Here is a 72,089-nt window from a genome sequence, read left to right on the forward strand (position 1 = left end):
CAATTTTGATTGGATGCAAATCTTGTCGGGTTTACTGGATTGTGAACATTCCTATTTTTATTTAAGGGGAAATTAAATCGACACCCCTGAAATTAGGCATAATTACAAAAAGTCATCATGTCTTTTATAAAATTAAAGGTACACCCCTTAAAGGGGTGTAAGTGCAATGTATCTTACAGAGTGTTCGTATAAGATTTTGTCACTTGTAATTACAATTACAACCTCAAAAGCGTATTTATAATTTTAGGAAAGGTATACGGCATTTGTGTAATTAAATCTAATTGTAAGGAATATCAATGCAATTTATCCATTATTTAATTGTAGTATTTATGATAAGATAATTAGACTTTAATTTGAAAAAAGAATATTATATCTATATTATTGGTAAATATAATTATTGACCAATATTCGCGTGGTATTTTGGTCTGGTATTTTTTTTTCCATCCACTAATTTTCTCGTTTTTTTTTTCACTATTTACAAGCGGTAAAAACTATTCTTTTTACACATTTATTTCTTTTTAATTAATATTTTTTTCCTTTCTCCTGTTTCAGATATTATGTCTCAAAATTATTTATTGTTTTATCACAATTTTTTTTTCATATTGTCATTTCTCCTACCAAATTTTGTTCAAATTAAAATGTATTTTTAAAAAAAATAAATTAATTTTTAAAATTCTTAATTAATCATCCACACATATTTAAATGTGCTACATTAACTAAATTTAGGGATGATTACACTCCCCTTCCCCTGAGATTTGGTGTAATTACACGTAAACCCTAGTACTTCTGAAGTTTGTTTCAGTCTAACAAATAAGTCGATCTGTTAGTTAAAATTCACTAAATTTGCTGATATTAACAACAAAATCAGGAAAAAAAAATCTATATTTACCCCAAATTGACTTATAACCGTCTTATTATAGTTTAAATTATCCTCATACTTCTTCGCACATTAATACATGTGAGGAAGTATATCCTCACCGTTATAAGGATAGTTTAATTAAAAAAAATTATTTGACATGTAATAAATCAGTAAAAAGTCAATGTAGTGTACAATATAAATTTTTATTCATTTTATTATTAACATCACAAATTTGATTAACGGATGAATTTATTTGTTAGACGAAAGCAAACCTTAAAAATACTAAATATAATTTCTCAAATTACAGAAAATTTACATATAATTGGACAAATATATAATAAATTTAAGTCCTCATGTCAAATAAATCTATTTGGGCATGGACCACATTCATGAGTCATTTTTCATTGAAAGTGCTTGCAACTGGCTTCTTTTGTCCTATTTATTTCTATTGCATTTCTGTCTGAAAAAGACATTTTAAGAATTTTACTTTAAGTAATATTGAAAAAAATTCAAAATTCTTTATTAAGTTGATTTTTAAATATTTTTTTCAATTATTAAAAAAATAATTATTGCCTACAATTTTAATAATTATGAACTAAAAATTATGATAAATCAATATTATATATTCAGTATATTTAAATTTAAAAATAAATTAAATGAATCAGTAAATCCTAGCTCAAATAAAATATTAAGTATATTTTCTTTTATTGTGATGTCCCAACCTTATCATTTTGAGCAGAACTCGACGGCAATAAATACCTATTTGGGTGAAGTTACAGTTTTTAGTTCTATAAGATAGGAAGTCCAACACTTTTACTCATCTGCTTTACGAAATATTCAAAATGGTCTCAAAATTGAAAAAATTAGACATATTCAATCACATGCTTTACGAAAATTTCAAAATAGTCCCAAAATGAAGAAAACTCAATACATTTAGTCGCATAAATTCCTTAAAATAGAGGACTAAACGTGTCGAATTTTCTCAATTTTGGGACGATTTTAAAATTTTCATAAAACAGATGACTAACATTATGTTCGGTTTCGATTTTGGGCCATCTCAGACCGATTAATGTTTGGCCTTCAATGTTTTGGCCATTTTTGTCTCATTTTTAGCTGTTTTGTAACAGTAAGTGGAAGGCATGTTAAATATATAATATTTTTCGATAAGGTTTGTATTTAATTTCTAAATACAAATATATTTCATTTTAACCGCTTAATGTTTTGTACGTAATATTTTTCTACATCATTGGAATAATTAGAAAATTCAAAAAATACAAAATAATATATCAATTCTACGTGGTTAATTAAAATATTGCATTATTTAAATAACGTATTTAAAATTTATCACCTCGAATAGAACGTCTAACAAAAATATTATTAATCCATTACTAGAGTGTATTTAATTATTTATAAAATTGTATTTATATAAATTATATTTGTCCTTTTCCGTATATATACAATTACAAAATACTATTTATTTTAATCCACTCACACTAAATAAATTATATATATATATCCATATATATATATAAATATATATAAAAGAGACATGATTCGACAATGAACAGTACTTTTTGTCTCCCACCAACCAACATCAAACATACCATACTTATTTTATATTATCTCCAAAAATAAATCCAGACATACACACTATCTCTATCACATACTTATTTATCTTTATTTTTCTCTCTCTTCTCCACAAAACACACAAAAACAAGTTAAAAATAAAATCAAACATAGCGTAAATATGTCAAATTTTCTTAATTTAAGACTATTTTAAAAATCTTATAAAATAAAAGACTAAAATATCGAACCGATATCCCGTGTGACTAAAAATATAATTTCGCCCGTGTATTTGTCGTATTTACACTATATACACAGAACGTGATAAAAATCTGGGCCCGACAAATCTATCAGGGCTTTGGGGAAGCATGGGCCCGAGAAGCTGTTATTTCATTTTCCAAAGTGGGCCAACCTTTCATCAGGACAGAGACGCAGGCCCGGCCCAAACCAAACCACTAATGTAGAAGCAAGGAAAAGACAGCTGTTTGAAAACAACGTACAACATTCATGTGCACAATCATAAATTGAAAATTATTTTTTATTACAATTAATTACTATGATAAAAAAAAATATAGTAAATAATGGTAATTATTACTTCGTAATGACTATTGACAGTTGTTTCAACAACAGAAAATAAAAATATTAGCCGTAAAAATTAGCTTTGACAATAGTTAAAAATTCGTGGGAACGTACTTTGATTTATTTGACTATAGTTGATAATATTGTTTTTTTATTATTTTTAAATTATATTTATTTTAACATTGGAATTAGGTCATTTTTATTTTTATTTTTTTTTGGTAGTGTGCCATGGTCAAAACTTATTCTATTTAACATGTACATGTTCTATTTTCAATTAATTAGCTAGCTTTGATTTTGCTATATCATGCAATTATAAATTAAATTAGATAAAATTTGAGATTTTGGGTCGAGTTTTATTGGATTAATAAAGAAAAATATAAAGTACGTATAAACGTAATAAAGTTCGAGTTCAGCTCGTGTCGAACCAACTATAACTTATTCGAGTTAATTTCCATCTTCGGATTTGAAAATATGGATAGGATCGAAATTTTTTTTTTACCATTTGTTAGTTTATTAAAGTACGACTGAAATCTGGTCCAAAATTTAGACAACGTATGATTTTCTTTTATTTTTGTATTTTTTTGTTAAACTTAGGTTCGTTAATATTTATTTGAAGTGCCCTATTAGGGCTAGCATGTTAATTCCATAAAATGAACGATCGGTACATACTCGTCATTAATTTTTAGAAAAAGAACAAAACATCTAACGATAAAATATATTAAACATCGAACTATAATATTTACAGGATCGACATCAGCCAAAAACAAATTAACTGCCGTAGATTCCTATTGCATAACAATTGTCGAGAATAATGCATATTTATGTAGAATCTGTAATAACTTTGCAACTGCATAATAGAAAAAATCATGCCAAATGGGATTAAATTTCATTTTTCAAAAATTCATACCCCTTTTAAGAAATGTACTTGGGACAATATTTTTCGTCTCAAATCTTTGGAAAATTTAAAAAATAGGCACTCATGAACTAGAAAACAAATACCATACTCTTTGTTTTGCTTTTAACTATTATGTTTTTATTAATTACATAATTTGATATATCCATAAATCGAAACTAACTAAATAAATCAAGAATTGCATATATTACGGTAGAAAAATTCGAATCCAAAAACCTCATGAAATTAAGAAAAAGAAGTTCTTGAAAATTTAGGTATAACGAAAAACACACACATATAGAAACACTTGCGCCCACGAGACATAAGAATCTTATCATTATTTTCGTGAATAATTAAGTGCGCAAGTACTTTGATCATCATTTAGTTATTTATTTTATTTCGACGAACACAAACACATTATTTTTAGGTCGTAATATTCTCCAAAATGAACGGCTGAATTTTCTTGATTTCATACTTTTCAAAATTAGTTGTAAATTAAAAGTTGGAAATTCAAAGTAATAAGAATGAATTCTTTTCCTTGACCATATTCAAGAATAGGCATATTCACATTCTACATCCAACTCTCTTTGCTATTTTAAATTTCATTTGACTTGCAATCATGATTACAAAAAATCCATTGCAAAAACAGATTAATTAATGCTTTTTTACGATATCGAATAAGTTTTTATTTAAAATTAAAGAGAATATGTACTCATACGCATATATATATATATATATGTGCCGAGTTGATTCTTATTTTTAAAGACGTGTAGTATGAAGAGCATATTGATTATAAGCTATTGCTGCCATATTTTGATGGCTCCACTTGTTGTGATCGTTTCCATCTTTATTGACTAAATATTGCAAAGTACGAAAGAACATAATGTGCATGCCAACGTAATTCTTGATTTGTTAGAATGGCTCGATCGACGTGTCACATCTCATTTTTTTATTTAAAACCTAAAATATACCAAAATTATTGACAAGAATTCTTGTAGTATCAACAATTAAACTTAAAAAATTGCATACTAAAATTATTGAGCAGCAATATTTTTAAGTGGTCCATGAATTAAATATCAATTCTTCTAAAATAAATTAAATAAATTCTATTCTTGTTTGTATGTATCAAAACTTTAATTAAGCAGGTCTAGTTTAGTATCTTATCAATGTATCACTATTAAATCGTGCAGGTAAAGAAATTCATTCTAAATTGGTTTTAAGGGGTGTTCGACTAAATTTATTTGAAATATTTTATAAATTCCAATATTTTATAAGATATTTTAAAATTTAAAGATATTGAACCTTATTTTAAATATGAGCTGGTTAAAATATTTGAATAAATAAGATGTCAGAGTTTATAATTCGATATTAGAGTGTCCGGTTATATTATAATAAATGACCGAAAAATTCATAAACTATATTAGAAGTTAAAATCATATAAATCGATATTTTTTATTGGGAGGGGGCGGGGAGTTAATTATATGAAGCGTGAAAGTGAGATACTAATAAAATTATGAGAGTGTTTCTATCTATCGGAGTTTAAAAGATCTTATAGAAAAAAAAAGTTTATATATGATTATTAGCCGTTGTGGCACGGCGTTCATACGTGCATATAATAAATCATTTTTCACGCTTTAAAATGTATTATAAATAAGAGTAAAATATATAAACCAGTACATTATATTCATAAAAAGACAAAAAAGAAAAACAATAATAGTTAATCAATTAATGTAAATTTCGAAAAGTTGAATAAATTAGTTATTTTATCATGAAATACATTATTTACTTCACAAATAATTAGTGCAATTGTGTCATTAACAGGCGTTTGTGAGTGCGGATGGACTTTTCTTTTTATATTAGTATAAATAAATATCTTATTTTGAAATCTTGCAAATTTTTTTTAAAAAAATTTACCAAATAATTTTTAGAACTTATAAGCTCTCGAACATCTTATAAGATGTTTTAAAAAGTTTTTAGCCGAATACCGTTTAAATCAAACATAAATATATTCAATCCTTCGTTGTTTTGAAATATAAATACAATTATATACTTATTATTTCGTCGTTCTAATTTTTTAAAAGTAGGACATATAATTCTTTCTCGAAAATCAAACCAATCATAGTACGTGTAGGTCAAGAAGTAATCTAGTATAGGCTAGAATGCAAAAGTGAAATAAGCCTTTCCAACTCATTGATTAAATCAAACACACACTAAAAGGTGTAAACTTTTATGTCATGAGTTGCTGTCTCTTTCCTTCCACAAATCTTTCTTTATCCAACATAATATCTTCTCATTGTTCACATGTCTCATCTTTTGCCTCTTCAACTCCACTTTTGTGTTTCCTATTATTTACTCATCCACTTCAATAACTTTCTTACATTCACATAAATTGTAGGAATTTCAAGGAAAATTTTAATTTCATTTGGGTCTGATCGGATATGAATTAATCATATGGCCACTATAATACATTTATTGTATGATTGATGTACGATTCAGAAAAACTGACCAATCACACGACAAGTTCTCAACAAATGTTATTAAAGTGCAAAATTCTCAACAATCTAAGACGTGTAAAATTTAATACACAAGATTAGTATTTGGTTGGTTGAAGTGAAAACAGGAAGAACTGCAATTTTAGTCCTATAATTATTGGGGGTGGCAAGTTAGTCATATTGGAATTCAATTTGGCAATGAGGTCTTACTATTTACAAGAATTGGCATATTAAGGACAAAATGATTGGAATTTGGCAAATGTGCTCCTCATGTAAGCCCCAAACTGCAGTTTCTGGCGAATTTTGTCTTTAATGTGTTAATATTTTTCAGTTGTAGAGCTAAATTACCAACCTCAGTCCCAATAGGACTAAACTTGCTACGACCTTATAGTTACGGGACTTATCTTTAGCTAATTGGGACTTGATGTGGGTTGAACTCGAATTAGCTGGCACAGGGGTGAATCTTTTCAGTGGAATTAAATATATCTAAAATTAATTAACTGAAATGAAAATTAACATGTGAAAATCTAAAAGGTTTTATTTACTTTTTACATGTACGTGTACTAACATGTGAAAGAAAATTTTTATAAAATGATAGAACTTTCTGACAGATGGTTGAAGAAGTTCGTATAATTTAAAGATATGTATCTACCCCAGGTTCTGAAAAGCAACACAGTAATAAATTCAAGTTCCACGTTTTTTTAATTTTACAAATATAAGTAAAAAAAAATAATAGTAAACAATGACTAGACATTACCTATCTATTTCACCTTTAATAGACTTCGACGTATCCAGGCTAGGTGAAAGTTATGTAGCAATTACACATCTTGTGTACTTAGACTCGGACTCGGACTCGGACTCCGACTTACCCCGTGCAACCTAAAAATTCAAATTTGAATAACTTATTGGGTCATTTTATAATATTTAAAAATATTTTACCAAATAAATGTCAATAATAAAAATACCACATTACTTATTTGTATCCCTATGTATACATTGTCCAAAGTTTTCAATAAATATAATAATTTTGAACACTTTCTTTGTCTCTTCACTTTTTATGGACAATGGAAGCACATAGCATATATTAACTTTTACTCTTACTTGAATTTAATTTATACAATTTATTTAATATGTAGATGTAAAAAATAATATTTTGTCATATGATACATATAAACATACTCATTATATAATTTTCTCATGTAACATATAATGGTGCCCAACTATTCAAACAAGATTGTGAATGCGACTTTACTAGAAAAAATATAATTTTTTTTTACTACGATTAATTATGATCGCAAAAGAAAAAAAATCATGACAAACACGAATCAACACGGTTTTGCAACGGCCAATAGCCGTTGTTTCTGCAAGTGTGGCCAAAATCATGGCAAACGTAAACCATGACGAATATTGATTAATCATGGTAAAAATATTTTTATTTTGATTTTACTTAATCGTGGTTAATATTATTAATTTACCACGATGGTTAAGCCAATGTCATTTATAGTATAGCGAAAATTTAATTTAAGTATTTATAATGTTTGATATATGTTATTGGATGTCGCACATCATCATAATTTTGGTTGGTACAATCGTACATGGTACGTTATCAAATAATCAATAACATGTGAATAAACAAATACAGTGGTCATATGAAACCATAAAATTTAAGAACAAAAGAAAATACGGACAACATGCAGCAAATGAAGTATATACGAACCACACAGACGTAAAAAATAGAAAAAAAAAAAAAAAAAACTAAAAACCTGAGTTCAAATCCCGATTATCCCTCAACCCTCACTCCCATTGTACTAAAACAAAAGGAAAAAAAAAAAAAAAAAAAAAAAAAAAACTCTACCAAGCGATTTATGATCCCTAAAATCTATCGTATTGCATTATTATAATACCATTTTCAAATTTTCCTATACTAAAAGACAAAATACATAAGAATATTCAGAAGATTGTGATAAAAAAACAATTACAATGACGAGACAAAGCCTTCCCAACTTTAATAGACTTTGACAAGTCAAGAATACATGAAAGTTATGTAACACTATATACATCTTTATTACTCGGGCTCGGACTTGCCCCTTTCATTCTAAAATTAATTATTAAAAAAAAAATCATATTAGTAATAAAATATCGAATGCTAATAATTTTTTTCATCTTGTTATAATATAATTATTAGTGCCGCGTTCATAATGACGACTATATTTATTGTCATTACATCGTTTATATATATGCATCACTGATTGTTTATAGCGACAACTTTATATATATTTGGTGTCATTGTACGTAGCAACAATATTTATTTAAATATTGCCACTTGTAAAATTATAAAAATCATCCGTGATAAAGTAAAAATTATTATCACTTAATAATATAATTATGGATAATTTTAATTTTGTTGCTTAAATTTTTTTATTGCTCATATTCTATTTTTTTGTAGTGATATGAATTTGTTTGATTTGTTTTATAATATGGAAAATATTAAAAATATTTTTAGTTATATACTCCTATATATGTGCATATGCAAAGTAATTTTGAGAAAGAAATTATAAGAGGAAATATTATTGTTGCTTTTTTTTGAAAGTTTTTTCTTACTTTAATTATAAATTATTATGTTTATTTATATGTAGATGAGACGGGTATTATTTCTTCGTATAACATCACATATTTTTTCGAACAAAGCATCATAACACTCAATTATATATTAGAATATGATCTTCATTTTATTAGGTAGATATGTACGTGATCACATAGTATAATACATTATAGTAATGTATATATACGACAATATCATAATTTCACACTAGTTGATGCTATCGACCATAAAATTTCTTGAGTCTCGGCACATACATGCATATATGAATTCAACTAAAAAAATATACATACAAATCAAATATAAATAATAAAAACAGATCAAATGCAAATAAATGCGAATGAATATTCGTGATATGATAACTACTTAAAGAAAAATAAGTTATTGCAAGCAATGTATGATTTTAGGGTCTGTATGCGATGATTATTCAACGCGAAAATCGTTCTAATATTTTCATATCAAAGAGAAAATAAAAAGACACAACATCTTCCCATCTCTTAAATTTGACTTAGATGTATTTTTTGTTCTTAAGTTATTTGGCGTTTTCATTATTTAATTTTTTACGACAGTATTTTAGTCTTGCTTTTTATTTTGTTATTTTTACGATTTTAATCGTTTTGTTGACATAGTTCACCCTTTTTGATGAAAAATATACGTGCATGGCCTTTTAAAATTGGTACTACTGTTCCTATTGACTCGTTTTGACAACATTTTGTCTTTTAACTTTTTAGGGTGGTACTTTGTTCTACATTTTTTCAATTTTCACGACTTCAGTCTGAATTTCCACCTGAATTCACCCTACTTGCTAGTGGATGTCAAGTCCGATCGAAAAACAAATTAAAATCTTAAAAAGTTAAAGAAACACTTAACCCCAATACTATCTTTCAAAATTATTGGACGAAAATGTAAAATAACCTAAATTACTGAACAAAAATACATTTGATCCCTTACATTTGTACTGAAGTCCAATTTTCATTACCAAACACTAAAAATAAATGACATTAAATTTGTTCTACAATAATGTTTTCTTGGAGGGCCAAATTTTGATTTTTTTGATCTCCTCAACCCCTCCTAATTAATATATATTTTTTTTATATGATTTTCAAGAAATGGTTCAAAAACAGCAGCAGAAATTACTTTATTCCCTCATCTTTATCTTCTTCAACAATGTAGCCATCTTTTACCTCACAATCACTGCAACTTTCTTGCAACTGATCGGAACCCTCTACCGGACTGTCCAAAGCCCTCTTCTCCTGTTCCTCGTCTTCAACCTCGTCGCCGTTCCCCACCCTCGACTTCATTCTGTTCCTCTCCTCCGCCCTCAGTTTGAGCACCGCCAGCAACTCGACGGCGGCCTTCTTCTTGTTCCGCCGGTTCTTGATCAGAAGCTCGCTGATATCCGCCGGCGTCATCTCCGCTGCGTCGACGACTTCCTCGAGTTCCTCCAGCAGTTCTTTGTCCAGATCACGTTCCTCGTACCCCAAGTAATTCTTCAGGAGAATCTTCAGTGCCGGAAAAGAACAGTAACTCATGTGTATGTGCATGTCCATCCTCCCGCTCCTCAACAATGCCGGATCAAGCTTCTGAATGTGGTTCGTCGTGAAGACGAAGATCCTCTCGCTCCCGCAACAGGACCATAACCCGTCTGTGAAATTCAACAACCCAGAAAGCGTTATCGTGTTTCCGCCGCCATCTTCGCCTCCGTTAGCCACCGGGGTTGACGGCGCAACATCATAGATATTATTCTTCCTCGAACAGGAATTTCGGCCGCCGCCGCCGCCGCAGCCGGTCATGTTCCTATTGGTTAAATTAATGGAACAATCAATGTCTTCAATAACAATAATGGATTTCGAAGTAGTCTTCATCAACAACTTCCTTAACTCGGAATTTGTATTCACCTCGGTCAACTCAAGATCATAAATATCGTACCCAAGATAATTAGCCATGGCGGCGATCATACTCGATTTACCAGTCCCCGGCGGGCCGTACAACAAGTACCCTCTTTTCCACGCCCTCCCAGTTTTCTGATAAAAAGATTCCCCACTGGCAAAATCCTTTAGATCAGCTACGATTTCAGCTTTTTTCAAAGGATCCATAGCCAATGTATCAAAGGTACTGGGATGCTTAAAGGGCACAGACTCCCATGGCTGACCCCTCGAATCGAAGGATCCCCCCTTCGAATTGGTGTACAGCAGCCTATCCTGACTCCTCCTTCGTAGATCATTGGCTTTTTCCATAACATAATCAAGATACGAATTGAGCACCAAGTGTTTGTTCTTTTTCCTGACCCGGAGAGTGAACCCTCTTTTCTCCTCCGGCAACGGGCGCCAAGCGACGGTCTGACCCTGCCTCTGAGTGACAATGTGTTCCCACTCAACGGTTACCCCTTTGTAGCAGTCGACGAGGCGGTCGTTGTTGGAGAGCCCAAAGGTGATGGCGGAGGAGTTAATGCCGCGGGTCAGGCTGAGACGAGTGCCGGAGATGGAGGCAGATGAGCTGAGATACAGCTGCACGGCGTTGTATAGTTCGTTGGTGTTGACGCCATCGATCTCCGTGATGTCGTAGTAGCAGAAGGAGGAGAAGTAGCTGAAGAAGCGGTGGAAGAACTTGAGCGACGCGAACCGGAGCTCCGGCGGGAAGACAGTGTGGAGGAGGCTTTGACAGAAAGCCCAGACTCCCATCATCGACGCCATGGTCGTCCAAATCTCCTTCATCTCCGATGATTCAAATTAAGGGGCGGTGCTGGTTGAGTGGTAGGAGAGAATGTTGAGAAAGAAATATGGTAGATTTAGATCAACAATGGTGGGGCTGGAGGGCTGGTTTCTTGGAGTGATGATGAAAGAAATGTGTTGGGGGGGAGTGGGATTTATAGAGGATGGATGGATCATGAAGAAGATGGAGAAATGAGAATAAGAGGAAGACAAGATTTATGGTTAAGGGCTGTCTTAAACAACAATAGTGTTAGTTCGAGGTAGTGGTACGTATGTTTGAACTCCATTGGATTTCACCAAATTATTGTGTATTGTGATACTCTCAAGTTTAATTTGGAGTCTCAATCATCACTCCAATGATACTACATTTCTTGATCAAGGTGCAAATGGATTGGAAAATTCTTATTTATATCAGTTATAGTCGAATCAAATTAATCACAGAATAAATATGATATACTTGTTATGTGATTGATCATTATTTCTTGAATTGTACACCACTAATCACACGATAATTGTATTATATTTGTTATAACAAGTTGGATCCGGACTAGAGTTTCCTGTATCTGTATTTCATTTTATGTATATATGCGTGTAACTTGCATTTTTTTTTATTTTGTTTTGGATAATTATATTTTCTTCTTCGGAAGTTTGGTGCAGTTATATGAATATCCTTTTTAGTTTAAAAAATTATATCTAGTTAGCTAGAATTTTTATGCTTTGCTTTCATCTAACAAATAGGTCATTCCATTAGTCAAAATTAACTGAATTTGTTAATATTAATAAAAAAATACAAACTGAATGAAAATTAATATCTACACTCGATTGACTTATTAACTGACTTATGCCAGGTCCTTATAATAATAAAAATATACCTTTTCACATGCATTAACGTGTGAAAATGTATAAGAGTAATTCAGTCATAAAAAATTTATTTCATCTCGAATAAATCAGTAATAAGTTAATTATTAATAAATATAGATCTTTATCCATTTTTCTATTAATATAAACAAATTCAATGAATTTTAACTAACGGAGAGACTTTTTTGTCAGACAAAAGTAAACTTCAGAATTACTAAATGTAATTTTTCAAACCACAAGAAATTTACGTGTAATTACACCAAATTTTACCAGAGGGGTGTAATTATCTTTCTTTTTTTTCTTAATAAAATATATAAGTATAAGAAGTAAATCCATCCACAATAAATGATTTGTTTTAAGGAAATATTATGACAAGATAAAAAAAGGGCTCTCAGAAGCAAATCCTTCTTACATAATTTAATTAATTCATAATGGGATATTTTAGTTTTGATATATGTGTAATGAAACTCAACCTAACTCACATGATCTGCATTGTACTTGTAATTATTGTGCGTGCAGTGTGAGAAAAATGATCCAAACGTTTCACTATACGACAAAATTTAGAATAATTTGACACAAGTATGTCGTAAGTAACCCTCCAACAAAAAATAAAAATAAAAAAAATGACTAAACATGACAAGAATCCAAACGTTGCATTCGATCCAGATCTAGCCCACTACAACTAAACCATCGAACACGAGACCTGAGTATTAACCTTGTTTTGATTATATACGTGTTTGAACGATTTCTAATTCATGAACTTTTTTATGTATTTATTATCCAAACCGACTTAATCATAGAAGAATTTTGGTCGTGGTCATACGTCCGCACCACCTTCCAAAATTGTTCTCTAGTATCATTAAGCAAATCGGCCGGGCAACAACGGCATATGATACCGACTATGATTAATTGAGTGTGACCAGACGCTTTCCTTATCTGCTATATATATATATATATATATATGTAACTTGTATAGAAGGGAAAGCATGACACAGATGGGGCCTGAAGTCGTGTTGTGAGTGTCGCAAATTGGTGTGGTAGAGTCGCTTTCTTGCTGAGCGCTTATTCTAGTAGCACCCGCACCGGAGGATTTTGAATTTGAGGAGAGGGAGAGTAGTAAAAATCTCTGCAGCAACACGTGATAAAATACACTGCAGGTACGTACATACCATATGTGTATATATACATACGTACGTGTATACACATGTGTAGATATGTATGAAAGCAAGTACTGAAAGAGGTCCCCATGCACTGATCATCATCATGTGATCCAAATTCAATTAATCCATGTGATGTACGATCATGTATGCACAGTTTTAGTGAATCTCATAGTTTTAGTGACTATTACTTTGTAAAAGTTAGGATTAATTACATTTAGACCCATTAAAAGATATGAAATTACATTTTACCCCAATAAAGTTTTAAAATTATTTACACCCCCTTAAAAAATTTACTGTTTTATTCCTGACCCCCTTTATTAGAGTTCGGACGAAAAGTACTGAGGGTAGCAGAAAAATTAAATAAAATTTTAATTTTACCCCTTATTTAACATTCTCATGTAATAATTTGTACGTATAAAAAAAATATAATGATGTTAACCTGATTGCTAAAGCAGCTGTGAGGAGATGAGATGTTGTACAATGTACAAAACATGAAGCTTGAAATAGATTGCAGGGTGAGATTTGGTACAAGTTGTTTGTTGACTGCTGGTTGGTAGTATATATGGTAAACTATCACCGGTGCTGCTTCATTGCTACAACACTTAGCCAGAAAACAGCTTTGACTGCTACACTGCTTTCCCTTGCTTGTGCTTATAGATTCACTATTTCAATGCAAATCATGGTACCTCATTTATTTCATTTAATATATATATATATATATATATATTCGTAATTACGTGTATAAAATCTTTCTTTATGTAGAAAAGATGACTACATTTATACTTCTTGATTTATTAATTTATTTATACAAACTATTCATATTTTTTTGCGTAATTATATAAACCACCACTATCAGTTATAAAGCAAGGGTAGTTAATTTGTGTAGTGATGTTGACGTTTTTGGTGGGTGTGAGTGTAGTTTTTGAAAAAATAGGGATGCTTTTGTGTAAATGATGTTGACATTTCTAGTGGGTGTATATGTAGTTTTTGAAAAAACAGGGGTGATTTTATGTAAATATATTGACGTTTTTACTTCCCAACCCGCAATATCTTTTGATAGTTATTTTCTTTTTTTTTTAAAAAAAAGAAAATTCCTTTCACTTTTTTTATCACTATTTTTTTTTACAAATTTAATATTAACAAATAATAAATTTTTATAAATATTTTATTTAAATAATATTTATAAAAGTTGCACACACATAGAGTCTCCTACAAATTACTAGTACGATATGAAAGATACAACATAATTTGGAATGTAAATCAAACTGAATATCCATTCCAAATCAGTTTATAATGGAGTGCGTTACGGTTCTCTCTTGCTCCATTATAAACACGGAAGGAACCCATTGGCTCTAAATTTTTTTTTTTATAATAAAAATAATTAATGCATTCTTTAGTCGAATAAAAAACATAAGAGATCATACATCTCAAAGTATTATCACAAGCTTTGGGAGTTTGAGCGTGGACTTTGGAAAAGACATTTGTTGCTACCAATATTTCTTTAGTAAAATTGAATCGTATTGAACTAAAATTTCGCCGAATCAAAATTTCAATACATAAAAATGACGTACTGAATACCTAATCAAACCATTATTTCATGTGTAAAATGCACAAATTCCTTACATAAAGACTCATTAGTAGTACCGATACTTCAATCATTATATGTTCTTCTTGCTACCAAACTAGCTTACTTATGTCATTTTATTTCGATCATCAGGTTTATTTTGAAACACCCATAATTAGCTCTGATGCAGGTCGCAAGATCGGGGTCAGATCGTCAAGCTTGGTTACCCTCAAGTTGGGTCGCAGAACCATCTTCGAGCTTCTTGTCACTAGATCCTAAAAACAAAGAACACGTTAGGCTTGCTGGGTAGCCTCCAGCTAAGGTCCTCCGATACTTAAGTAAGAAAAGTGGGGTCGAGCTAGATCTTGTGAGAGCTAAAAAGGTTAAGATGCAATAAATGCATTTGTCGTAAATGTTCATATTTGCTAGTATTTATAGTATATGATACCGTATAGGAGGGTTTCACATGGCGTCATCTGGGCATCCTGGTGTCAGATGATCCAACGACTGTCAAATCGAGTCCCCTTTTCTGGACCCACGAGTTAATACGCGGATCCTGCCCTTTCAGTATAACTTTTAGGAATCGAAGGGCAATTTTATTCTCATCAAGTTCCGAAAACGGGGCGGTTTGAGGGTTTTCCATCCCGTCTTCGGACCTTTGTCATGTTGGACAGATTCATCCTCCATGGCTTGTATAGAAGAATTATGTTTCATCTGTCGTTTTTTGTAATGCATATGTTTCTACTATATTGTCCACATATTTTGAACGACAAAGATGCGTTGCTACACTCATTCAATGTTTCTTGTCGTACCCACTCGACACATATGAAATAATTACCGATGTAAATACTGATATATTTCTCCACGTTCATGATTTTAATTCTTTGATTCTCCTTCGATGCGGAAGAGATCTTATAGCATCTTCAAACTTCAATACTCATCGTTGATTCTAAAATAATTATCTATGCTCATTAAAGATCATGTCTTGTACAGTCCTTTTCTTGTTATTAAATACTCATTAACAAAGCACCCAAATACAAAATAAACAAACAAATTAGTATTTTTTAGAGAGAGATTCTTTGACACATGGGTTTTTAATTCATGTTCAAAATCCTACATGTTTGTTAGGTGATTGATTAATTGTTACGTCTAGTACCTGTATTCAGACATAGTACAGAGGGCATAAAAAAAAAAGTGTTGGAACTGGGAAGAAACAATCAAGGCAGCCAATATGTGGATGTACTCGAATCTAATTTCGTGTAATGAAAACCCGATTTTTTCTGTTGTGTTTTGTCAATTTTTTGAACTGCTGTTTCATATATTTAGCTAAAGAAAAGGTGGATTGCATCCACGCTTTCTAGGATTTGCCCTTATTCTGATTACATCCTTAAATTGAAAATTATAAGTAGATGATTGTTTGATGTTTGTTTTATCTTACATGTAACGATATGATTGAGAGACTGACAAAAAGAGATAGGAGTGAACTGAATTGAGAGAGAGAGAGAGGAGTCGCCACCGGAGCTGGAAATCACCTCTTGCTCCATGTTGTGCTACTATTTTTAATAGAATTTTGTCTCAAGAAAAAATAAAATAAAACCTAGTATAGCTCCTCACCGGCATTTAGAGGGGAGTAAGACATGTGTGAGAAATATTAGAGGATCTCATAAAGACGTTTGAAAGTGCTTTCAGTATTTATAAGGGGGTACCCTCTTCTGATAGGGTTATGCACGTTTTCTCTATTTGCGGGAAAAGTGGATGAAGACCGTTTGGATAAGTTATAATTTGTTCTTATCTTCTATTAGAGGTGCTTTTGAATTCTTATCTTTGAGTTGGGGGATTTTTCATCAGCGAAGACTCCTGACTGTTAGGGAGTACAAACTGTCAAGGAGTCCAAAGCTTTGAGGGGACCTCCCTCGTCTACAAGGAGTCCCAGAGATCCCAACCGTCAGGAAGTCCTAGTTGCCAGGTAGTCCTTCATTACTTACTTTGTCTTGGGAGACTCCTCACCTGTGAGGAGTTCCAATCGGTAGGAAAGGTTCCTCTTAGGGCTGATGTGGTCCAAGGCTGCATAACACATAAGTTGATGAGATGCCACGTAGGAAAGTAGGTTGCCAAGTGGGAGAGTGGGCTGCCACGTGTGTAGACCTTTTGGTCGAATATTATTGGGCTTTAATTATGATCCGAGTAGGGAGATGTCCTGGGCCTCCTCTCTTTGTCAATTTGTTTGTTGGGGGGCACCCGCCAAGGCCGCCTGCCAGGTCCTCTTAGAATGTTACGGGCCTCTCGTTTCTTTCTTTTTTTTAGATCGCTTGAACCTCTTTGGGTCAGCCAATTTTTATGCATGTTACTAATAATGGACCTATTTGGTATATGGAAGTTGTGTAATAAAAATTATTATTCAAATCAAATTTGGCCAAAGCAAACTAATCACATAGCAAGTGTATCATTTTCTCTGAATTAGAACTATACACCAATCACATGATAAGTATATTACACTTGATATATAATTAATTCAAATTCGACCTATTTGAATCAGGATTAAAACTTTTCAAACTATACGTTGATAGATGCAAATAACCCGTACTATAGTTGGTAATTGGTTGGTGCCATTTGATATTCCAAACGTCTGCAGTATTCTACACTGTAAAAGTGTCAAACGCTTGAAAGTAAATCGTCAAAAGTCGCATTAAGTGTTTGTAAACTAATATCCGACAACACTGTAAACATAATACTCTTTTTAACATCTATAATAATATAAAAGATTAATATATAATTTATGCTTTGACTATATATGTAAAAGAAAAAAAAAAAGGGATAATTACATCTCTTCTCCTAAAGTTTGGTGTAATTACACATAGACCTTCTATAGTTTGAAAAATTACATCTAACACCCTTAGAGTTTAATTCTATCTGACAAATAAGTCCATCAGTTACTTGAACTTCACTAATAATATTAATAGAAAAACTGAATGAAAATTTATATTTATCCTCGATTGACATATTACTGACTTATTATAGGTTAAACAATTTTTTCGGACTAAACTACCCTTATAACGGTGAAAATATATCTCCTCACATGCATTAACACGTGCAAACGTATGAGGGTAATTTAATCATAAAAGATTTGTTTGACCTGCAATAAGTCAGTAATGAATCAATTGTATATATAGATTTTTTTGTTTTGATCGTTTTGTTAATATTAGCAAATTAGGTGAACTTTGACTAACAGAGGGATTTATTTGTTAAATGAAAACAAACCCTAGGGATGTTAAATGTAATTTTTCAAACCATAGGTTTATGTGTAATTGCAACAAACCTCAGGGGAGGGGATGCTAATTATCCCAAAGTACGAAATTTATCATTTGCACACAGGAACGATGTGCCACAACGATTAGTACTAATAAATTAAAAACACCAATAGAGTATTAGAGTATAGATATAATTTTCTTATATTAAAAAAGTTACAATGATATTTACGAATCATAAATGAATTTTAAATTAAAATAATTTTGATTATTTAGGTCTTGGGTTCTGACAAACCAGCCAATACACATATACATATATATATAAAGGAAGGTAGAGTCACAAGATCACATTGGTCCCTTGGGGGTGGGGGGTTGGTAAAATCAGAGTGCATTAGAAAGCTGAAGGTACGGCTTCTGTTTCTGATACCAACTTTCTATTAAAAGCCCCCATCCATCATAACACCACACACTCCCACTGCCTGTGCCCCTTTCCCTGTTTCACTTCCAACCCATCCACACCCACTCTCTGAAAATGCGAAGTTATATTTTTTTTAATTTTTTTTTGAAATTCTACTCGCTTTTTTCTAAAATTTTTTATTTATATATGATCCAATTCTATTAGAATTTGAATGAAAAATACTGGTGTTACAAAAAAATTACATAAATTTTTAATTTTGCTCCTCATTTAATATTCTTAAGTATATTTTTGTACTTATAAAGGAATAAATGCGATATATGTATATAGAGTGAGGTGAACATCATTATATTTTTATCTTTATAAGTACAAAATTATTATTTCAGAATGTTAAATGAAAGGTAAAATTAAAAATTTATTTAATTTGCTTGCTAACTTCAGCATTTTTCGTCGAAATTCTAACAAAATGAGGTCAGGTGTAAACAATGAATTTTCGGAGGGGATATAAACGTAATTTTAATTTTTGAAAGAAAATGTAATTTCGTACTTCCAAAATAGGTTTAAATGTAATTAACCCAAAAAGTAATTACGAGACGCAAGATTTATATAGTTTGGAATATTCTAAGACATCTGCAGTCGATGAATATGAATTTCAACAAGGATAGCGTTGAGTGGTTTATGATAAGTAACTCGTCGACTGTCTTGGGAAAGCTCCATACTACGTTGCATTCTTCCTTGCAAAACCCTAGTTTCGCGCAGAATTTGGAACCTCGATTGTTCCACGAAAAGAGGCAGATGAACGAAAACAATATTGAATAGACTGATCAATGCAAGAATGTGACTCCTAAAACAGTGTTGATTGGAACCATCGGTGAGCCGTGGTTCGTACGTCAGACGAAAAACGAGAAACTTGAACAGCATATAGAGATAAGGAAAGAATCTTTTGGAAAGATAAAAAACTTTCAAGGTAAAAATGTATAAACTGTCTAGGTAAGAATGTATGGTGAAGACGACAAACGTGTTAGTAGAGGCCAATCATCGATGCAAGAAAATTGAGTAAGGAGTGGTGTTATTACTGGGACCATTTAGTGAGCTGTGACTCCTAAATGGTGTTGAAATTGGTCCCTTGATGATAGGACATAATTACTACTGCAACACTGTGATTCAGTCCAGCGTACCTTTTCTCTGCAATAATCTCGTCCAAGTTGACTCTGCCCAACTGCAATTCCACTTCATATAATTGAATTTCAAGAGATGTGATTTCAGATGAACCCATAATTAGGTGGATGTGTGTTCCCAAAAAGTTAAAAGAAAAAATAAAAACATAAGAAGAAAAAGGAGTAGTTCTTATTGTTATTTCAATCCAGGCATATTCTTAGTGTGGTTAGATTACTTGTTCTTTATAACTAAACCAATCACGGAGTGAGTGTGATACAGTTATCATGTGATTTGACCACTCTCGCTGAACTGTGTACACTTAGCACAAGACAAGTGTATAATCACTTGCCATATAATAGATTCAAATTCGGTCAAACCCAATCTGAGTTAGAACATACTGGTAAGTATTATTTCAAAAGTACACCTAGTTTGAGTTCCTATATTTAACTGACAGCACAATTCGAGAAACCATTAACAGACCAGCAATGTTCCTTCTCTTTTAACAAATATATTGTGTAAAATTTATATTGCGCAGAATAAAAGATGCAAAAGAAATTCTACTTACAAATCAGAAAAACCAAATCGAGGCAAAATTTCTACTGCAATCAATATGGTGAGCATATCAAAATGCACCTTTGAAGCAAGTGTTGTTATGAAAGTCAGCACTACCGTAATCAGTCGATGGCGATGACGAGGAAACCCACAGATACATACATAAGTAAGACTGGGTAAAGTGCAAGAGCTTTCCTCCTTGGGTTGACGGCAGTACTCATGAATGGATATGCAGCCCAGGAGCTCCATGCTAATGTCACAGCCACCACAACCAGTTTTATGATTACATTACCTACTAACATGCAAATTAAGGCGCCAACGTCAAGAGGGAATAGACAGTAACCTAGAAGACTCAGGCTCTGGAAGAAGATAATCTGGCCACCCTGAAAGATTAACTTGAATCGTCAGCATAGATAGAAAAGGTTTTGATGTCATTTCTTGATAATTTCAAGTGTTTTAAAGTGCTCTAGATCACCCAAATACACGTAAAACCTCCATAAATTAATACTTGATTAATTAGTGACTTATTTAAAATAATATTTTTTTCTCAGTCCCGACTTGGGCCTAAGGTCTAAATTAATAATTTCGATAAATTCATAAGATAATAATTTCCCGAAAAATCCTTATATAAATTTATGGTCCTTTCAATATTATAAATTAATAATTATATAAAATTACGTATTTTAATCTGTCATGGTTGATTTTTGGACACCTTTTAGATGTGGAGCCATGGTTGGTTGGTTTTGATTTGGATTGATAAAATTAGGAATGTTTGATGTTTATATAGTGGTTGATTTCCTCACCATATAAGAACTTGCATTAAGTTTTAACTAATACTACGTACTATGCACAATCAACCTTGTTTTTCTTTTTTAGGGGATGTATTATATTTAATTAGTCACATTTTACATCAACATCATTCAATTTAGTCAATACAATTATATGTTTTATTTCATGAAAAATAATATAGGCTCGTTGAATTGAAAAAAATCTCTTTAAATTAATAAATTATTTATTTATCAATTAATTAATACCTCTTTACATTAATAAAATACGAGGTCCTGACATTATTAATTTATAGAGGTTTTACTTTTATGTGCTAAATCTATAGCAGCAAGGAAAGCCCATGCTCATGGCAAATGTGAGTTTGGACATACATGAATGTGAGTGCATGTGTTCATGTGTGCGAGAGAGGAAGGAGCAAGCGGAAATTACCAGCAGCAAAACATTCAAGGTCAGAATAACAGCTCCTGCTGCTAGCAGTGCAAATGCGACAGCAAAAACTTCAGACTGCAAACCAATTGAAAGTATGAAATTAACAAGAAGAACAGAAAATTTTGCAGGGAAGCAAATATTGGCAGTTTGACATGCATCACAATTTTTCAAGACAACTGCAAAACAGAATTTGCAACTCATTTTTTTGCTAGAGAATAGCATGATTCAACTGCTTTCTTTCCAAACTATCATCAGTCTGCTCTGCTTCAAAGGAAAAAGAAGATGCACAAAGCAGATTATAAATTTCGTTCCATGACTGGAGGACACAATGTCTAGCAAGTTATTGATGCCTAAAAGCTAAATGCATTGGCTAAGAACTCACACGTGTTCTAAATATTAGAATGCAAGAGACATGATGTTTATCTCAAGGGCATAACATGTCTCATATCACCTTATCTGCATCAAGGAATGCACAGAAAGATGGAAAAATGGGTACAAATTAAAGGGAGTAAAGCTTATGCCTTAAAACTCCCACCGAGATACATCAAAACACTATCAATGAGAGTAATGTTGCTAAACAATCCAGCAAAGACATCCAATCATGCCAAAATGATCAAAGACAAGAACATAAAAGATTAATTTCATGTTTGAGAGATGTATTTTGGGACCTTGAATGGGAGTAAGCTGGAATTAATGCCAGGACGAGCCAGTCAGGATAAAGCCTTAACTAATATCTCCTTAACTATGCATGATTCTAATCAGATAAAACTTTGGATAGATTTAGCAATGTGGGAAAGAAATCGTATATGGCTTCACGCACTAGACAAGACACATTGATGTACAACAGTACTTTGTTGAAACAATTACCGATCCATAATTTAAACAAAGGTCCTCATTTTACAGTAATGAAATAAAGAAGGATAACGTAAACCTTTAGTGCGTATTTGACATACACATCTAACGACATTCACGGGTGCCACAAATTCATAGCAGAACTACATGTTACATTGCCTGGTAAAGTATTTAATATTGGATATTTATAATTTAGGAGCCATAGAAGCAGACACTTGTACACTGGAACTGGTCACTTCTATGCATATATTGAAATATATTACTTCAGTCATTTATTATTAGAAAAAAAGTACCTTAATTTATTGTGAGTTATGCATGGCACTCGTACATCAATTGAAACAATGTATTGTTTTATGACATAGTTGATGAAATAAACTAGCACACTTGTGTCTTACTTAACATTATATATAAGACATGCATATATGAGTTTCAATAAATTTACCAATCACACTTACATGTGATAAATAAGAACTAAAATATCATTAATTTGTATGATTTAAAAATTAAATTTATTCTGCACTTACATGTAAAGTTTAATACTCAGGTCAAATAAGTATTTCAATTTTTCTCAACTTTTTTCATCAAATAGTCAATTAAAAGACAAACAAGTAAAAAAGATTATTCATAAAGGCAAATGTTAAATAATACAATAAAACGGAAATGTATGAGTTGTCTAGTATGCATTTTGATATTAAACTAAAACAAGAGTATAATATACAAACAACATAAATTACCAAGGAAGAGCTAACGGCAGTAAATAAAGGAACACTTCTCACAGCAAAATTCGTCCCATTGGACCCATTCATTAAACCATGTTACCAGGTTATCAGGAACCAAGCAACCCATAATCATCAAAATGACAAGCATGATTTCGCTAGCATTCAGCTTCCACATGCTAAATGCTTGGAGTCCATTAGTTTCACGCATATGGATAAACATGTCATGAAACTTAGTATCTAAATTTCATTTGGTCCCGATCATACTTTTGATCAGGAAACGAATCAAACGATGACGATAAAGTTTGAAGAAAGAATACAAAATATCCATGTTTGAAATTGTTACTCCTCTGTATCAAGTCCAAAACTTTTTCTGTACCCCTGTTGCTCCCTTGAATTTTTCATTGGTGGCAAAAAGTTACTTGTGTATCTAAGCTTCGCGGGACATTACCACATTTACTTTGATACAACAGCATCTACAACTGCGCCATTTAAATCAAACAAATCAATATAATCCTTCCCAATCTAACAAAGAGAAGTCACCGAATCTCAGGACACACAGTTGTACAGTACACTTTCACACTTATCCATTATACCCACTTGCTGCTATCGCTTAAAACCGGAAACTTAGACATTATTCCAAGTAAACAGTCCTTGCATAGATTAGTACTTGTGTTGACATCATTCATGCATTTATTGTCCGTAGAACACAAAATTCCAGTAGTAAATATGAACTTCTAGATTAATATAACCTAAGCTATATATAAGGTGCCAAAGATCACCACCTATGTGAATCACCATACATCATGCACAAGAAAAGTCTTTGCAACACAAAACTTCAAGCAAGTTTATCACTTTCAATATAACCTAAGCTATATATAAGGTGCCAAAGATCACACCTATGTGAATCACCATACATCATGCACAAGAAAAGTTTTTGCAACACAAAACTTCAAGCAAGTTTTATCACTTTTAACTCGATATGCATCGCACATCACACCTGAGTGAAAGCAAAACTGCATACCTTCTTAACGGACGCAGACCAAGAGAGAACGAGGCCGAGGAAAACAATGAAGAAAAAGGGTCCCCAGAGATCCCAATCCCTCAACGCCTTCCCCGGATCCTCCCTGAACGGATTGGGGAAAACAACCAACTTCAAATTGCTCACGATCCTGGACAAATCCCGCTTAATGGTATCCCAAACAGGTTCCGTCAGAGTGTTAGGGGCCGGCCCGAACCCAGACCCCGCAATACTGCTGCTGCTGGTGGCGGATCCACGCGGAGGGGGAATCGGGGGCAGGGGAGCAGCGGGGACGGAGGGGGCGGGGGAGAAAACGGGGGTGGGTTTGGGAACGGAAGGCGGAGGGAGATTGGATGGGATGAACGACGGAGGTGGTGGTGGAGTGGAGGACACGGGGATACGTGGAGGGGAAGGCGGCCTGGCGGGGAGGACGGAGGAGGGGTAGGAATTGATGAGATTCTCAATTTCATCAATATCCGATTGGGAACTCGGGTGCAGAGGGACCGTGTCGCTGTTGGACATTATGGGTGAATCTTCCGTTTCTGATGAAATGGGGATTTAGGCCAGACACGGCGGCGCGACGGTGGTTGTGGTGGGAATGGCAGCGGGGGAAGGTAGTGATGAGGGACGTGGTGGAAGAGAGAGGGGTTTTTGTATTGCTTTTAGTTTAAATTTGATTGATTTGTTTTATAAGTTTTCTTTTCCTTTCCCCTGTCTCTCTCTCTCTCTCTCTTCTTACAAGAATTTTTTGCATTTCAAAATATACTATAAATAAAAAAAATATAATAAATACTTTTTTCAAATTTAAAATAAAAATATTAATTAGGTGTGACATGTATATAGTAAATAATAATCTTTTACATATTAAAGCATACTATAAATTTAAAGAACATATTAATTGGACAATTAAATTAATAAAAAACTTTGTAAATTATATTATTTTATCATTATGCTTTATGCTTATTTTATAAACAAAAAAATAGGGATGAGGATACATTATGCTTATTCAGTAATATGAGCAGCGCAGTATGATAATTAAATTGGATACCCAATCAAAGTTCACCAAAATTTAATGAGTTAATCACATCTGCACCCCTTTTCAAAATCTACACTTTACTTTAAACAAAATTTGAAATTACATTACTTCCACCCAAATAATCTTTATTTTATAACTTTATCCCCCTTCCATCATTGTTTGGATAGAAAATATTGATATAAGCTAAAAATAAAATGCATAATTTTTTAAATTTTATTCCTTATTTAATATTTTTATGTATATTATTCTAATTATAGAAAAGATAAATGTAATTATATATATATAATGAGGTTATTATTATTATAGTTTTTCTTATACGTACAAATTTATTACATGAAAATATTTAATGAGTAAAATTAAAAAGTTATGCAATATTTTTTCTTGATATCATCATTTTTCATTAAACTCCTAAAGAAAGAAAATTAAGTGTAAGTAATATATTTTTGGAAGAAATGTAAATATAATTTTGAAACTTATTTGATATCATTAACCATAATTTAATTACATTACACTCCGTTACTAATTACTATTTCAAATTTCCGAAAAGTGTAAAGTTGCTTAAAAAATCCTCTGCTGAAAAGAGTGTAGTAACAGCAGCACATTTGGAAGGGTTGAATGTAGTTTGCTATTCGAACTATGATGATTTTTATATTTAGACATTTAATTTTTTTTTGTATTAACTTATTATCTCGACTTTGTGAAATTTTATATTTTATTATTTATAATTATTTTTTCACCATTTTTTTTTTGTCAAAAGATCACATACAACACACGTATGACATTTAAAGATTATGTGATATAACATTTTTATATTTGCACAACATGTGACATCTTTCAGGCAAAAAAATGGTCATATATAGTAATATGTAAATTTCACAAAATTGAAATGATAAGTTTACACACAAAATAAAAAATTTAGATGAGAAAGTATAAGATAATTCCTATTTGAGTAACCCCATTTTGCTTTATCAGAATATACCAAATCGAGTATGAATGCTAAAAGATCACACTCCCCTTCCTGTTTGGCAACAGACAAAAAGACTAGAATCCAGCTATATAGTCTAAACCACAACTCAGGAAATTGCGATCCAAGAGACCAAAATTCCAAAAACAAAACCAAATTTCCATGACAGTCATTTTTTACTTCGACTCTGTCAAAACCTTGTAATTCCCTACTTAAGTTTCCTTGCAAGATTTGGAATTTACCCCACAAAACATAAAAATAGGCATTTAACATCCTCAGCCTCAGGCAATCAACAACTGAATAGTATACATACCAGTCAAAAGCAGCACTGGCAAATAGAACTCCAACTGGAAAATTTCATTATTGCCTTACTGGCCTGAATTACAACAAATATCCATTTTCATGTAACAAATTCTTTTTGACATTTATCATCATATCAATATGGTCAAAAACGGGTCTGATTTCCCGCACAGATTAATGAAAATTTAAGCCTTCTGGGAAGTTAAAAAATGTACCAAGTTCAAATGGAACTCATGAAAGTAGAAGCCCAGCAGAGGTGACAGCATATTCAGGGTTTGAGAGCAATGGAAAGGCCAAACTTTGGAGCTTGGTTGACGGCCTTTGTGTCGTACTCTGCTGAAAATGTTGCAATTGAATTAGGCCTCCATTGCCGTTGGCTCAGTACAGCAACCTTTCCGTTGTCTGAGAATCTGGTTTTCACTAACGTGAGAGGATCAACCTTGTGGACGCTTCCAATGCTGAAGCTATTCTCGAAACCAGATAATCTGTGGGTCATCTCGGCAGCAACCTCTGTTCCAGTCAACGGGTTAACCAAATGCGCATACGAAGCCTTCACCGTTTGTCCCTTGTCAGTCCTATGCAAATGAAAAGTTTATTTCAGAATATAGGAAAAAAATAATTCTCTTCCAGGTTTCTAACTGAAGGATAAACAGAATGATGCTACACAAACTTACTGCTTTAAAACCTGAAGATGAATATTAATTATCAAAATTTCCAGCTAAATTAGTTCGTACGGGGTGGGAAAACTTTGCTCAAATATTATTTTTAATCTAAATTTGACTAGAACTTGAAGATGAAAAGGAGATCAGTTTTCCAGTTATTGACAAAAAGAAAGTTCCAAAACTTAAAATCCCGTCAGTCCATCACTACCCTTACTGACATCAACTTTTGCTATTCAAATTGAACTCATCACTGTCATAAACCAAATCAAATTATATACATTATGCCTAAGATAGGCCACATCAGGACCTACCTGGTTCGATTTTCAGAATTAATATTCAGCACCTTGTTCACATTTTAATGGGTTAGCAAGACAACATGTTAAGCTATGCAATTTTGTTACATATCATATGATTAAACCCTTGGCTTAACTTCAGAGGTACACACATCAGAAGTTTACTCATACTAAACTTATTTAGCTGTGCCTATTAATGCATTTTATTGCTATGCCAAATGCTGATCCAAAGCATATTGGTAGCGATATCAAACATTTCTAAGAATAATTTTCGTGTATTACCTCCAAAGGTAATTAGAGAAAGCTAAACAAGCATAAACGGGATGCTGGACAAAATAGAGACTGTGACATACAACATAAGGGCTGCAGAAAAGTCTGGCGTGCTGAAACTTATTCCAGCATTGCACTTGGTAAAAGATGAAGAGGAGGTATCAAATCCGATTTCACCACCAATAGCTACATCCTTGGAGCCAATTGCTGCAGCAACCTCCAGAAGGGGACTTGGATTCAGCCCAATACTGGAATTGATGGCAGCATGATGATGGAGATAATGCACATCAAGCTGTAAAAACATGAAATATTAGCAAAAGATCTCAAGTGATTCGATGTATTAGTTAATTTCTCAAGCATATTATGTAAATTCAATAAACACTCAGTTCATAAATTTACTGCTTGCAGGAACAGATAAACTAGGAAAGCAGGATCAATTTTATCTTTTATTTTTTCTTGACCATAAAGGGCATACAAGAAGATGTTAAGTTCAGAATCATCTAATGTCTTGCAAAGTTCAGCATTGCATTTTGCAAACCCCCACAGAAATCATATTATTATCTACAATAACTCAAATACTTTAATAAACTCCCAGTCTACTAAAGTATATGATATTACACAGCACCTGAGCAGAAGAAATTAACTAATCCAGCTCCCTCCAGAGTTTGTGTGTCTACAGGACAGAGTACATTTCGCTAAATCATAACGCTCATGTATTTTTGGCAGCAGGTGCTCCCAATTTGTTAAAAGGTACTAGGTGAACAAGGTAACCCGGAACAAATGTTAAAGCCATCTCCAGAAAATGCTAGTAGTCAAAACATTGAAGTTCTTCCACAGATAAATTTCACAGAGAAGAGATAAATCTGCAATACTTTGAACTCCAGATGGAAGGCTGACGTTATCTAGCAGCAAAAAAGTTGTTATGCAATTTTTTTATTCAAAACTTAAGTCACCATGATAAAGGATGTCGAATACTCAGGAGATTCAGATGGCATAGGAAGGCTTTCTCACCCTTCTTACATCAAGACAACTCCAGCAATTTATTAAAGGGAAAAAGAAAAGGAAGGTAGACAAATGGATCAGAATTTTAGAAAGTTACTAGCAATTCACTAGAGAAAACTCTCTATTCATTGGGGAGGTAGCCCCACTCCTTTTCTTGTGCATCAGAAACAATTCCATTAATGAGTGTCCATTGTCAGTTATCTATTTTCTAACTCAGAGAGCCTTAAATTTAAAAGCACCAACTTCACCGGCCATGCACAAGAAAAGCATCTTTAAGTTTTTGAATTGCAGATATAAGAAATCTAGTACCTTGCCAGACTTGTGATCAGGAACATTGAAGCTTATTGCTGCTTTTGTTCCAGGCACCACGTCACATGTCACCTTGGTGGATATCTGTAATGGAGGATTTCAGAATCTAGCTTGTATCAGAAGGCTAGACAAAGAAATAAAGAAATTTTGCTGGAAGTTCACTGACAAACGTAAATAAATTTCTCAATAAATATTACAACTATACCAAAAAATCTATATAGCTACTCAAATTCAGTCAGCCCTTCTTACATTAGAATAGGTATCAACTTTAACATCAACAGTGGCTTTTCCACTTCTGTACTGAGTACTTATGTCACCAACAAAGATTTGATCCTTCTTTATCCCGGTAGCTGTAAGTCCCTGTCAAAAGGATAAACAAGAATTACTATTCTTGAGCTGTATAGATTTTTGCATTTCCAAGAGTGGTTTAGCATAATTTCTCCAAGCAACTGGCCAAAATTAAGGTCCAAACCAAAAAGAATAAGTTAAAGAAATAAAGTTAGTTGATATAACTCTGCATACATTTTTCATGTCTTAGCATGCAATATAATACAATTAAAAGTCAGATCTATCATTTCTAGCTTTTAGTCCATATTGGGTTTGCTCAACAGAAAATGAAATATTATCCTTTTCTTTAACCATTTGATACCAGAGCAACTTAAATACAGCAGAAACCCAATACAAAGTTCATGTCAAATAAATTGCTTCACAACAGAGGGGGGTCATAGTAAACAATTTAATTAACAGCTCTATAGTTCATAATAAACATATGAAAGTGCATAATATTATAATACCATTCCAGTAGAGCTTGGAATTGAGAGGGAGAACTTCTGATCATAATTGTAATCTTTACTCAAAAGATCTGCATACAAAATAAGCAATTATAAATAAAAGTACAAGGGTATATAATTTGACAATATCAAAATACATAATCAGGTATGCTGAAACATGCAATAACAGAAACAACCCAGCATCTTCAAATACTAATAGTGTCGGAGATAGTGCTTGACCAAAAGAAATGACCAACATGTAGGTACTAGCTCTCTTCTTAATCAACTTGCATTTGCGAATTACACAAGCAATAACATCAGAATTAAAATTGCAGCACATTACTGATATCATAGACATAGGCTCTTCCCCTCTCTGACTTGAATAAATATGATCAAGACATCATATAATCTCGAACTTACTAAACCCAACACATTTAGCTGTGTTCTTGAAGTTATCAATCATTAGCTAACCAAATTCTCTGGAATATAATAATAGCAATAGATACATCTTTACGGAGTATTATATATAGCATAGCATAATCAATACACAAATGAACCATCAAGAAAATGAACATTAAACACTCAGATATTCAAATAAACCTAAAAGGCAATCTTAACGTCAAGGAAGAGTCAGAAAACCAGTGCAATTTGTAATTAATCCAACACAGAAGTACCCCATTAGAAGTTTACCTCTTGCACGCCTGCCAATTTCTGAAAATGGAGCTGCACCGTTGGCCATTGCCTTTTGTTTTTCACAAAAAATGACAGGTTCAGGTCAAATTCTGCGAAACAACAAGTACCACAACATTATCGCTTCCACGGACACATATACACAAATTTTCTCACCAGAAATAAAAATTAAGAAATGACAAATAAAAAACACAGACACATACAAGAAATCAAGCGAAAGCATGAACTCGACAAGATTAAAAGCCGCCTATGGCCAATATTGCACTTTTAACACTTTCAAGCGAGATTCAACTCTATCGAGAATAATCCACACTAGTCAAAACCAAAAAGAGAAATTTAGACTTATTACCTCAAATATTTCTCGGACAAACGCAAACCAGAGTGCATTAGCATCAATTAACTAAGTAGCATAGATTGAAAAACAACTAAATGTCGGTTTAAACACACATACAAATGCGTATACAACAACTATTTAATCGGTGCACGCGCATTCTGAACGAATCTAAAAGCGGCGGAGGAAAGAGTTCTTACCGGCGGAAGCGATGATCGCCGACAGGCAGCGACCAGAGGCGACGACGACGTTTACTGTTGAATGTATGCGAACTTTGGGAAGAGCGAGAGTCGAGGGTTTTAGGAGGAGCTTAAAGAAACCAAAGGCCAGCAGTTGAGCGATAGTGAGAGAAAATGATAAAGTAACCGGGCTATGTGATTGAAGTTGGATCAACCCTGGATGTGTATTGGGCTGTGATTGTATTCAGTACTCCGATCATGGTGAAGTTTGATATTTTGTACTGCCGTTTTTGCCCTTCGAAGTTGTGGGCTCATATTTGGGCCTAATGTGTGGGCCAATTGTATGCCCAATATGGGGAGGTGTTGGGCCACAAATAGGTGCTAGCCTATTTCAACGTGTGGCCATTGAATTTCCGAATAAGAACACCGTCACCTTAGAGTTTGGTGTAATTATATATAAGTTCTCAATTTTTATGGATTGAAAAATTATATTTAATAATTTTAATATTTATTTTTATTTAATAAATAATTTTTTTTATTAATAAAAAATTTATTGACTTTGCTGATATTGATAAAAAAGTTAATAATAATCTATATTTACTACTTATTGACTTATTACTAACTTATTATAGGTCAAACAAATATTTTTACGAAACTGTCCTTATATACCTACACATGTTACTATATATAAGGAGATATATTTTCAACTTTATAAGGATGGTTTGGTTAGAAAAATATTTGTTTGACTTGCTATAAGTTAATAAAAAATCAAACAAAGTAAATATATATTTTTATCCAATTTTTTTGCTGATATAATCAAATTTAATTAATTTGACTAATAAAAAAATATATTTATTAGACAAAAATAAATATCAGGAGGGCTAGATATAATTTATGAAATCACAGAAAATCTATATGTAACTATACCAAAGTTTAAGAGAAGACAGTGTAATTATCTCTTAAATTTTTTTTCTTATACAAATTGAGATCAAAATATTAGACAGTCTTGACCATATTACTTCAGCAGAATATAGATTCAATGGTAATTAATATGATAAGATTTACATTTGGGATAATTACACTCCCCTCCCCTGAGATTTGGTATAATTATACATAAATTTTTGTTGTTTAAAAATTATATTTGGTATCCCTAAAATTTGCTTCCGTCTAACAGATAGGTACATCCGTTAGTCAAAATTCACTGAATTTGCTAATATTAACAAAAAAGTGAATGAAAATTGATATTGCCATTGATTGACTTTTTACTGACTTATTGCAGGTCAAATAATTTTTTTCCGACTAAACTACCCTTATAACGGTGAGATATAACTTATCACATGCATTAACGCATAAAGACGTATGGGGTAATTTGATTATAAATAGATTTATTTTACCTACAATAAATCAGTAATAAGTCAATTAGGGGTAATATAGATTTTTTTTCGATATTTGTGTTAATATCAGCAAATTCGGTGAATTTTGACTAATGGAGGGACTTATTTGTTAAACAGAAGCAAACTTCAAGGGTGTTAAATGTAATTTTTTAAATCACAAAAAATTTATATATAATTACACCAAACCTCAAATCAAGAGAGTGTGATTATCTCTTTACATTATTGGACATTTTACGCTCACTTCATATAGAAAAAATTTCGTATGCACCAATGTAAAAAAAGAAAAGAAAATGTTGAATTTTCAAACACTCTCATTTAATTTAATTTCAGCTACAAGTTGATAAGAATTTCAAAATAAGTTTTGCAAAAATCCTCAATAGAGAGGAGAATTATTTAATATTAATATTTTAACGCATCTTCATCACGTGCAGACCCTATGCATGAAATATAGATATATTTATAAATGGGTGGTGACGATATTCCAACTGAGGACTTCTTGTTTTGGCCTGAATCTAATATTGTGTTGTATGATTACCTCATTTAAAAATTTAAGTTGTTAGGAAAAAAAATTATTTAATATTAATATCTTAATAATTAATTTTATATTTTCCTACTTTTTTAGTTTCAATAAGGAGAAGACATTTTTTGTATTTTTTTTTCAAAAAGATAATGTCGGCGTTTGTTTGTTATTTTTAATTGAAAAAAAATACAATTTTAGTCTTGTAAGTTAGGGAGTGGCAAGTTTGATCCTGTTCAAGTTAGGGAGTGGTAAGTCTTGTAAGTTATGGTAACTTTAGTCCTTTCGAGCTGATTTGACCTTAAAATTTCATGTCATTAGCCATATCAACATTTAATGGGGCTTTCGGTAAATTTGATGACGTGATAGTCTAAGTTATAATTTTTAATTGCAATTTTGTCATGTATCTATATGAGATTAGTAATTTGGTCCTATAACTTTGGATACAACAATTTTAGTCCCCTATTTTTCAAAATAGTAGGAATTTTGGTCCTTAAACCCAATTCATGACTATTTTAATTTTTTATGATAAAAGTTCAATACTCCTATCAATTGCTCATAATTAGGCTCAACAGATTTTCAAAATAAAATTAAGCCTCTATACACTTCATAATTTGGTTTGACCACTTGTCATTGGTTCTAAGCCCTCGAGTTTACATACTTCATCCAACCACATAGATAGTTCGCAGGCACTATGTAGTGAGACGTCTACAATAAATCAAGATTCAGGATAGGATAACACTAAAGAGAGATTGAAAGGGTAAATTTCTGAAACGCTATAGTTCTTAATATTATGATAAAAGGAACTAATTGAAAAGAACTTGAGCCGGATACATCAATGTTCTCTCAAGATTTAATAGAGATCCACAAGACAATTAAAGACTATGAACATAAATTAATTCATATACCAATAAAAAGAGAACTCTTAAATCAAAAGATGGACATATCTCTCCTTGCTGGTGTTCTACCTGGATTTCGGTGGATTGTAGACATTTCATCATATTTATTGTTGTTTGTTGCTGAAAAAGCCAAATACTTGTGAACCATCGTCGTAATGTGATTGAAAAAAACTCGTAAAACCAAGGGTTTGGAATACCTAATGGCAAGTTAGTCTAACCAAGGCAAGAAGTCTTTCATCGAGACTTAATTTATAGCATGTTGGATCTTATTAAAAACATGTGATATCACTATTGAACCTTTACCACTAAAGACTAAAATTGCTACTATTTTCAAAGATAGAGGATAAAAATCACTACTTCCAAAGTTAGACGATCAAAATTATCGACCCCTTAAAGATATAGGATTAAAAATACAATTAAAAATTATAACTTGGACTGTTATATCATCAAACTCATAGGAACCCCTAATTCAAGTGCTGACATGGCTGATGATGTGGAATTTTCTGGCCGATTAAACTAAAATTATCATAAATTTTAAAATTATAAGATCAAAATATTTTTTTAATTTGAATAGGATCAAAATTGCGCAGTGTTGTTGACTGCTGTAGGAATTGATCCCAATAATGAATTCTTTCCTTTGTGTTATGCTGTGGTTGGGGGGGGGGGAAGTAGTCAATTTGTTTAGTAAGCTTTTTAGTAGTGGAAAAACATTCACAATTTACATTTGCACTGCACGTTAGGAGAAACACTAGATTACAAAGTGCTAAACCAATTTTTGATGAACTAATAGCTCAACCAATAAGTTTAGTATATATGTTCTAAATTTTTGTGGTTTATAGATAATTGCAACTGATTGTAGCCACATTGTAGGCTAAGAATACTGCAAGATCCAACTTGGGCTTCAACCCTTCTAGAAGGATACCACCAATGCCAACTAATCTTCCAAACCCTGCACCAATACCCCCAGCTAGAGGAGGTGTTACCATCAGATCACCAGTTCCTTTTGTAAGAGGCCGTCCAAGAGTTGCAGTTTCAATTTCAACACAGAAAATAGCACCCCTTCAACACAAGTTTAACACTACAAAAAAGGTGATTTGGGGTGGGTCTAGGAACGATTTTGAATTGAAGAGATTAATTTAAATCGAATTTTGGAACGGTTCACATTCCATCGTAATAGACGGCGTTATAAATATTTTGGAATGGTTGGTAAAGGACCATTTCACACTAGAACAAATATTGTAACACACTGCCAATGGCCGTTCCTATTTTTGAAATCGAATATTAAAAGGTATTTATTCAATTGAAACGCATTGGAATAATTTTGGAATTGTTATGTATTGTAATTGTGGTTTTCGGTAATAGTAATCCTAATGCCTAATTTTTGGATTGGTATGTATTTGACCCGGTGGATGTATTTTGGAATGGTATGTGGGATTGTATTGTGGTTCAGATTTGATATACTTTAAGACACTTTTTTTTTTCTTTTTTTGGAACAGTCTCTGGCAACTGTTTTAGGAATTATTTTTGAATCACAATTTGGTGCTTGAACTAGTTTACGTTGCAATACATTCAGGAATGGTAAAGTATATATAGCATTATTTAATATTTGTATTATTTTGTTTACAATTACTAAACCCATTCCTAATTTTTTATTTTTTAATAAAATTTATGTTAATAATTTAATTTATATATTTAATAAATTTTAATAAATAATATAATTTATATATTTTAGTAAATAATAAATTTAATTTAATAAACTTTAATTAATTAAATAAATATAAAATACTGGAATGTAATAAATATTAATAATACAAAATATTATCCAATTATAAAATTTAATCAAAATTTAAAACCTAATCTAAACCCTCCTTGTTAGCATCCATATCCCCATCGTTAGGCAGCAAGGGGTCTGTCAGAGACTGTGCTGGGCGGTATGGAGGCGGTAGGCTGTGACAGTCCTGTAGTGGACGAGGTTGCCCTCATTTCCCGCATCATGGCCATCATGTCGATCATCTTCTTCTCCAGCCAGCCGATGTGGTCCTCCATTGCCGGGTTTGGTTGTGGCGTTGGCGGTATCGATGGGGGTGGCGACAATGATTTGTAGGTTTAGCTGGAGACGTGGGTTTCAGAACCAAGGCCGAATATACGGTCCTTGTTTTTGCCCTCGACTACTGCCTGCCACATCTGATGCTCGGTCATCTCTACTAAAACTCCGATTCGATCGATCGAGTATTGTGGTCCTCGGCTGTGGGCTGAGTTTGATGATCCTTCATCAGCTTCTGGAACATCTCTTGCAAAACAAACAAAATTATTAGAGTTTTACCCCAAAATAATTTTAAAAAAATTAAATAACTAATTAACTTACCGCCACATCAGCAGCCCTCTGCCCATTCCAGCCACTGTCCGCCTTCTTCTTGTAGCATCTGGCAAAAAGTTTCATTTGCTTGGGCGACCGACGGACTCTGCCTCCTATAGAAATTTTAATCAGCTAGCATCATATTTATAAAATCATGATGAAACTTTGAAGAAGAAAACATAACGTACTTACTGTCTTCCTCTTGTGCATACCGACAGATGATGATCTCTCGGGGCACACACTAGAGGACGTCGAGAGATTTGACGAGTGGTTCGCCTTATTCTTCGCGGACTCCTCTTGGAAGTCCGCACTAGACCAGTATGCCTGAAGTTGGAGCCAGACCTTGTTGGCCAGCTAAAGTAGCTTGACTAGGCTCGCCGGGGCAACGGAGAACTTCTTCCTGTCCACATGTGGAAGATCGAAAACATGGACTCTTCGTCATATTCCCACCAATAGGTCATCCACATCTCCAAAATTAAAAAAAAAAAGCATTAGTAAAAAATAATTTAGATTATAATATAATACCAAATTGAGTATTAAGGTACATTACCTTCATAGATTCAAACCAGAAATGTTGGTACTTTGCCGGCATCTGCCTCAAATATGCCCATGGGTGGGGATAAGGTCCTTGCACCACCGCATTGATGTGCTCATGGAAGCGGCGGTCAGACCTTAAAGGACATGTTAATTATTGATTTTTCAGATAAAATGATACTAAAAAATATTCCTAAACAAATTTACCTCGCGTCACCAAGGCTGATATACTAGCGTGCTGATGGTTGCGGGATTGGTGGTGGAGCAGTTCATGGACTAGCAGGATCAATCGCTGGTATGGCAGATGGTTGCCCGGCCTCCTTAGCTATCGGTGCCGCACTAGATGGTCCAGCATCATCTGGCGTCTGTGGGGTTGGCTGAGGGTTCGACAATCAGATGGTGGGGATAATCGAAAGACTACTTCTCTAGGCTGGGAAGCATCAAACGACGCGGATGGAAGTGGCAAGCAACAACCATGACCACGACCACAACCACAGCCACAACTACGACCACAATCACGTGGTACAGGAGGCATACCGCTAGACATAATATATACAAATTATTGAGAAGTATTAGTTTTTGTAATTGTTGAAAAAATTATCCTAATTCAATGATTAATAAAAAGAATATACGAAGTCTTATACATTGAAAATATTATCATGAAGTTATGATTATTATACTCATTAATTATTTAAAAATATATAGTTCCTTGAAGCACATATACAAACGGGTCAAGCATTGGTTTAAGCTTTTTTAGCCTATCACCTGAACTTTTTGTTATAGTACTAGTTTTATTCACTTATTTCTATCAAAATTGTCTTTTGTTGACAGATGAAAAGGATAAACCTCACTAGTTTTACTATAAAAAAATTCACTTGATGTGCTAAAGAAGCTTAAAGTAATGTGTGATTTGTTTGTACGTGAGCACAAAGGAACTAAATATTTAAATAATTAATAATTATTGAAAATATTATCCTCATTGTGGTCATTGTAACGATTATGTAAATATATTTTAATTTAAAATATTATCCTAATATTATTATTGTTGACATTATTATGTAAATAATAATATAATTAAATATTATCCTAATATTATTATTGTTGACATTATTATGTAAATAATAATATAATTAAAACTATTAGCCTTATAATTAGTGATTATTAATATTATTATGTAAATAATAAAATTATTGTAAATATTAATTTGTCTAAGGTTGTGATTATTGATATTATTACGTAAATAATGATATTATTAGAAATATTAATTAGTCTAAGGTTGTGATTATTGATATTGTTATTTAAATAATATTATTATTGAAAATATTAATTAGTCTAAGGTTGTGACTATTGATGTTGTTATGTAAATAATATTATAGGGAATTATTAGCCTCATGTTATGATTATTGATATTATCACATAATAATGTTATTATTTATATATAATATTTATCTAATTTTATGATTATTGATATTATTATGTAAATAATATTATTATTGGAATTATTAGCCTCATTTTTATGATTATTGTAATTATTATGTTATTAATATCCAGTATGCTAAAATGTGTACTAAATTCATTAATTTCCTAAATAATTACACAAATTTCACAATAATTTACAGAAATTACACAATAATTGCTAAAATAACACAATTACACAGTAATTACCAACATTTTAAAAAATTACACAATTAAGCAATTATTACCAATAATTGCTGAAATTACATAATTATACAAAAATTACACAATAATTGACTAAGTTACACAATTATTACAATAATTACAGAATAATGCCTAAATTACACAATTATTATAATAATTTCACAAAAGTTACACAATAATTGCCTAAATTACACAATTATCTCTTGTGACAAATTACAGAAAGTACACAAAAAATACAGAAAAATATTATAATTTTCAGAAATATATTTTAATTTAAAAAACATAGTTTAATTTTAGAAAACATATAGTTTAATTTTCAGAAATATATTTTAATTTCATAAAAATATAGTTTAATTTCAAAAAAATATTTTAATTTTATGATATATATATTTCAAATAAAAAACAAAATATAAAGGAAAAACGTCCCAGATATGTTAATGGTCAGAGAAAAGTAGACCATAAATTAATATAGACAATTGAAAACATATAATTTTTTGAATTAAATTGATACATGTTTGGAAGATCAACTATATTTGTTTATATAAGATTGTTAGTCTTACATAGATGTAAGTAACATCTTATACTATTATACTGGATCGCTTAATTAGACCGTCAAAAGTTTTAATTGGGGATATGATTAAATTGACAAAATATTACCTTCAATGAAGTTTTGAATATTTTTGTTATACGGATACTGAGATATCATATTTGATACAATCAGCGAGGTTAAAATCGTTGCAACTGTCCATCAGAATATGTTATTTTACATCAGACCACTAATCTGTTCACATATGTAAAGTCTTGTTATGTGTTTAAGTTTGAATTAATCAGGGTCCCGGATGTTGAGATATCATAACCGAAAAGTGAAAGAATTTTTTTGTTATATTTAGGAACGATTTGTTACTCCTTTAGGAACGGTTTTATTTATATTCATTTTAGAAACGCATAATTTTTACATTTATGCATGGTTTTCTTTAAAACTCGTCTTAGGAACGGTCAACTATTTAAAAATCGTTCCTATGTGTGATTTTTTCTCCATTTTTCATTTGGCGTGAAATTAAATTTGTTTGAAACTACTTTAGGAACAATCAATGTATATTAACCGTTCCTATATTTTGAATTTTTCTCCTTTTTTTGTAGGATGTTATAATATATTTAGGCATAATTTTTATTTTTTTTGGCCATTCCTATTTGAAATTTAATATTATTAACGAAAATTAAGGAATTGTTACATTTAGGCACGGTTTTAGCTATGACTGTTCCTTTAGTAACAATGTATGAACGGTCTGGTTTACATGAGAACATTCCAAATTTGAGCAATTTTTTTTTTGAATTTTTTTTTGTAAATTTTCTTAAAGAATAATTATAAAAATATTTGATCAGTAATTTTTACAAATATTTGATTACAAAAACAATGAACTTTCAATGATAAATATTCTCTTTTTCAGTCTCGTAATCCTCGTCAAAATTATCTTCGTCAGATTCGTCATCAGATTCATCATTCGTGGTTGGGGATGTACTTGCTCCTTGTTGATTATCAATAAAAAAACTCAACGACAATTGTATACCATTTGGGTCATGCAGTTCATAATTATGGTTGTCCGTCAAAACTTGTTGAGTAGGTATTGTCTCCTTTTCTTGAAATACAACTTCAGTCCATCGAGAGTCATCAATGACTCTTTTGGCTTTTGTTTTGCAGATAGCCATCCAGTCCGCTTTGTTTTTCTTAATGCTAGGATACTCCGTGTATTAGACTTGTACTCTTGTTGTGCCAAGATGAATGATTCGTTCTTTGGTATACTTTCTTGAAGTGTGTACATCAACAAGGTGATAACATGGATGTACCTTCATACCTCTCACGGGATTGACCCAACGGCATTTAAACAGAACAATCTGCATGTTTAGAAGAAGTGGATAATCTAACTGAATTTCCTCTTCAACAATCACATAGAAGTTATTGTCAGTATTTGTATATGATGAGTTTTTGACACACACTTCACAGTTCATAGTTGACTTGCCTATGCTGTGAGCCTTAATATGGAAATTATAACCATTACAAAGTAACACAAGAATGTTGTGACCTAAGTAGTAGGACCCCAATAATGCAACTTCAACAAATCGTTGTTCGTGTAATCTAAGTCGAATTTCACTTGTATTGCACATATTAGAGAAATCATATATTGATGACTGACAGTTGTGGCACAAATCGTAAGAGATCATTCTGAAGGCACAACTTACATAACGTTTGAATCAATCCTAAAATTGAGTAGCAACTAGCTCCTCAATATTAGGGTCCTTCGAGTGGTGGTACTCGTAGAGTTCATTAAAAATGAATCTGTTTGTCAAAAAAAAAAAAAGAGTACGTATAAACACATAGGTTAAAAGTCTAAAATAAGAATGTGAATAAATTGTTGGTATCTTCAGACTTACTCGTAGTATGGCGTGAGTACTTCACAATTGCATAAGATATACGTCTCAATTATGTGACGTTCTAATCCGCTAAGCCACCTCTTCTTTGAGGCACTACTTGCTCGACCAGGATAGTTGAAAATATATCGTTGGTATGAGTGTCGTTCATATGTAGGTCATCATTTCTACAGGGCCTATTCTGTTTGCAAAGAATCTTCGATTCAAAGTATTGAAAAGTGAATAGACCGATTTTTTCTACATGATAAGCATTTACAATTGACGCCTCGATCTGTGCTTTATTTTTCAGTTTCATTTTCAAGTCTCGAGGAAATCTAATAAATGAATATTTATTGGAAAACATATATATGACACAAGAACTATTTTAAAAAAACTAGTATAACTCGTGTGCTTACCTCTCAAATAGGTACATCAACCTATATTGAGTCGAAAAAAATTGATGAAAATATTTTCTCGAGTTTGCACAAGATGGTCGCCACACTACCTTCCAATTCTTGTACCTTGTTTACTACTTTCGTCGAACATAGAATTTGGATTAGAAGGCTGACCTCTGTTAACGCACTCCACATAGGCTCAGGAAACATTTCACTGAAGGCAATTGAAATCAACTTTTACATAAAGAAGTGACAATCATGACTTTTCATGCCATGAAACTTCAGCTCCTTCATATTGATACAACGAGCCAAATTAAATACGTAACCTTCAAGAAACTTTAGATGACTAATCCATTCACATATCATTCTCTTCTGCTCTTTGATTAGGGTATATATGGGTTTGGGCATAATGTTCGGCCTCCTTTCGTTAATCTCAAGCTCAGGGCAATTATGATCTTCAGATACTTTTGTGTATTCAGATTGTCCTTCGTTTTTTCATTTATATCTATCACCGTATTGAATATATTGTCAAACACATCAAAATTGTGTTGTATCAGATGCATCGACCAACACTCTAGCTCCCAGAAGATGATTTTTTTATCCACTTATGTTCACTACCGTAGTTGTCTGGGAGTGGCAACGACACTTCAAACGCAAGACTAAACTCTTCAAACCAATCGCGAATCTGTTCTCTCATCAATTTTGGACGGCAACCTTAATTTCTACTTGGTTCTTAGTGAATGCCTTTTTGTGCCTATGGTACAGATGGTCCGAGGGAAAGGACTTTCTGTAGTAATCAAACTAGTACGCCTTCATACCGTTCTGTAGATAGAATGCACGTGCATCTTTCATATAAACTGGACACCCCATAACACCAGCGGTACTCCATCCAAACGCCATCTCATTAGCGGGTAGGTCGATACATTAAAGGGGAGCGCATCATGAATGTCTCGTTCTTCGTATTGTTGCGCGTCAGTGCAACTACATGCCACAAATTCTGCAACACCTCGATTAGCGGCTCCAGGTAAACATTAGAATGGCATACGGAGTCTTCTTGCGGTTATGATTTCGCTCCTTGGTCGGCTTGTACCAAGCTACTCCACAAAACTTGCAGTAGTCCAAATCAATGTTGTCCTTCCAATACAACATGCAACCATTCTTACACGTATCAATCTTCTCAACAGATAAACCCTAGTCTCTTGTCAACTTCTTCGTACTATAGTAATTGAGGGGCAGGATGGTCGTAGGGCAATATATTATTTTTCCACTAGGATATTCGATCAGTATATTCGCTCAGAAAATTTGCCCTCGGCCTTGATATTCACCAACTTAGCAACAGATGTCAATTGAGATTGGGTGCAACCATTCTACAACGGCTGCTCGGCAGCATGCACTACATCGTAAAATCAATCTGCCAGCCCAGGCACATAATCATAGGGCCCCTGCCGTAATATGAAGAATGCTTGCCATCAGTAGGACATGACCTCACACCATCATTAGACGCATCATCCTAGTTATATTAGAAGACTAGAAAGCTGGACCAGTGGCATCAAAAACCATCCTTTGCACGCAATCTATCCGCATCACATCACCCTAGTGTATATTGGTACCCTTATCCTCATGAGCAACGGGAGTTTGGTCCTCCTTCCAAGAGTGCGCAATGATGGATAAGAGTATGAAAATTAGTGGGATAGTAAGAAATCAATAAAATTCGAGAGAGATTGAGGAAATAGAGAGAACGTAAGAAGAATGAAAGAAGATAGTGAGATTAAATGGAAATAAAGGAACATATATATAGGAAAATTTCTAACGGTCATTGGAACAATTTTCAGCGTACAAATAATCGTTATAAAATTGCCGTTGATGTACAATCTGTAATGGTCTTAGAAACACGTTCAGGAATGATTATATATCCATTAAAATAGAGTCGTTGTACCTTTATTGGAACAATTTCAGTAATATAATGTTATTAATACATGAAAACCGTTCCATATTATAACAATCTTTGACATTATACTTTCGAAAAGAACACTTAATTTTCTCATCGTCCATATATGCATGTTGAGACTTGACCCATTTTATAAATGCAGTAACACCATCCTCAAATTTTGGAGTAAGACCCGCCTTCCTTGACAGGTTATTCTCATGTATCCATCTTCTCAACTGTCTTAACATGATGAGTCCTACACACACACACTCTCACACACACACACATATATATATATATATTATTATAACTTTAAATTTAATTGACAAAAGTATAACAAATATAATCAACTGATAAATAAAGGGTTAAAGTTGTTACATGATCAAAATAAACTTCAAATATCAATGAAAGTTCGAGACAGATTGACGAACCAGAGAATAAAAATATTGGTGGGATAGTGAAGATCAAGAAAATTTGAGAGAGATAGAGGAAATAAAGAGAATGTAAGAAGAATGGAAGAAGATATTGAGATTAAATGAAAAGACAGAAACATATATATAGAAAAATTTGGAACGGTCTTTGAAACAGTTCCTGGAGTACAAAAATAGCCATAAGAAACTACCCGTTGATTTACAATCTGTAATGGACTTAGGACCACAAATTGCAATGGTTTTATATCCATCGAAATATATCCGTTTGTAGTGTATTTGGAACGGCATTAGTAATACATTATTAATATAACACAAAAACAGTTCTAAATTGGAACTAATTTGGTCACGATCTTTGTAACTCAACAGATTTTAAGTAGAAATCAACTTAGGAACGGGTTTTGTAATACTCGTCCAAATACGTACTAAAATCGTACCAAATTGCACCTCATTTTGAAATACATTTACTAACTGCCAATTTTTTTTACATTCATTGTATCACATATAAGAACGGTCATTCAAGAACCGTCACTAATTTTAATAAAGTGTTCCAAATAGAGTCTCAATATTTTACCGATCCAAATTTGGACCGGTATTTGGAAGTAATAGATTTTTTGGAACACCTTTAGTAACGATTTTGCCATTCCAAAAAAATACTACATAAAAATGATGATCATGACATTATTGATAACTATCATTCCTCTTGAGTGTCAATACCCATTCCTATAGGGCACGAGCTTCGAAACAATAGGGGAATTTGTGCCAAATTTTACTTTTCTTTTTGTAGTATAAGATCATTGACAAGAATGATCAAAAGTATGTCATAAAATGAAAAATTTGGAGGATGCATTAATACAAGGAGAGAAGCAGCAAAAGGGCAAGAATAGAATGTGATGGAAAGGGAAAGCAAGTCATGTAATAGACCTTTGGTGTTGCAAAACCGCTTAAAACTCAATTTTTTTGAAATTGAACTTAATTTGACTTTGAAAGTCAATTTATTTTGGTATTTGCAACAATCAATGGAATTTGATATTTTGGTGAAATTATTTAAATTATACTTTACTTCATTTACAGAATATCAACACTACCCAAAATTTTATGAAATATTAATATAACAAGTTTTTCTCTCCAAAACAGTGCTGGAATTGTGGAACTAACGACTCCATTATCTATTTGACGGAAATTGAGTTTTGAAATTATATGTGAAAAAATTATAAAGATATGGGACGAAATCTAAGAAAAATATAATAAATGAGACTTAATTAAAAAAAAGAGAAAAGTATTATTTTAGTCCGCTAAGTATGCTTAATTTTAATTTTAGTCCGATAACTATGTTCATTTTTGTTTAGGTCCAGTAACATATGAAATTGCTTACTTGTAGTCATTTGGCAGATTTTCGAATAATTTTACCCCTATGAGTGCATATGGAGTAAAACTGCCTTTGAAAAGTTGCATAGGGTAAAATTATCCGAAAACCTGCCAGATGACTAAAAGTAAGCAATTTCGTAAGTTACTGAATATAAACAAAAATGGACATAATTATCGGATTAAAATTAAAATTAGACATAGTTAGCGGACTAAAGTAATACTTTTTCCTTAAAAAAAACTCTAAGATATAAGACCAAAAATGAGATTTTTCCAATAAAAAGCATATAAATTAAAAGACTTGGTTGGTCAACTCATTTAAGCTAGCTATAAAACTTGGAAACCAAGTCATGCAGCCCATCATCATCAATCATCATAATCAATAATATTATTTTGGTTATTACACGTTACGTTTTACTTCTACTTAATTTACATTAATTGTTCATTAATTTTTTTAACTTTGACTATTGTTGTTTATTGACTTTATATATATATATGTCTGTATGTATTTGTGTATGCTTGAGAATTCAAACAATTTAAATTTCAAAAAATCACGCTAAGTGAGGTACGTACGTACGTTGTTCATTTTGATGGTTTGTTGTTGTTTTTCTCCATTCATTTTTGGCAGATAAATGTTACAAGTGTTTAACTTGTCATTTTAGACTGCAAAATATATATATATATATATATATATATATGATTACATTCGTTTCAAATAAGTACAATTTCAATATTATATTAGTATACAAATATGTTATTATTACAATTAAATAAGTGGATGTAAGAACTTATCTTTGTGCACTCGATAATTAAATTAACATTTGTCACAATTCTAATTACCTTTATGAGTGCATATGGTCTAAAACTGCCTTTCAAAAGTTGCATAGGGATAAAATTGTCCGAAAATCTGTCAGATGACTAAAAGTAAACAATTTCGTAAGTTACTGGATCTAAATAAAAATGGACACAGTTATCGAATTAAAACTAAAATTAGGCATACTTAGCGGACTAAAATAATACTTTTCCCTTCAAATTATGTGGCTAAAGCATTTGTAAGGATTTTAGCTATAATTAATGTTTATTGTGTCCTTTAATTACTGAAACAACCGCTAATCGACTTTTTTTTTTTTTGTATAAAAAACGATGATTACATAATTATATCAATAACAGTAAATCGATATGTCACTTCAATCGATAAACTTACATAAAATTAGATAAATATCCATTACAATAAACTCAAATTAAAAAATACCCATATATCTGGTGAGACTTAAAATCATGATCTCGAACTTATTCATGGGACCTTTTGCTAAGCTATGATTTGATTAATTTATTACTATGCACTATGATTTCATACTTTTTAGTCACGAAAATTTGTCGTGAAAGTGTTATCTCATTTTATTTTAATTAAAAAAGAAGAGGCAAAAACTAAATTTACTTAAATTAGAATAATTATTGAGTATGTATTTGAATAATAATTAATACGAGCAAAAATATAACGATGATAGTTGATTTGATATATAACGATCAACATATAAATTCGTATTAAATAATAGACTACTAAGAGTAACTAAACCTTTTCGTTCTAAAAAAATAACAAAAAAAAAATGGTTAAGAATGCGATGATTTGACCTAATTCCTACTTAATCAATAATTAAGCAATAATGATCAAACATTTGAAAATAGAAACAAATTAGTCCTCCCTAACCCTAACGTTAATTAGGCCTCAACTCGTTATCTTTCATTATAACACGCTTGTCCTATTCCCTTAATTACAAGTAGATCCCTCTGAATTTACATAATAATATTTTCTCTCAAAGTAATTTTAAATTGCACTTACACCCCTATGAAAATTCGTTGTTTACGATTAACTTTCTTTCGTCAGAATTTAGACGAAAAATGATGACATTATAAAATAAAATACATAAATTTTCAAACTTGTCCCTCATTTAACATTTTATATAACAATTTGGTACTTATTAGGAAAAAAATATTATGATTTTACATTACCCCGTATATATATTATATTTATCCATTTATAAGTATAAGAATATATATGACAATGTTAGATTATGATTAAAATTGAAAATGTATATAATGTTTTCATTGACTTGATATTTTTTGTCAAATCTTGATGGAAGGGGGTTAGGTGTAAACGGAAAATTTCTAGAGGGGTGTAAGTATAATTTTATATTTTAAAAGGGGTTTAAGTGTAATTAACCCATTTCTTTAATTACCATGGTTCCTTCCCCACTTGCATAGACGTATATATCAAAGCAAGACCCCCCATTTGATCCATCTACTAATTGCAAATCTAACATCATTAATTTCATTACACATCTCTTTCTCTCTCTCTCACATCCATTCATCAAATTTCTAACACAAACCCTGTTCATTAACATTTGATTCAAACCTCGTAACATGGGCGAGGCATTGCTAGGCAGGCTGAAACGGGCCGTGAGGAAGATCAAGTTCCTGCTCAACTTCAACGTCAACCGATGGAAACTCGCGTCCATCATAGGTACTGCATCGTTGAGTAAGAGATCATCAGCAAGACTCATGAGCTTCAACGACAGGCCGGGATTGCGGGCCTGCGTGGAGGATTCGGGCTCGGACGGCAGCCAGGGATCATCCACGAGGCCGGGGCTTCAAAGGACAATGAGCTATCCATCGGAAGATGATGTCGATAAAAGGGCTGACGCTTTTATTGCGAACTTTTACAGGCAACTTCAGTATGAAAGGCAGATATCATTGGAGCTTAGGTACTGTAGAGCCAACAGTCTTGATTCTTCCACATCTCCATGATCTGTCCGTAATTGATATTTTGGTGGGTTTTTTTTTTAATTAAATTTTCGGGTTTTGAGGTAGAAGATCATATTATTTATTTTGTCTTTTGTTCTGAGAAAAAGAAGAAAGATGAGTTTTTATTTATTTATTTATTGTAATTGAAAAAATAAGGCATGGAACGATATTTATTGGGAGTTTTGCGGGGTCAAAATTGTTGGGGGGAAGGGGGGGTGGTTGGTTCTGGGGTTATTCTTTTGATTATTTTATTAATTTTTTTATTTCGGGGTATATTCTTTTAATTATTGATTTATGTACTAAGGTCATGACGATGATGATGAATTCATAGGTTATTTTTTTCGAGAATTTTGAGGGTTTTTTTTTTTTTTTTCTATGTACTCAGTTCAAAATATATATATGTGTGTGCGTGTGTAGGAAGATGGATTGTGGATGTTGAGTGTTACATATCTTTGATTATTTGTTAATTTATTGGATATAATTGGACGTGGACTTGTATTTTTTTCTTAACTCATGTGTCCAACACACGTGAAGACCTAAGGTTTGAACAAGAGGTCTCATGTTTGAATCATTGGCCTGTCCCCCTAAGGACGATTTTCGATCTTGTTTAAATTTCGTGAGTATTTATAATGAATTCTGTTTTTATCGTGAAAATAATTATAAAAAAATATTGTAGTTAAGTCTGAGTGTTTGCAAATACGACTTAGTATTTTATAATTTTTGTAAAAGTTGGTAGGGATTACTTATGGCCGTTGACTTAAATTGACTTAATTTAAATATTTTAGCAGTAAAATCTGTAAAATAAAAAAAATCAGTTTATATCTCATAATAAGGCGATAAGCGATTATTTTGAAATGTTGCAAACACCCTGCATCACCTCTAATTCTTAGGAATATACAAGTTTGTTGGTCATTGATACAGGCATGCTTCCACTATAAAATATTGCAGGATTTACGGCGATTTTAGAAATGATTTTTTTGGCATTTGGAACAGTTTGCAATTAAAGAAATTAATTTGAACCGGAGTCTGGAACAGTTTGCGGTCCGTTGTAAACGGCGTTCCTAAAATTTCGGGACGGTTGATGAAGGATCGTTCTCAACTAGAACGGATATTGTAATACATTATTATTGACCGTTCTCAATAGTGCTTTTGAATATGAAATTTTTATTTTGGGATTAGAGCACATTGGATAAGGTTTGGAACGGTAATGTATTTTAATTCTTGATATTTTGAAATGATTTTTGTAATACTCATGGTTGAATTTTGGAATTATATTTATTTGTATTGGTGATATATTTAGAAACGGTCATTAGTATTGTATAAAGCTCAATTTTTGAAATAGTAATAGGCATGGTTTGTTTTTTTCTTTTTGGAGCATTCTCCTGTAACTGTGTCTGAAATATTTTTTGGAACACAACATGGTTCGTGCATTAGTCTGAGTTGCAATATATTTAGGAACAGTCAGTCCTTTATAGGAACTCATTTAGAACTGTTTTAGTAATGACGTTTGGAACAGTCTTAATTTTGAAATTTGTAACACTTTATTTACAATTACTAAAATTGTTCCTAATATTTTATTTAATGATAAAATCTTAAAAAATAATTTAATTTATATAATTAATTATTAAATTTAATTATATTTTATGAGTTTAATTAATTGAATACATATTAAATAATAAAATGTAATAAACAATATGAAACATGAATAACTAGGGAAAAAGTTATCATATTAATATAAAATATCATCCAATTTTAATTTTTATTTTTTAGAAAAAAAGATAAAACCTAACCTAAACTCTCCTCATTCATATCGTCCTCGTTCGTAGCAAGGGAGGTATGTTGGAGGTTGTCCTGGGGTGCTAGTGGAGGCGGTCGACTGTCATAGTCCTTCTTGTAGCATTTGGCGAACAATTCCATCTTCTTGGGCGGCTTACCGAGCTCTGCCTCCTATAGAAGAATAAAATAGTTAGCATAATATTTTATAAAACAATGATAAATCTTAAAAAATAATATAATTTACTTACCATCTTTCTCTTGTGCATGCTGAAAGAGGAAGATCCCTCGCGGTACACAGTAGAGGACACCGTGGTGTTCGCCTGATTCTTCGCGGACTCCTCTTGGAAGTCCACACTGGCCTAGTATGCCTGGAGCTAGAGCCATATCTTGGTGGCTAGCCAAAGTGGCTTGACCAGCTCCTTTCGGGTGACAGACATCTGTTTTCAAATGAACTTGCTCGCCCACATGTGGAAGACCCGAAACATATACTCATCGTCACAGGCCCACCAGTAGGTCACCTACAAAAGATCAAATTAAAAAAAAAATATCAATAAAAATCATTAAACAATTTACATTATAAGATAATACAAAATTATTTTACATTACCTCCATGCTCTCGAACCAGAATTGTTGGTGTTCTGGCGGCACCTGCCTTACACATCCCCACCCCCCAGGGGGGGGGGGGGGAAAGTGTCCTTGCACCATCGGATTGATGCGCTCGTGGAATTTGCGGTCAGACCTAAAAGGACTTATTAATTAGTGATTTTCAAGATAAAATAATACTAAAAAATATTCATAAATAAATTAATCCCTCATCGTTGAGGTTGTTATACTGGCACGCTGATGGTGGGGGAATTGCTGGTGTTGGTAGAACAACCCACGAATGGTAGGATTAGCCGCTGGAGTGGCAGACAGCTGCCGGTGCCGCAGTAGATGGTCCAACATCATCTAGAGTTTCTGCGGCGGGCGAAGGTACGACCGTGTCAGGTAGGGGTCATCAAAATAATGTTTCCCAGCATGGGAAGCATCAGACGACACTGGTGGAACTGGCAGGCCATGACCACGACCACAACCACATGGTAGAGGAGGCATATAACTAGACATAATCTAGACAAATTATAGTATGTATTAGCTTTTGTAATTGTTGAAAAATTATCTTAATTTCATAATTATTTGAAACGCGTGCTTCAATTTATGATTATTGGTATTATTATTTAAATAATATTGTAATTTAGAATATTATCCTAATTATTTTTTATTGTAATTATTAATTATTCATTGAAATTTGTATATATTAGCCTTATATTGTGGTTGTTGATATATTTATGTAAATAATATTATGATTGAAAATATTAGCCTTAATTATATTGTGATTATTGATATTTTTATGTAAATAATATTATTTGGAATCGAAGGCCTAATTTTGTGATTATTGACATTATTGTGTAAATAATATCATTATTTAGAATATTACTCAAATTTTGTAATTATTGATATTATTATGTAAATAATATAATTATGGGGAATATTAGCCTAATTTTATAATTATTGACATTATTATGTAAATAATATTATTATTTAGAATATTTGTTTAATTTTATAATTATTGATATTATTATGTAAATATATTATTATTGAGAATATTAGCCTAATTTGGTGATTATTGACATTATTATGTAAATATTATTATCATTTACAATATTTGTTTAATTTTGTGACTATTGATATTATTATGTAAAAAATATTATTATTCTAATATTAGTCTAATTTTGTGATTATTGTAATCATTAATATTGTAAATAATATTATTAATTACATTTGGAAATATTATCCTCATTTTTTTATTATCTAAATTATTATGTTATTAATTTCCCTTATCCTAAAATGTGTACTGAATTCATTAATCTCCTAAATTACACATATTTACATAAATAATTACACAAAATTCACAATAGTTATAGAAAGTACACAATAATTGCAGAAATTATGCAACTGTACAATAATTATACAATATGATCTAAATAAGACAAAATGATCTAAATTACATAATAATTGAATAAATTACACAATTATACAATAATTACACAAAAAATACATAATACGATCTAAATTACACAATAATTATAAAAATTAAACAATTATACAATAATTACATACATATTACACAATATGATCCAAATTATAGAAAAAAAATTAATTTCTGAAAAAAATTCAGAAAAATATTTGAGAAAAATTATTTTTATTTCAGTAAAAATATTTTAGTTTCAAAAGAAAAAATATTTTAATTTTAGAAAATTTTTTATATTTTGAAAAGTATTTTAATTTCAAAAGAATATATTAATTTTAGAAAAATATTTTAACTTAAAGATATTTTAATTTCAGAAAAATATTTTCATACATAGTTTCTAAAAATATTTTTATAACTATTTTCTGAAAATATTTTCATAAAAAATTTTTTAAAATATTTATGTAAATATTATTAAAAAATATAACCTAAAAAAAATAGAAACTAACCTTGAAAACCAATAGCGGACGGCGGATGGTGAGTGAGAGAGTGAAGCGACCCTTGAGCAAGAGAAGGAGGCAGATGGGCTTCCAGCTAGAGAGGGAGGGGGACGGACTTTGAGAGAAATGATGGAGCACGACGACGGTGGTGAGAGAAATGAGGGGGCAAGCTGGAAAGAGAGAGAGACAGAGGAAGAGTGGGCGCGTGAGGACAGAGTCAGGGAAGAAAGAAAAAATTTGCTAAGTGTTACTTATATATTAAAATTTAGAATGGTCTAGGAATGATCATTTATAGAAAACATTGTCAAGACCGTTCCTAATCAAGTAGAATGTTGTCGTTCTATATGAATACGACGTCGTTTAAGGGGGCATTTCCCACGACTGTCCTTATATTTAACTAGATCGTGCCAAAATAAGTGCCAAATTAATTTTCTTTTTAACTAAAAAAATTAAAAATGAAGAAAAAACCGTTCCGGACATGTTAAGATCAAAGAAAAGTAGACCATAAATTACTTAAGATCATTGGGCACATAATTTTTTCCATTAAATTGATATATATTCAGCAGATCAAGTATATTTTTGTATATCCAAGATTGTTAGTCTTACATAGATATAAGTAGCATCTTATACTATTATATTGGATCACCTAATCATACCGTTAGATTATAATTAAATCGACAAAATACTACATTTGATGAAGTTGTGGGAATTTTTGTTATACGGATACTGAGATATCGTATCTAATTCACAATCAATGAGGTTCAAAACGATGCAACTGTCAATCAGACCATGTGATTTTACATCAGACTGCTACACATATTCACATATATGTAGTATTTATATGCGTTTATGTTTGGAATTAATCAGGCTCGCGGATATGGAGATATTGAAACCGGGAGTGAACTAGGAATTTTTTGTTATAATTAGTAATGGTTTTATTATTCCTTTAGGCATGTTTTGCTTTAATTCATATTATGCATGGTTTTTTTGTACTTTTAGGCACAGTTTGATTTATATTCATATTACGCATGGTCAAATATTTTTCAACCATTCCTAAATGTAAATTATCCCCCACTTTTCATTTGACGCCAAATTAAAATTGGTTGGAACTCCTTCAGGAACAGTCATTCTATTTTGACCGTTACTAGTTTTTGAACTTCCCTCTTTTTTTTTTTTTTTTTTTGTATAATGTTGTAATATTTTCAGGCACTATTGTTATTTATTTTTCCATTTCAACTTGAAATTTAACATTATTCACGTACAACCTTTGCAGGCGAGTGGTAAGAACAAGTACCTAAGAATGGCATACGGGGTCTTCTTGCGGCTACGATTTCATTCCCTGGTCGGCTTGTATCGAGTTTCTCCACAAAACTTGCAGTAGTCCAGACTAATGTCGTTCTTCCAGTACAACAAGCAACCATTCTTACACGCATTAATCTTCTCAACAAATAAACCCCAGTCTCTTGTCAACTTTTTCGTACCATAGTAATTGAGGGGTAGGCTGTGGTCGTAAGGCAATATATTATTTGCCCACTAGGATATTCAATCATATATTCGCTCAGAAAAATGGCCCTCGGCCTTGATATTCACCAACTCAGCAACAGATGTCAACTGAGATTTGGTGCAACCGTTCCACAACGGCTGCTTGGCAGCATGCACTATATTGTAAAACTGGTTTGCCAGCCATGACACATAATCATAGGGGCCCTACCGTAATATGAACTAGGCTTTGCATCAGTAGGACAGGACCTCTTACCATTATCAGGTGCATCACCCCGGTTATATTAAAAGTCTAGAAAGCCGGCCCGACGGCATCGAAACCGAAGTTCTACACCCAATCTATCCGCATCGCATCACCCCAGTGCATACTGGTACCTTTGTGCTCGTGAGCACCGAAAGTTTGCTCCTCCTACAAAGGGGGCGCGGTGACGGTTTCAAAGTGCACTTACATCCTTTCCTCATCATGTGAAGTCTAATTATAGTACTTTGGCATGAAACCTTTCATATATAAGTCAAAATTTACCTCATCCGGAATTTTAAGAACTTCATGTTTGCACATCTGATACGGACATTTAATTTTCTCACTATCCATATATGCATGTTGAGATTTGAGTCATTCTATTGCAGTAACACCATCCTCAAACTCTAGCGTAAGACTCGCCCTCCTCGGCAGATTTTTCTCATATATCGATCTCTTCGACTATCTTAACATGATAAGTCTTGCGCACACACACATACGTGTATATTTTATTATAACATTGAATTTAATTGATAAAAGTACAACAAATATTACCAATTGACAGAAAAAGGGGTAAAGTTGTTATCTGATCAAAATAATTTTAGATATCAATAAGAATTCGAGAGAGATTGATGAACAAGAGTATGAAAATATTAGTGGGATAGCGAGAGATCAATAAAATTCAAGAGAGATTAAGAAAATAGAGATAACATAATAAGAATGGGTGAATAGCAATTTATCCCTCTGTGATATTAAAAATGAGCACATTACCCCCCTATGAAAAAAATATAGCAATTTACCTCCCTATACTTTTTAAAATGAAGCAATTTACCTCCTTATATAGGGAGGTAGATTGCTTCATTATAAAAATCATAGGGGGGGTAAATTGTTGTATTTTAAAAAATATAGGGAGGTAAATCGCTATTTATTTTTTCACAAGGGGGTAATTTGCTCATTTGCGATATCACAAGGGGGTTGCTTGCATTTTTCCCTAATAAGAATGGAAGAAGATAGTGAGATTAAATGGAAATAAAGGAACATATTTATAGAAAAAATTAGAACGGTCATTTAACGGTTTTCGGCATACAAATTACCGTTATAAAATAGTCGTTGCTACACAATCTGTAATGGTCTTAGGAACAAATTCAGGAATGATTATATATCCATTAAAATATATCCTTGTGCCTTTATTGGAATGATTTCAATAATACAATGTTATTAATACATGAAAACCATTCCACATTGTAACAGTCTTTGACACTGTACTTGTTATATATTTTGTTTGAAATAAAACTCATACGTAAGAACGGTCTTTGTAATACTTGTCCTCCGACGTACTAAAAGTGTCTCAAATTGTATCTCATTTTGGAATGAATTTACCAACTATCATTTTTTCATCACGTTTTGTCTCACGCTTAGGAATGGTCTTCTATTGTTCGGTCCTACCTTTCACATTGTGTTCCAAAATAAGTTCCAATGAATAACCCTTACAAGTTTGGACCGGTTTTAAGATCACAACTTGCAACATTTTCTTTGCAACACCCATGGTAACGGTTTTGCTGTCCCAAAACCACAAAACATGAAACAGGAGGATCGTGACGTCAACAACCTATTTTCATTCCTCAAGAGTGCCAATGACCGTTCCTATATGGAATGGGCTTTGCAACGATTGTCCATTCCGTCCCAAATCCTCTTTTTTTTTTTTTTTTTTTTTTTTTTTTTGTAGTGGTCCTATATTAGTTGTAGATAATAAGTTTGAGTGATAATCCCCCAATGACTCATATCCCTAGTGAAACATCTTTTCTGGGTAGAATTGTGAAGCTTATAAGTAGCCACATCGAACAATACTTTGAACAATGAGGCAAACACCGATCGAATTGGAAGTCGCATCGTTTGGTGCCCTTTGTGGGAATAAGGCTATGTATTTCAAGCCCCTCACCTACGGGTACGAGGACTCGTCTTTGTGCCTTTTCAGGCTTTGTAAAGCTAGAACGAAATACAAAATGACACCTAGCACAATGGAACATCAATCGAATTGCAAGCCGGATGGGTCATGATTTTTAAATTATGTATTAGTATTTCATATTAATGCAGATGAGAAGATTGAGTAAATTAATCCACAACTCTGATGACTGCTTTTCTTAGATGCCTTTTTAGGCTCATATAAAGCCAAGACAGATAATGGGAGTGTTTCCAAGCGCTTCTTCTAGCTCCAAAAGGTACTTTCGAAATATTTGGAATGCCAGCTTCTACTTCTAAAATGACTAGATTAAGTTCTTTTAGGCCAAAAGCTAGAAGCACCTTGGGGGGTGCTTCTAGTTGCTTTGGATTTTCTCTAAATAAATTCAACTTTATTTTTCACTACGTTATCCTTTTTATGATAACCTTAATTCAATTACAGTTGTTAATTTATTTTTAAAATTTTATATTTAAAATTGATCTTGGAGTTTTTAATAATTTGACTAATTTAAACAATGATTAAATTTATACTTTTACATATTTAATATTTTAATTTATATTTTATTTGCTATATGATCTAATTATATTATTTCGTTCACATATTATTATTTGATTAATTATTAAAAAGATCTTTTTTCTGCAATTATGCAAGTTTAGTTATTGTGTATGAATAAATAATTATATTACTTAGTGGGAGAATTATTAAATTAAATATATTTTTAATAACTTTTGAAAAATAAACAGGAAATATATCAATCGAAATAAAATTAATTATTTTTTATGAAAAAATAATTACTGGTGACAAACAATAAGTAAAATGATAAGCAAAAAATAATTTAACGCATAGGAACAAAATAATCTTAATTAATTAAGTTTATTTTGAATTTTTTTTTCTTCAAATACTATCAACTGTAGCTTTTACATGTTTTTAACTTTTTAGCAAATAATATCCATTTTTGATTCTACTACAACTTCTAACTTTTTCTTAAAAAATCGCTTCTCTAAAAGCAGAAGTTTTTGCAAACGCTACCAATATCTCATACATAGGCTCAAGAACAAAGGCATAGAATTATAAATTAAATTGAAAAATTCTTTAGATCGATTTTCCATGAATTTCAATCTCACGAGCCCATTAACGTTTGGGGATCCAACCATACTTATTTCTTGGGCTTCATCAATGGGCCGAGGGACTAACCCAATTTAGACTAATGTTGTACGTAGGTTATTGGGCTTTTTCTTAACTGAATAATGAATATAGTAGTAATAAGTGGTCGCACACTTAATATGTGTGCAAATTTTATAATATTACTTTGAAATAAAATATTTATTATTTAATAAATTATATACAAGAAAACATGTTAATATAAAAGTTATAAGAAAATCGTGACAAAAAAACATGCATAAGTTACTAGTTAGTAAAACTTGTGTTCCTAAATAAATACATTCCCTATCTAAATAAAGAAATTATATAAATTCTAAATAAAAATAAATAAATGATATTAAAGAATTTTAAGTAATTTATAAGTAGAAGAAAAACACAAAGTATATTCAACATACAAATAAATTTAAATTATTTCACTAACTAATTTTGATGTGCATACAAATAAGCTAACCGAAAGAGGTCCAAGCGGCCAAAATAGAAGAAAAAGACAGAAGGACCAAGGTACTCTCTGGGAGGCCCGAAACATCTAATGCCCATAAAGCTCCCAAGAGGCCAAAGATAACCCAACCTATAGTCTAAATAGGCAGGCCCAAACAATCCAAGTAGCCTAGGAAGAAAGAAGGAGGTCCAGGACATCCCCCGATTTGGATCATGATTAAAGCTTGACAAAACATCCGATCCAAAAGTCGCACTCACGTGGCAGCCCATACTCCAACGTGGCATCCAATTGGCCTAGGTGTTAGCAACCATCGCGGACCACATGTGAGCAGAAAGGACTCCCTGGAAGTTGGGATTCCCCACATGCAAAGGGTCGCCTACGACAAAGAACACTCTTACTAAAGCACTCTAGTTACGAAAAAGGATGATTTATCCCTTATCCCAACCATCCCAACCAACTTTGAAAAGATTCTCGGGAGTGGGATGCACCCCGTGCACATTGGGGCACTCCTCCTATAAATACAGGTTTAGTCCATCTATGAGGGGGACGACCCTCTCACTCTCTAAGCACTTTACAAACACATTATTATGTGTCCTTGCTCTTTTCATCAATTTTATGCATCATATCTCGATTTTCAATCATATTTGTTTACTTTTTGGATTCATTCAATGTCAAATCTAATACTAATTTGGGCGTCAGAGTGCTATCGCCTTTTTTGCAGGTCCCCTCTTTAGGATTCCCATACGCTTCAGTCCAAACTTTGAACTATAGTCTATATCTATTGGACCAGTGTGTTTTGTGCACCCATAATTGGCGTCTTCTGTGGAAACACAAAGTTAAAGTCGTGAGTAGCAATAGAAACACCTAGCAACTCATTAAACAACAGAAAGTCGTTGAAATAGCTGGTAGTGCCCAGGCCCTGATGAGGGTGAATTTTTTTTTATTGATATTTTTGCCATCTTTTTACTACTAAAATGCTCCTGATCAAATGTTATATTACAACATTAGTCTATTAAGGAAGGATGGGATGAAAAAGGAAGAAATGGGTCAAAAACAAAAATTGGACAAATTAGAAGAAAAAGTTAGGCGTGCCCACACCTCGCTAGCAGAAACGTGGCTGGAAAAGGAAGACTCAAAGACTCGAATTGCAAAAAAAATTGAAGCTGATTGGGATATCTTTTTGATGAAGGAAAATAATTTTTGCTGAAGGAATGTCTTTAGGACTATAGTATTAATTCCGCTAGTATTTTTAGTCTTATTAGGAAACTACTTTTTTAGTACTAGTAAAATTAGGTAACTAATAGTACTTATATATATATATATGTGATGTAATTTACTATTGAGACACTTTTTGACTCTTGGAATTTTAGACCTCGGATTTTCGTCTTTCTCTTAAACTATTCTTTTGTGTTTTTATGATATTTTTCACTTCTCTATTCATGCGTTTTTTCATGAGCATGTCTAGCTAAATTCTCTCGTTTCGGTTAAATACTTGATAAATGCTTAATTCCTATCCGTTGTGAATATAATTTATATTTTCTACTCTCATTAATATTGATATTTGTGTTACTCTGTGTGCTTTTATTACAAATCGTCTTATTTATGAACGATATGGCCCATTGTTAATTATCAAGAATATTTATCTAACCAATTGAATTTGCAAATTCGTAATTATTTGTTTACTTCAATGATTAGTGGTAGCACAACATAATTGATTATGAACAAATTTTCGATTATGTTGTGGGGAATGCATAATCTAACTTAAATAAATCCTCGTAGAAATTTATTGATTAGAATTGGACCTTTCTAGTTCTTAATGTTGTCGAAATTAAATCTTGAGGATGTTCCCAAGGTTGTTTACTGATTAGGGATTTAGTCAACCGACATTCCTTGACTATCGACAAGGTAAAAAAATGTAAGGTTGTTAGGTCGTACCAATGACCATAACCAACTTACATATCATGAATGATTGTCGTCCTTGCATCTATAACCCTGTCTTTAACTGGAATATTTTTCTCATATTTATTCCTCTTTGAAAACCTCTTCTCGTCTCTTTAGTTTTAGATCTAGATTTTTAATCAACGTACCCCCATCTATTGCTTTTATTTTTATTTAAAAGAAATTAATTTGAACCCAATCTCTATGGATTCGACTCTCATCGCTTTCATAAGTTTTTAGTAGAAAAATATTTTTGGTGGATTCGATACCTATTAGCCCTGGTCAGTAAAACGACAGTCCTAGGACTTCTGAGGCCCACTGAAAAAATATTTTTGGTGGATTCGATACCTATTAGCCCTGGTCAGTAGAACGACAGTCCTAGGACTTCTGAGGCCCACTGACCTACTGACTGAGTCTCCACATTACAACACTTCCTCAAACACCTCCTCGGGAGAGCTCCCCCTGGGACTCGTATGGACTATAAAGCAGATGATTGTGGCAACCATACGAGAGCAAATGGAGACACTAGTTCGACTCGCGCGGTATTCCCGTCCAACATGGACGTCCCAAAAGAGGAAGGTGAAAGGGTACCCCCTGCCCCTGTAACGCCAGTCGTAGGAGGCCAGGACCCCCCTCACCAACCCAGCAGGATGTCCCTCATTAGTGGCTCGCACGTCTGGAATGCCTATAGAAAGGTTTTCAAGACATCCAGTACCAGATCGCGGGAGCGCTCTCAGAGGAGGTGCAGGGCATCCCCTTCAGTGAACAAATCCTGAAAAACGAACTCCCTCTTAATTGGAAGGAGCCTAACTTGCCGAACTACGACGTAACCACGAATAGGCAGGAGTACCTCTCCTGCTTTGAGAATGTTGCGCTTCTCCACCGCTATACCGTTGGGGTTAAGTGTCATGGTCGTAACTACCTCCACACTGTCGGCCCAATAGTGGTTCAATTAATTGCTCTCGGGATCCATCCGATCGTTCGGAGAATTTCGCTCTCTCTTTCTTTATCAATTTGCTAGCAGTAAATGATGTCAAAAGACAATCACGAGTTTATTTTCTTTAAAACAAAAAGGAGAATCACTGAGGGAGTATCTTTAACGCTTTAACTTATTGGCCCTGGAGGTCCCCACCGCTATATCTAATACACTAATTTGTGCTTTTACACAGGGATTACAAGATGGGAATTTCTTCAAGTCATTAACTAAGAAGCCCTCTCTCAGTTTTTACAATCTCCTAGCACAAGTTGAACAATATATTAACTTGGAGGAGGCTAGATAGTTCAAGAATGAAGCCTTTGGTGATAAACGCAAGGAACAAGAGGACGAGGACCTACTCCATCCAAACGCCTCATCAGAATAAGCCCTACCCGCATGTAGACATCCTTCTCAAAATAAAGCATTGTCTTCCACATATAGGCATAAAGACCTTCCTCTGTGGACTCTTTCGGGCAGGCATTTAGGTCCTTATCTAAGGGACTTGTAAGCTTTGTCCTGTGCAGGCATCTAAATTCTCCTCCGCATCTAAGCTTGCTTCCAACAGATACCTTTTTCTTCCTTTGATGAGGTCCCTAAATCCTGTTCCAAGTAGGCCCTCTCAAATAAGTTCATTCGAGGAGGCACAATAATTTTGCTCCATGCAAGACCTATTCGTAATATATATATATATATATATATATATGTCTTTGTTATTTAACATTCCCTTATAGAAAAATAAAGCTCTACATCGGAGTAGGCACAAAAGGCACCCGTTAAGCCCTCCTCCATAGGGACACCTTAATAAAAAAAGTCCTGCTCTATCCAGGCATGAAGTAAGCTCTTCTTTTTCTTATGCATGCTTATGCTACTAACATTCTTTGTAGGAATTAAAAAAAAAAGAGAGAGAGAGAGAGAGTTCCTTCTTTGGACCTCGTTTCTTAAGACATCTACTCTAATAAGTTTTCGAAATCTCCACTTAATTAGGGGAGGAGGGAAGGGGGACTACTGATGTGCATAAAAATAAGTTGACCTAAAGAGGCCCAAACAGCAAAAAAAATAAATAAATAAATAAAAGCAAACATTCAAAATATTAGATGTAATTTTTTAAACCATAAAAAATTTATTTATAATTATAGTAAATTTTAAAAGAGAATTGTATAATTATTCCAAAATAAAAAAAGGAATTACAAATGCAATCCTTGTACAAAAATTCCTACCATTCATGGTGAACAGTCGAAGTCACACACATACAAGACAAACATCACACCCCCTCACTTATATCCCTTCCAACAACGTGCAAGAAAAACGACAAAAGATGATCAGTGAATGTTAGCTAACTTTCACATTCACTCGATTCTCACGACTCCCACAAATTTAAAACGAGAATGGGTCACCAATTTTCGTCCCCCACTAAAAACCCCACTGGGAGGGCTCCAAGTGGTGACACGTGGGCTCCAACAGGGATGCCGACGTGTCAATTCAATTGGTGTCAACCACCCATGCTGGTTTTATGTGTGCTCCTCCAACATCAAGAAATATTTTCCCACTTTGCATAATTATGACTTTATGCTCAATCACGATGAAGTGACTCTCCCACATTTTGTCCCTTTCTTGTCATGTGGTCAGCCTTTCAGAACACTAGAGGCCCTCTTTTACTTGGAAAAAATGCAGCTTTCTTGATTTTAATTGGGGCGTTTAAATAGTGAAAGCACATATGAGAAATAAATAAATTAAAGATACAATGTAATTTATTGAGTACTTCGTTCTATTTATTTTAAAATAATTTCAATTTAAGGGTAAATGATAGAGGTGTAAATATACAAATATTTCTTGCCATTTACTTTTTCTATGTCCATGCTTGTAAGAGGTCTTTCACAATTTATATGTGCATGGTGCGGTTCACATATATAGCCAAATGTTGAGAGGCAAACGGATGTTGAATGGGTCGCTAAGAGATGGAGGGGACGCCAGTTAGTAAATGCAGTATATCGGGACTTACTTGCATCGTGATCTATCACATCTGACCATATGTAGAGGAATTTACGCCACTTTCAGCAATAATTTGTTGGCTAGCCTAGCTATAGATGGACAGAGGAATGTATTGTTGTATCTCACATTGTACTGTTTTCTTCTTTTTCTTTTTTTAATCTTAATAAAACTTATATTGACCAATATATGTATATATACATATATATATCCTGCAATTTGCAAAACTGCAATTACTCTCTTGAGGTTATAGTTTTAATTATATGTACACCTCATATTCAATAGCAAAATTAGACTAGGATTTTGTGAAGAACAAGGGGTGTTGTTTATCTGAATTTAATCTCAAAAAGGGTGTTAATATAATAATAGAGTAAATTACAATGGGCTCCCATGAGATCTGCCTTAATTATAAATACTCCCTCGTATTTGAAAAATTACAAATACCTCTTTATAATGAACTCTCCTGAGGTTGTCATAATCTTGTTGTTTAAAAAATTATAAATATCCCTCATAAATTAACAAATACCCACTATAATGGACTATCACAGGAGATATTTATCTAAAACTAATCAAATTCTGAAATGTCATTGTTTGGTGTTTCAAGTCCGAGATTTCGATGCTCAGAGTATTTTAATAGCTCAAATTGTATCAATGAAGTTGACTTAACTAGTAGTGGAGCAATACAAGTTAAGATCGCAGAATATCTTATACGAGTATAAAATAATAGGATGTGGATAGAGGCGAAGAGTTGGGGTAGGATTAAGTGGGTAGGGATTGGGGGGTGGAGGAGACGAAGACCTTACAACCTAGTAAGTTTGTCCTTAAAAACAAACCCGGAAAGTTGCACGATTAAGACATTTCATCGCATTGGCTTTTTTATCGCCAGTAAGTTGGGGGGGACAGGGAGAGGGCGATTCTCTTTTTCAAGATCTTCAATCGGTTTGATTTCAATAATGTATCATTTTTCACTATTCAATAAAGCCTAATTTGTAGAGTTGGGGTATTGTCACCTTGTCAATCTTCATTATGTTTAGTATATAATGATGAAATCTTTACTTGTCTTTATTCCTATCCCAAGTCCCACACTTTTTATTCGATTGAATTAAGGTAACCTACAACGAGTTTACGTGAAATTTGAAATAATTGTAATTATCTTTTTGTTGTTTGACAAATTATAAATTTTTTTGTGATAATATCCGTTATAAGGGGATATTTGTTAGACGATCATTAATTTCAAGGGGTGTTTGTAATTTTTTGAACAACGAGAAGGTATTTATAATTATGACAAAACTCAAGAAATCCCGCGTAATTTGCCCTTCAATTTATGTTATAACTATTTTGCAAGGTGTTGGACTACCTGCGTGAACAAGTTTGAATTTTCAACAGATTTTATTGTTATAAATAAATAATATTAAATATTATTATATTAGTTATAAAAATATTAAACATATGGTACAATATTTTAATTTATTATTATAAATATAAACTACTAACCAATTAATTAGTAATACAAATAGTAAAAATATAAAGAATATATATAAATTATTAAAATACTTGCATATAATTTTGTATAGTTATTAATATTAATATATCATTATTAAAATGCTTGCATATAATTTTGTATAGTTATTAATATTAATATATGAAATAAACCTAAGTTATTTTTTAAAAGTAATTGATCTCATATATACAGAAAAACAAAATAATTCAAAGATGATTCTTTTAAATCAAAGTACAAAAATAGTGATTGATTTATATATAATAAAATAACAATAAAATAATTAAAATTATTGTGTTATCATCATCATCATCATCATTATTATTATTATCATCATCATCATCATCTTTAGATTAATTCATGAGAATCATCAAATTTTTTATATAAATTTATAAGTAATAAAATGAGTTGCATACTATGTATTTTGACATAATTAAATATATACTCAGAAATAGATATAAAAAACAATAATATAATTATTAGAACTTGTTAATTTAAAACAAGTATAAGAGATTACAAATAGATATTGAAATCTAAAATAAAATTTATATGCATGCGTCATATTAAATAATTATTTAAAATAATATTAAAACTTACTAAATTGTTGATTAAACTTGTTCCGTATAGAGATTAAATATATAAATAAAAGTAACATAATGTATTATTATTTAAAATTAAAATATAAGATATTAATTAATAATTATAATATATAGTTAATTTCTCATATGAAGTTGATATAATATTGAATATGGAGTTAAATATATAAACAGATAAAAAAGTAGAAAAAGCTCACGAGCTTATGAACAAGATATTTTGAGCTCAAGCTCGAGCTCGAAAAACTTGAGCACGAGTCGAGCTTTAATTCGAGCCAACTCACGAAGCTCACGAGTCGGTTCGACCCATCTATCACCCCTATATTGGACACTATTTTTAGGGTAGTTTCCGAGCTAATTAGATTTTCTATTGCAAACTCGATTTTATCTCTTATTCCGTTCAACATCTTGCCACATAACACGTGAATATCAAATAAAGTAGATAATGAAACAATAGACTTTGCAATAAAAAATTCAATCTAATTTTTAACTAAAATGGTGCAGAAACATGTCATATCTTATACATTATATTTATTATATATAAAATTAATCATTTTTATTCAACTTCTAAAAATGTTTTGCACCCTTGTTCCAAATGACCTATAAATGTTGATGAAATCCGACAGAAAATCCAGTATGATCTGCAACATTAAAGGCTTCGATATTCGATGTGAGTTATTATACTACTGTCTGTCCCCCCCCCTTTCCTTCATCGTTATCTTTTTAGAACATTCTTTTGCTGCCCATAAATTTATTCAGTTTTTATGCGAGGATTTGACTCAATATTATATTTCAGTGATAGTCAATTCAACTGATCACTGCTTTATAGGTGTCCTGTCCTAGTTTTTAGAAAAAAAATTATTATTGTCTATATTTAATTGTTGTAAGATAAAACTCGTAATAAATGATTATTATTAATTATAGTTAAATAGATCGATACAAAAATTTACCTTATTCGTCATGGTAAAAGTATTTGTTGTGGCATTTAGCCATAGCAAAAACTAAGACTAATAAATACTTTGTGATCGTGATTAATAACTATTTATTACGACTATTTTATTTTAATCATGATGATATGAATAATTGACGAGTGACATTTTATTATAATTTATTTAAAAAACTCCAGCTCGATAGAAATTGTGGATGTGGCAAAATCCTTCAAACTGCGTAAATCATGTCTCTTGCAAGTTATAATATTTTTAAAAATTTTTTAAGTATATTTTCACAATTTGATTAAAACCAATTCCTAACGGAGCATAGCTAATATCACTTTTTGAAAAATTTAGTTTAGTGACAAGATAACAATTAACAATATTGATGCAGGTCGCACAATTCGGGTCGGGTCGCTGAACCTTGATACCCTGAGGTCGGGTCGCTGAACCCTTTTTCGAGCTTTCTACTAGTGGATCTTGATAACAGAATGCATGTTAGGCCTGCTGGGTAGCCCCCAACTAAAGTCCTCCGATGCTGAAGTTAGAAAAAGTGGGGTCGAAAGCGATCAGTGGAGAACTAGTAAGATCAGAAAATGTGATAAATGCATATGCCATAAATGTTCATAAATGCTGGTATTTATAGTGTACGGTACCGCATAAGAACTTGCCACGTGGCATCATCTGGGTATTTTGGTGTCAGGTGATCCGACGGCTATCAGTGCGGGCGGGGTAATTGGATCGGGTCAGGCTCGACTCGACCCTCGTCTTCATGCGCGGATCCTGTCCTTTACCGTAAGTTTCTTTAAAAAAGAAGGGCAATTTGGTCTTTTTATAATTATCCTCATCAAATATCAACATTATTACTAATTATATATGTCAAGTGACAATAATACTTATTTGTTACAATAATCATTTTTTAAGGGGTTTAATAGTGCTGGCAAATATATACATATAAATTTATCGCTATTAAAAATTAACGATAAGGACATTATATATTATAAGCCGTTAGCACTATTAATTATTAGTGACATATATACGATGACAACTTAGTCACTATAATGAAGAAGAGACTAGAAAACTTTAGCTTCAAATTTTTCAAATTAATAGTAAAGTTTCGTTTATGAAGTGTGTCGTGAGTTAACAATAGAAATCAATCGGTCATAGGGGGACAATAAGCGTAGCACTTGCTTGGCCGTCTTCATTTTATGCGTCGGATCCTAATGTTATAATTCACGCACGTTTACCCTGAAAGTAATCAGTTGTTCACTATTTTGCTAGGTTGGCTGCATTTCAAAAAAACTTAAGAGAAATACACGGACACGAGATATATGGAACACCGGAGAGAATAGCACTAGGCTAGATAGATTAGGGCTTCCTACCTTCATAATTTGATATACAGGGAGTAGTACTCCTAATTTATACTTTTTAATATGGTAATAAAGTAAGTACCCTTATTTATTTATGTTGCTTCGAGTCGTGTCTTGTGATAAATATTTTGAATTTTGAATTTTGAATTTAATAAAAGGGTAGGGACTAGGGTCAATGCCAAACACCCCCCCTCCCCCCACATAAGCACATGCACTTTTAAAAAAAAGAAAAAAGGAACTTCAGTTATAGTAAAATTTGTCACAATGATTTGTATGGATACTTGTATTGTTGCTAAGTTATTTATATACACAAGTGCCACTAGTTGGCAAAAATGACAATTTCATCAAAATTATTGCACCATTAGATTTGGAAAAAAAATATAATCCTTACAGTGATATAATAAAAATTAGGTAAAATTGTCAATACAGATTAAATTTGCCGATAAAAAAGAACAAAAAATGAGATGTTCAGAACTAAATTTTTCATAAAAAAAAACTAAATGTGTAAATAGAGTAAGTTACAGAACCAAAAATACTAACGACCTATAGTTACAGGACAAAAAATATAATTTTGCTTAAAAAACATTATCACATATAAATATTATCAATGTATTTTTTAACAATGTCGTTTAATATGTTATGGCTAATATTATTTTTTCTTGGGATCAATTACAACGGACTCTCTTAAAATTTGTCATAATTACAAATACTTCATCGTTGTTTGAAAAAATACAAATACCCCTCCTGAAATTATAAATACTCTAACAAATACCCCTTATTACAGCTCATTGTAGGGAGTATTTGCTAAAATATTTGTAAAATAGAATACTTTGATTTATATATATTTTTTATTATTTATAATATATCTTAAAATATAAAATATTATTTATTATATACGGAGCCAGACCAGTAGTATTACTAAACAGTTGGTGACAAATATCGACAAAATCAACACCACATACTAACCGCAGCTTCGACCGGCGCCGCTTCTCCAATTATCATCATTTACTGTAGCCTTGTCCAAGTACAATGAGGGCCAAATTTAACAATTATTATTGCAATAAATTTTTCAAACGGAAATTAATTAATTAATTAATTATGTTACAGGGAATCTTAAGACTAAGTATATTCCGACATGTTATATATAGTACTGCACAAGATTATGTTGTGTCTGTAAATAAGAGACAGCAGTCACTTAATTATAGCCGACAGCTTAGATCATTAATTATCACCGTTCAAATTAAATTAAGTTACCTCTCTCTAATTAATACAAATTAAAGAGTAATTATGCTGATGCATTCAGCCATTCTATTGAATATTTTATTTTTTCCTTAATTAATACAATTTGAAATCATTAATAGTCTTTTTAATTTCCTAAGTTTTAATTAATAGATATAATTGGGTATAATACAACGGCCTCTTGACATTTGTCTTAATTACAGATACTATTTCGTTGATTGAAAAATTACAAATATCTCTCTAAAATTATAAATACCCTCCTACAATGAACTGTCACAAATGAGCATTTATTATGATATTTATAATTTTAAAAAGATATTTAAAATTTTGTAAATAAAAAAAAATATATTTATAATTATTACAAATTTCAGAAGATCATATTATAATTTACTCAATATAATTATGTCCCATGTGCGCTTTCTTTGACCAAGATCACGACTATTCTATGCATATATATATATATATATATATATATATCAATGAACGGTCCAAATTTTATGTTGTACTAATCATGAAGTATTGGTGATCATATCATCATGACATAGTTAAGGGTAAATTACACCGTGAATTCATCTGAAAATGCAAAATTACTTTTTTTTTAATTTTTTTTAAAATTATATTTGCACTCTTTTCAAGAATTAGACTTTTTTAACTATATATATATTATATTTATCTTCTTATACATATAAAATTTTACTACGGTATTCTTGTCAATAAATTGTATGAAATGTTGAATGATGATAAAATAAAAATATTTATGTAATTTTTTGTGGGAAAAGTATTATTTTAGTCCGCTAAGTATGCCTAATTTTAATTTTAGGTCGATAACTATGTCCATTTTTGTTTATATCCAATAACTTACGGAATTGCTTACTTTTAGTCATCTGGTAGATTTTCGTACAATTTTACCCCTATGCAACTTTTGAAAGGCAATTTTAGTTCATATGCACTCATAGGGGTAAAATTATCCGAAAATGTAGCAGAGGACTAAAAGTAAGCAATTTTGTAAGTTACTGGACCTAAACAAAAATAGACATAGTTATCGGACTAAAATTAAAATTAGACATATTTAGCGGACTAAAATAATACTTTTCCCATTTTTTGTTGATATTAGTATTTTACGTCCTAATTAACCCTAACTGAAAGGGTACACCTACAAATCAAGAATTTCTGATGCGGTGTAAGTATAATTTTATTTTTTTTTAATGGGTTCTGTAATTTTGCATTTCCAAAAGAGACTAATATAATTATCACATCTACAATTTCAAAAGTTTTTTAATGACAATAATATTTATTTATGTATAATAATTAATGCTTCAATTAAAATTTGGTTGTGTTTAATTATCAGCTAGGCAAAAAACATCACATGTATAATGATAATTGAACACATTAATACAGAAAGCCATTATTAAATTATTAAATTTGCATTAATTATACTTGTGGTGAAGCATTATTAAATTAATAATAAAAATTTATTATTATTACAATTAAATTTATAAAAATTATAATTATGACAAAAAATCGATCTTGTTTCTTGTCACTATAAATATACATAATTAGCAATAATTTTACATGTATAGAACATTATTTTTTAACAGAAGCAGTAATTATATTAATTATATCAATTTTTTAACAAATCGAGCAGTTAAATAATACATTACATCGATCAATACATCAATATATAACAAAGAAGTACGAAGCAATTATACTAATTAAACTCACATAAAATGAAACAAATACTCACACATCAGATAGAACTTGTCTACGGAACGTTATAATCCTAAATATTAGACTAAAACATCATTAGTCTAGAACTACTTACGGGGTTCATGTCAATATTTTTTTACTGATGATGAGGTCTAACTCAATTGGCGAAGTATGACTTTAATATCATGATTCGAATCCCACCAACATGTGGGATGTTATTTTACTTCAATAATAAGTGTTGATTAAATATAATTACTTTATAATGTAATTATTATAATTGTCAATTTTTTTTAAATATAACTATTTGATATTAATAATTATAATTAATTTATTCAATAAATAATAATTCAATATTTAATAAACAAAAAGTAAATTCATCGACAGGTACCAAACAAAATCGTAGACCAGTCATGGTTCAAGACAAAAGTGTCAAACTTTTAGGGGACGGACAGCGGGACATATTTTCGACATTTACATTTGTATTTAAAATGCCTAATTAATTATATAATTATATATATGAAAAATATCTTACGATCATGGCAAGATTCTATGAATAAATTTAAAATTATAGATTTGAATTCTGTTGAATGTAGATATTTATTTCATTTTATGTGATTATTTATTTTATTTTATATAATATGTTTTAATTTATTTATCGTTGTTAATTATATTAATATATTAATTAAATCAAATTAGTATACATTATATCAAAATAAATTATTATAATTTATTTATCGATATTAGTAATAAATAAACAAATAAATCTTATGATCATACATATGTATATACTCATAGGGAAAATGGAAACGTCAATCTTTATTGTATAAGAGAAAAATAGTTATTGATCTATACTCTATCTTCGTTATGACATTATATATAAATAGAAAATTAATTTGGTATGTAACTCAAATTAAAAAAATATATAATTTTAGTCCTGTAATTTATGGGGTGGCATTTTTGGTCTAATTGCATGAATTAATTTTCATAATTTAGTCCTGTAATTATAAAATTTTGCAATTTTCTTTCTTTTTCAGCTAAATCGGCCGAAAGATTGCATGTAACTTGCACATATTTTAGTCTTTTAATTTAGGGTTATGGAATGTACAAATTATATACAATTTTCAAGGATTAAAATTGATAAAATTATAGAAGTAATTTACAAAAATCAATCGTTCATTATTGATAGGCTGCTTCAAAACCCCTAAACATACTTTTGTATTATGGCTGGCGATCCTTGGTAGACTCTCTACTATGGATAAGCCTTGGTTGGCTCATATTAATAGTTCCTGCGTACTTTGTTCTGATGGTGCTGATGAGACCCATGATCATTTTTTTTTTCGCTGCATTTATTCACGTGGCTGCTTGACGGTGATTCGACGCATACTTCGATTTGATTGGCCCAACTGAGCTTGGGCTACTGATGTCTTATGGGCTACTCGTAGATGGAGAGACAAACACTACGTTTCCTACGGCCTACCGCGCTCTTTTGCCCTCGTGTGTGTACCATATCTGGCGTGAGCGCGAGTACATACAGATACACGCACTGTGGGTATGCTGATGGTTTGAAATATGCAGCAGAGGATTCTTAGTGTAGAATCAATCGTATAAAATAAAAAAATATCACTTCATCACTTACATGATTAAAAGTATAATTTTCCGTTTAAATTGAAAAACCGAAATTGGATAAGATGGGGAGGCTCATTAATCGTGGAATTGACCACTAGGTTAATTGGATCTAGGAACATCCTAGTATGCATCCCACTTCATATTTCAGCATCACGTTCATGCTGTCACTGTAGTTTGTGAGTATATCTTTAGATATATATATATATATATATATGTATTTGTCTTGGTTCGATATAAAATTTTAATGTAAGTAAAAGTAAAGTGAAATCTTCATGACCTATTTATTATGCTATATATATATATATATATATATATGTAAGAGAAGAGAACCAACAAAAACATTAATTCAGGATATTAAAATTGTAATGAGTTATATGTATGTATTTAGCGTAAAGAATTTTTGTATTCATATTATAATGAATTTTGTAATCTTAAAATAATGAGAAGTATTATTGCGTAAAATTTGTCAGTAGCAATGATTAATAACAAAAGTGTTATGCATTATAAGTTGTTATATTTGTATTGTCGTTAAATTGTTATTATAAATGTATATCGAAGACAACATATATAAAATTCATGTTACTAATAAATTAAAATCATATTACAATAGAATTTGATAGCGAAAATACATTGGATAGGCCTGAAAGGACAAATTTGCCCTCAAAGGCATGAAACTCGCAAAACACTTCAAGGGTTCACATTTTTAATT

General features: G+C 31.9%; 4 protein-coding genes and 1 long non-coding RNA gene across 6 annotated transcripts; 1 reads left to right on the forward strand and 4 right to left on the reverse strand.

The window, feature by feature from the left end:
- LOC105162847 (AAA-ATPase At4g25835-like) lies at positions 9,852-12,099 on the reverse strand. Its single transcript, XM_011081001.2, has one exon. The coding sequence runs from the start codon at positions 11,696-11,698 to the stop codon at positions 10,118-10,120; it is 1,581 nt and encodes a 526-aa protein (XP_011079303.1). The 5' UTR covers positions 11,699-12,099; the 3' UTR covers positions 9,852-10,117.
- On the reverse strand, positions 20,605-25,126 carry LOC105162848 (protein YIPF6 homolog). The gene is made up of 3 exons (XM_011081002.2): positions 24,455-25,126; positions 21,863-21,937; positions 20,605-21,030 (listed from the first exon to the last, which is right to left on the reverse strand). The coding sequence occupies exons 1-3, from the start codon at positions 24,971-24,973 to the stop codon at positions 20,770-20,772; spliced, it is 855 nt and encodes a 284-aa protein (XP_011079304.1). The 5' UTR covers positions 24,974-25,126; the 3' UTR covers positions 20,605-20,769.
- LOC105162849 (mitochondrial outer membrane protein porin 6) lies at positions 26,758-31,435 on the reverse strand. The gene is made up of 7 exons (XM_011081004.2): positions 31,279-31,435; positions 30,748-30,839; positions 30,082-30,149; positions 29,537-29,647; positions 29,288-29,371; positions 28,060-28,268; positions 26,758-27,326 (listed from the first exon to the last, which is right to left on the reverse strand). The coding sequence occupies exons 2-7, from the start codon at positions 30,794-30,796 to the stop codon at positions 27,020-27,022; spliced, it is 828 nt and encodes a 275-aa protein (XP_011079306.1). The 5' UTR covers positions 30,797-30,839; positions 31,279-31,435; the 3' UTR covers positions 26,758-27,019.
- LOC105162951 lies at positions 47,559-47,942 on the forward strand. The gene has a single exon (XM_011081131.1). It carries the CDS (start codon positions 47,559-47,561, stop codon positions 47,940-47,942), a length of 384 nt encoding a protein of 127 aa, XP_011079433.1.
- LOC105162850 lies at positions 49,655-52,459 on the reverse strand. 2 transcript variants are annotated; one of them, XR_847872.2, is made up of 5 exons: positions 52,230-52,459; positions 50,549-50,822; positions 50,322-50,454; positions 49,964-50,233; positions 49,655-49,886 (listed from the first exon to the last, which is right to left on the reverse strand). It is a non-coding gene; the product is annotated as an uncharacterized LOC105162850 (long non-coding RNA). The 2 variants fall into 2 exon arrangements; XR_002287145.1 differs by having other exon boundaries at positions 50,322-50,822.

This window comes from Sesamum indicum, linkage group LG5 (genome assembly GCF_000512975.1).
Source record: "Sesamum indicum cultivar Zhongzhi No. 13 linkage group LG5, S_indicum_v1.0, whole genome shotgun sequence".
Taxonomy (NCBI): domain Eukaryota; kingdom Viridiplantae; phylum Streptophyta; class Magnoliopsida; order Lamiales; family Pedaliaceae; genus Sesamum; species Sesamum indicum.

What these genes read in the sequence shown, in the direction of transcription:
- LOC105162847 (XM_011081001.2), bottom strand. Translation starts at nt 11,698, where the DNA reads ATGAAGGAGATTTGGACGACCATGGCGTCGATGATGGGAGTCTGGGCT.
- LOC105162848 (XM_011081002.2), bottom strand. Translation starts at nt 24,973, where the DNA reads ATGTCCAACAGCGACACGGTCCCTCTGCACCCGAGTTCCCAATCGGAT. An exon ending in GGTCTGCGTCCGTTAAGAAG is followed by an intron (nt 21,938 to 24,454) that starts GTATGCAGTTTT and finishes ATTGGTTTGCAG; the next exon opens with TCTGAAGTTTTTGCTGTCGC. An exon ending in CCTTGAATGTTTTGCTGCTG is followed by an intron (nt 21,031 to 21,862) that starts GTAATTTCCGCT and finishes TTAATCTTTCAG; the next exon opens with GGTGGCCAGATTATCTTCTT.
- LOC105162849 (XM_011081004.2), bottom strand. Translation starts at nt 30,796, where the DNA reads ATGGCCAACGGTGCAGCTCCATTTTCAGAAATTGGCAGGCGTGCAAGA. An exon ending in AATTGGCAGGCGTGCAAGAG is followed by an intron (nt 30,150 to 30,747) that starts GTAAACTTCTAA and finishes TTTTGTATGCAG; the next exon opens with ATCTTTTGAGTAAAGATTAC. An exon ending in TTTTCTGCAGCCCTTATGTT is followed by an intron (nt 27,327 to 28,059) that starts GTATGTCACAGT and finishes TCATTTGCATAG; the next exon opens with GACTGACAAGGGACAAACGG.
- LOC105162951 (XM_011081131.1), top strand. Translation starts at nt 47,559, where the DNA reads ATGGGCGAGGCATTGCTAGGCAGGCTGAAACGGGCCGTGAGGAAGATC.